Here is a 60,954-nt window from a genome sequence, read left to right on the forward strand (position 1 = left end):
AGCACTGGGCTCACACAAACCCAGGTTTTTACAGACCTGCTCAGCTTCTGAACGTAGGTCCTCATGCTACTGCTGTGAGTGTTCTTACCCACTGTGCCATCTCCCTAGTTCCGTTGCTGGGACTTCCCCTGAGAACTAGAGATCTCAGATGAGCACTACCCTTCTTCCTGGGTCCCAGAGTGATGTCATAAGGAACTCACCTAAGCCCAACCTGGCCACTTCCAACCTTCCATTATTCTTCAGCTAAGTTTGGTAGGCACATCCTAGATCTATGTTTAGAAGGAAACATGTATATATTTGAACGCTGTGGCAATGCTTGGGATGCTTGCCAGTGCACCAACTGTTGGCTAATACATTGATGTTGGAGTTAGTTTTGATTGACGTGCCTGAAAATGTACACTGCAGGATCTAACATAAACAGCAGCTTGCAGGATTATAGCTGCCATTATTATTGTTTTCAGTTGTATTAGCTCTAGGGAAAGATGTTCTGAGGCTATATACACTGATCTTTGAAGTCTGTCCTGTGCTCTTGCAGACATTGCAGAATTTTAAACCTGATGACCTTTGAGTCAGAGAATCCAACCAATCTATCCCCTTGGTCTAGGCAGAAGCCTTGAGAATGCTCATCTGTGGCACCTCCATGTTCTCTCCTGCATTCTCAAAGATGAGGTGAGAGTTTCCTTTCCAGGCCTGGCCAGCCATACCTAGTGCTTTCCTGGTTGCTGTTATCTCCTTTTCGATAGCTGACTCCTCCTTATTTTCTGGCCACACTTCTTCAAATAAGCATGTACTCCTTCACCCCAGATACCCCTTAGTTTCTGCCTATGCTTCTGCCCAGCTCTCTAGCTCTCTACTTTTGGTTCCCCTTTTCTCTATCCAAAGTTGTACCCCTATTAAGACCCTGTGACATAACCTTTGTGACTCCTATGAGTTTTAACATCTTGTCTTCCATGGGGAGTTTTTACCCTCCCTGACAACTGTGACTCCTCATGACCGGTGAGAGTCATCATGGTGCATGTGCCCCCAACCTTCTGTCTCTTGCAGGAACACTTACTTGCCAAGCTGCTTCTGGAACTCTCTCTGGAGGTAGCTTCGTCTACTTCCCTCTTGGGAAGTAGTTCCAGAGCTCCTGCAGCCCTGGAGGAGAGAATAGCACTGAAGCAGATGGTTAACAGATCAGATCCTCCGAGGGCTCAGCTAATCATTAATGGCGCATAACTGTGGGGCGCTGCTACTCCTCCCAGTAAAGTTTGTGTGCAGCACAGTTTTTTTTAAATTTATTTATTTATTAAAGATTTCTGCCTCCTCCCCGCCACCACCTCCCATTTTCCTCCCCCTCCCCCAATCAAGTCCCCCTCCCTTGTCAGCCCTAAGAGCAATCAGGGTTCCCTGCCCTGTGGGAAGTCCAAGGACCACCCACCTCCATCCAGGTCTAGTAAGGTGAGCATCCAAATGCAGCACAGTTTTTGAGTCTGTGGAGGGTGACTCTTAACCCAAGGGGTCAAAATGAGGTTTATTCTCATGGATTGACAGCAAGTATTTTCTCTTACCGGGAAGAGAAGGGAATTTCAGAGACACTGTCTCGTTGCCTTTAATCTCTCTTGTTTGGCTTCCACCAAGGGTCTCTTTCCCTGTCCTGCCTGTGACACTGTTATTCAGTGTCACAGCTTGGATCCAGGCCTCTTGCTAATAACTTACAAGTGTGTCTCTGGGCTGGATCTCTCTCTTGGGTGTTCGTCTATTTGATGACTCTACTTGGCTATCTAACAGGTTTTTAAGAGTAAATGCAGATAGTTCCAGGCATTCTAGCCCTGAAGCAGCCACTGTATCGGCGGCCTTTACAAAAGGATGGTCACCCTGTTCCTCCCACTCTCTTTGCATGAAATCTCAGGCTTCTAACCCCTTATGCCTAGATCTGGGGAATCTAACAGTTCTGCCTTGCAGCTGTGACTGCAATCTGCCTCGCTCTCTTCAGTGTTCCAAACCACCATTCCCTATCTGTTTTAGGGTTACCAGCACTGTGATCAAACACTGTGACCAAACGCAAGTTGGGGAGGAAAGGGTTTATTTGACTTACACTTCCACATTGTTGTCCATCATTGTAGAAAGCAGCACAGGAACTCAAACAAGGCAGGAACCAGGAAGTAGGAACTGATGCAGAGATCATGGAAGAGTGCTGGTTAGTGGCTTGCTCAGTGTGCTTTCTTGTAGACCCCAGAACCACCAGCCCACAGATGGTACCACCCACAGTGGGCTGGACCCTCCTCCATCAATCACTAATTAAGAAATTGCCCTACGGCTGGATTTTCTGGAGGGATTTTCTCAACTGACCGTCCATCCTTTCAGTTCACTCTAGTTTGTGTCAAGTTGACGTAAAACTAGTCAGCATACTGTGCAGAGGAGCATTTTTGTGCTTTCTTTTCCTTTCTTCTTGCCTCTGCCCTTGACCCTCGAAATCTGTTCCCAGAATGAGCCTGACTTAACTCAGTCAGACCGTGGAGCCTTCGGAGTAAAATACCAGGTCCTTGCTTGCCATTATCTACAAGGTCATGACCTCAAAGACTTCCCAGGACTCTTTGTCCTGCTTCCCCAGTTCAGTCAATGGGCCTCTTTGTCATCCTGTCTCCCAGACACACTCTGGCCTCAGGCCTTTGTGAATATTATTCTCTTTGCCTAAAATCCTCCTCCCTAACATTTAGATGATGTGCAAAGTTGTCTGTGCTGGGTAGTTTTTTGTCAACTTGATGAAGCTAGATTCATCTGGGAAGAGGGGACCGCAACTGAAAAAAATGCATCTGTCAGATTGGTCTATAGGCAAGACTGTGCATAATTGCATTATGCATAATTATATAAACATTCTTGATTAATGGTTGATTTGATAGGACCCAACACACTGATGTGGTATTACCACAGGGTGGGTGACCCTGAGTTGTATACATTATTTATAACATATTACATATACAAACATAAATTATGTAAATATATAAATAAACACCATATAACTACACGCACACAATTTCACAATTTCCTGAGCAGGACATGGGACTGAGCCAGTCAGGAGCTTTCTTCTATGGCCTCTGCTTCAGTTACTGCCTCCAGGTTCCTTCTGTGAGTTCCTGCCCTGACTTCCCTGCATGATGGACTGTAAGTTGTAAGGTGAAATGAACCAAAGTATTTTCTTAAATATTTACTTTTGCTTGTTGTTGCTGTTGTTATTTATGTGTGTGTGATGTGTCTGCCTGCAGGTTTCCAGGAAGCCCAGAAGGGAATGGCAGATCCCTGGAGCTGGAGTTACAGGTGGTTGTGAGACTGATATGGATGCTGGGAACTGAACTCAGGTCCTCTGAAAGAGAGCAGTACGTGCTCTTAAACACTGAGCCATCTCTGTAGCCCCTTAGGACATCATCTTCATGTGTCCTTTCTGCCCACCTGATCTAACATCACAGACTCCATCTTCTCTGCCATATTCCTTCTCTCTGGCCATATAGATCTCATTATGCATGTTTTCTTATTTTTTTCTTTTTAGCTTTTACACACATGCTCTTGAGGGAAGAAATTTTTATGTTCCGTAATTCTTGTTTCCCAAAGCTCCAAAGCAGCTGCAAGTAAATTGACACAGTAAATGTATGTCAAATTAATTGTCCTTTATTCTCAAAATAACCCTGTAAAACAGGGGATTACTTCCCCAAAGTCTCTAAACTCCTGTATAGGTGAAGGCTCTGGGGATCATGCCTGATGATCTCGTGCATGGGCAAGATTGGAGGGTCACAGTCCAGGGAATAGCAGACAAAATCACATACATTCAAGAAAACACACACAAAAAAATTTATTTGTTCTCCTAGAAAATGGGACAAAGGGCTTACAGAGGTATTAGCTGTGATACTTCCAGGTATATAAGCCATGGAACCCTGTCCTCAAAGGGATATTTGTCTCTGTCAATTAGTCAGTAAATATTTATGAAAAAGACACAGACATGATCAAAACACATCTCTTCCAATTTGAAGGAAGAACAGATAATAATGTATAAAATGATTTAGCTAATTTTAGATACTGCTAAGAACCAGTCAGAAGTCAGATCACATCGCATTTTCATTGAAAACCAAACAGTGAATCTTAATATAAAATAGACATTTGAGTTTTGCCATCATCATAAAAGGACCATGTTATGGAATATTAGTTTAAAATATTTTACATTTATTTGTGCTGTGGAATATTTGTTTAATGATGTGTGGCATTCTTTAATTTTGCATTTTTTTTAAACTCTGAAACTGTGTTATTTTGCCTCCCTAAAACATCTGTTTGATCTAATAAAGAGCTGAATGGTCAATTGCTAGGCAGGAGAGGGAGGGGCAGGTGAGGCTGCCAGGCAGAGAGAATAAATAGAAGGAGAAAAAGAAAAGGGGGGGGGCAAGTAAAGGAGGAGAGAGGATGCCAGGGGCCAGCCACCCAGCCACACAACCAGCCATGAAGTAAGAAGGAAAGAAAGGTATACAGAATAGAAAAATGTAAAAGCCCAGAGGCAAAAGATAGATGGGATAATTTAAGAAAATCTGGCTAGAAACAAAACAAGCTAAGGTCAGGCGTTCATAAGAAAGGATAAGTCTCCGTGTATTCATTTCAGAGCTGGGTGGTGGGCCCCCAAAGAGCAAAGGTTAAAAAAACAAAACAAAACAGCTACAGGACTGCCACTCAACTCAGTGCTGGCTTCTCACCTCTTCACACCCCTTCTTAAACTCTCTCTCAACCTCAGTAGGGCTGCTTCCTGCCTGCTCCTTGAAGGCACGCCTGGCCCAGCCTTTGTACAAATGACTCTCTCTTGTCAGATTGCTTTTCTCCAGATTTCTACTTGAATATCCCCCTCTAATCTTTCAAATCTTTGGCAGATTTTTTTTTTCACTATCTCAGTCATCTCAGTAAAGCTCACCTTAACCGTCTACCTACTTAAAAATGCAAGCTGCCTCCAGACTGGTTCTCCTTCCCTCCTTTACTCTATTATCAGACTCTATGCTCCTTAATTCTAATTGCTTTTAACTTTATAAAAAGAAATTTTAAACAGTTTTGCTTCTGTCTCTGTTCCTTAGGATTTAAGCTTTGTTAAGACAGAGATCCTTGCCTGTCTTGTTTATTGAGTTAGCTAAAGAGCTTAGGATAGAATCTGTCTCAGAGAATTCAGTGAATACCTGGTTATATAAATTAGCACCATGAGGAAAATAAAACATTTTGATATTATAATGAACACGACTGCCTGAAGTGTGTAGCTGCATAAATGACGGCTTCTGCTATGTATGAATGTGCCTGTGTGTGTCTGTGTGCACAACAGTTATGAATGTCTGAACGTCTGGTTATATGTATGAGTGCACATAGCTGTGTATGTGTGATTGCTCATGTGAATTTGTGTGTATGTGTGCATGAGAGAGTGAGAGGAGAGAGAGAGAGAGAGAGAGAGAGAGAGAGAGAATTTGATTTGGGATTGGCTAAAAAACACTCCTCTGGGAAAGTCTGTCAAGTTGATTGATTCCAGAGATATTTAGTGAGGAAGGAAGAGTCTCTTCAATGTGGATGACACCACACTGTGATACAGCACTTCAATAAAAGAGGAAGCAGCATGAATACCAGGTTTCATCTGCCTCTGCTCCCTGACTGCACACAATGTGACCAGATGCAACACGCCCCTGACTGCACACAATGTAATCAGATGCAACATGCCCCTGACTGCACACAATGTGACCAGCTGAAACATGCCCCTGACTGCACACAATGTGACCAGATGCAACATGCCCCTGACTGCATACAATGCGACCAGAAGCAACATGCCCCTGACTACATACAATGTGACCAGCTGTAGCATGCACCCTGACTGCATACAATGTGACCAGCTATAACATGCTCCCTGACTACATACAACATGCTCAGCTGCCACATGCTTTCCCCACCACGAAGAACTGTGCTCCTCAAGCCACTGGCAAGCTTGAATTATTCCTTCTTAAACTGATTTTTCTGTTTTTTCATTTTCTCTTTTCCTTTCTCAAGTTGCTTTGCTCTCAGGGCACTGGGACTGAGTTAGACTGTGGATATGGGCGTGATGAGCTCACAAGGCAATGTTAGACACATGGTCTCATGTTCATCGTTATTTTGACGTGTATTAAAAGGAAGATGGCATTTGTCCTTTCAGGAGTATTATATCAACTGACATGATGTGAATTGATGAATTGCACAGATGGTATAAAGTTAGACCTATAATCATAACCTTGCAGTGCGAGTCAGGAAAAGCTGGGAGAAGCCTAGGTAAATGACGCTGGACATACAGTAAGTTCTTGGGGACGGGGTACAAATGGTCATCACTGCGGAGGACTACTAGGTCTGGTGGGGAAGAGTGGCCACTTGAGCGGTGGAATCTGGTTCCTAAAGGCCACAAGGTGGCTGGGAATTTTGTCCTTTCCCTTTGGGAGCTGAGTTGGGCTGAGGTCCCTTGAGAGGAAGCTAGTTGAGGAGTGGGAGTCAGCAGGGAGCTCCAAAACACGAAACACCAGGAAAACAAAGAAACAAAACCATTAAAAATGGGCCATGAAACCAGAGATCTCCAAGGATGAACTATAGTGGCTGAGAAATATTTTAAGAAGTGTTCAACATCCATAGCCACCAGGAAAATGCAAACTAAAACTGCTTTGAGATTTCATCTTACCCCAGTCAGAATAACTGACATTTAAAAAAAAATGGAGACAAATGCTGGCATGTATGTGAGGGAGGGGAGGGGAAGACTTCTTTATTGCTGATGGGAGTGCAAACTGGTCCAACCACTACCGACAGCAGTGTGGGGGTTCCTCAGAAAGTTAGAAATAGGCTTACCACATGATCCAGTCACACTACTAGAAACAGAGCTTATATATATGGGACACAGTGGAATGACTTACAGGTTGTGGCTCGTCGAATCCCACAAGGGCTGCCTATGAATGAAGATCCAAGGATCCAGTGGTTGTTCAGTCCTGGAGGCTGGACATCTCAGCTGGTCTTCAGTGTTCACTGGGATCCTGAAGAAGCAGGCTCTAATGCCAGTGGAGGAATGGACTTGAGAGGATGAGAACGAGCAGGCAAAGACTGAGCGAACTCCTTTCTTCTATGCTCTTTATATAGACTGTCAGCACAGTCTATATAAAGAACGATGAGTCTTCCCACGTCAAAGATCCGGATTAGGGGTTGGTCTTCCCATCTCAAAGATCCAGATTAGAGGTGCGTTTTTCCACTTTAAATGTTTAAGGAAAAAATCCCTCATGGGTGTGCCCAGTCATTTAAGTTTTTGTTAATTAATTAGTCAAGTTGACAAGCAAGAATAGCCATCACAAATCCATCCCTGTCAACGCGACACAATTGTATCTCCATATGTCAAGCTGCCTTTGTTAGGATTACTGTCGCTGTGATGAAAACACCACCATCAAAGCAAAGCAGTTCTGCAAGGAAAGGGTTTATTTGGCTTACGCTTCCATATCACTGTTCATCATCAAAGAAAACCAGGACAGGGTCCAAACAGATCAGGAATCTGGGAACAGAAGCCGATGTGGAGGCCATGGAGGGGTGCTGCTTAGCGGCTTGCTCAATGTGGCTTGCTCAGTCTGTTTTCTTATAGATTCAGGACCACCAGCGCAAGGGTGACACCACCCACAATGAGCTGAGGCTTCCCCTATCAATTGCTAATTAAGAAAATGCCCTACAGCCCTAACTTATGGAGGCATTTTCTCAATTAAGGTTCCCACCTTTCAGATAATTTTAGCTTGTATCAAGTTGACATAACACTAGTCAGCACAGATACTTAATTTCCAAATGAAAATAACCATCAGTTCTTAATTACACCCAAACATGATATAGCTATTCCATATACAATTACAAATGCTTTGTACATTTCACCAGGTCATAAGCATTCCAAATACAATTTAACTTTCTTTTGTACAAGCGCAACCACATTATAAATTTAGAATAGGTGTCAATGTCTCTTGAGAGACATTCTTTTAGTATCTCAAACTTAAATTGGTTATCAAACCAACTGATATTTTCACAATTGATAAAGAAATTGAGGAAATAAAACATAAATATCTGCACAAATGCATTCTTTTTTTATTGATTTTTATTGAACTCTACATTTTTCTCTGCTCCCCTCCTTACCTCTCCCCTCCCTGCCTCTCCCCTCCCCCTTCAACCCTCCCCCATGGTTCCCAAACTCCCAATTTACTCAGGAGATCTTGTCTTTTTCTACTTCCCATGTAGATTAGATCTATGTAAGTCTCTCTTAGTGTCCACACTGTTGTCTAAGTTCTCTGGGATTGTAGTTTATAAGATGGTTTTCTTTGCTTTATGTTTAAAAACCACCTATGAGTGAGTACATGTGATAATTGTCTTTCTGTGTCTGGGTTACCTTACTCAAAATAATGTTTTCTAGCTTCATCCATTTTCCTGCATAATTCAAGATGTTGTTATTTTTTCTGCTGTGTAGTACTCCATTGTGTAAATGTACCACATATTCTTTATCTATTCTTCGGTTGAAGGGCATTTAGGTTGTTTCCAGGTTCTGGCTATGCCAAACAAAGCTGCTATGAACACAGTTGAGCACATGTCCTTGTGGCACGATTGAGCATCCTTCGGATATATACCCAAAAGTGGTATTACTGGGTCTTGGGGAAGGTTGTTTGCTAATTTTCTGAGAAATCGCCACACTGACATCCAAAGTGGTTGTACCAGCTTGCATTCCCACTAGCAATGCAGAAGTGTTCCCTTTTCCCCGCAACCTCTCCAGCATAAGTTGTCATCAGTGTTTTTGATCTTGGCAATTCTTACAGATGTAAGATGGAATCTCAGAGTTGTTTTGATTTGCATTTCTCTCATGATTAAGGATGTTGAACATTTCCTTAAGTGTCTTTCAGCCATTTTAGATTCCTCTGTTGAGAGCTCTTTGTTTAGGTCTGTACTCCGTTTTTTTTTTATTGGATTATGTGATCTTTTGGTGTTCAATTTCTTGAGTTCTTTGTATATTTTGGAGATCAGACCCCTGTCTGAGGTGGGGTTAGTGAAGATCTTTTCCCATTCTGTAGGCTGTCGTTTTGTCTTGTTGATCATGTCCTTTGCTTTACAGAAGCTTTTCAGTTTCAGGAGGTCTCATTTATAAATTGTTTCTCTCAGTGTCTATGCTGCTGGGGTTATATTTAGGAAGTGGTCTCCTATGCCAATGCATTCAAGTGTACATTCCACTTTCTCTTCTATAAGGTTCAGTGTGGCTGCCTTTATGTTGAGGTCTTTGATCCATTTGGACTTGAGTTTTGTGCATGGTGATAGATATGGGTCTGTTTTCATTCTTCTACACGTGGATATCCAGTTATGCCAGCACTACTTGTTAAATATGCTTTCTTTTTTCCATTTGATATTTTTTGCTTCTTTGTCAAAAATCAGGTGTTTGAAGATGTGTGGATTGATATCCAGGTCTTCTATTCAGTTCCATTGGTCCTCTTGTCTGTTCTTATGCCAATACCAGGATGTTTTCAGTACTGTAGCTCTGTAGTAGAATTTGAAGTCAGGGATTGTGATGTCTCCAGAAGTTCTTTTATTGTACAGGATTGTTTTGGCTGTCCTGGGTTTTTTGCTTTTCCATATGAAGTTGAGTACCGTTCTTTCGAGGTCTGTGAAGAATTTTGCTGGGCATTGCACTGAATTTGTAGATTGCTTTTGTTAAGATTGCTATTTTTACTATGTTAATTCTGCCTACCCAGGAGCATGGGAGATTTTTCCACTTTCTGGTGTCTTCTTCAATTTCTTTCTTCAAAGATTTAAAGTGCTTGTCATACAAGTCTTCCACTTGTTTGGTTAGAGTTGCTCCGAGATATTTTATGCTACACAAATGCTTTCTTAACAAAATCCAACAGCAACACTCATGTCAATTATAATCCTCTTTTCTGCAACTAGTTATACGGCCTTGGCTGACATCTATAACTACCCTCCCCTCCTAACCATTCTGTATTTCCTCCACTCTCAGCAAGTACTTCAGCAGGTCTTGGCTCTTTTCCTGGAAGAGTTACCTTACCTTCATTCCCAAAGGGTCTGAGCCCTCTGTCATCCTGCCTGGATTAGGCTGTTGCAGTTTCCCACCGACTTTAATCACTAGGCATCGAAACACCAAGAGACGCCCTAAAGGATCTCCTGCATTCAAGACATAATCCCATGATCCTTCTCACCTCCATTATGGAGAGGCAATCCAAGTTCTTCCTTGGTAATCTGGATCAATCATCCCTTCTAACTCTCTTACTACTTTCTTAGCCTGTTGGCTTAAAGACATTAGAAGCCCAAAGTGACCAGGAGGAAGTCTGAACTTCTAGTTCAATGGAATGTTTGCTGTGTCTCCTGGCCGGGGCACTCCCCTCTCTGGAAAGGCCAGCAGAACTGAAGGTCATGGGAACAGGAAACAAAACATTTCTTAGAGGGTCACTAGGGGTGAGAGTGAGTGTAACTTTTCCCTTCCTCACCTTTGACTCCTGGACCCACGGATCCTGGTTATGGGAGAAACTGTACCATAATTAGATGTTGATTCAAAGCATATATCACCTTCTGGAAAGCCCTGGTCCTAACTTCCAGACTACTGCCCCATTAGGGGGATTTTTTTTCAATCCTCCTATTTCAAAAGGTTTTTCTGTCTGTCAGGGGAGCGGCTTCGGAATGGTAGGGAACATGGTAATACCAGTGGATTCTATGACCATGGACCCCACCATCACACTTCCCTGGCTGCCAAATGAGTTCCTTGGTCAGAAGCAATACTGTGTGGAATATCATAATGGTCGAGAAGACATTTTGTGAGTCCATGTATGGTGGTTTTGGCAGAAGCATTTGTGCAGGACAGGCAAATTTATAACTAGAATACATATCTACCCTTGTAACTGTCAGAACAAAGACATACCCAAAGAATGACCCTTGATGAGGAGTGGGTTGGGGAACTGTGAGAGAGGCTCCAGGGAAAAAGGCAGAGGGACTTTTACCTCAGGTGCATCTTGTCCCCTGAGTTGTTCTTGGACGTGATTTTGAGCCTCCTGTGACATAAGTCTACATTCGATTACTAGGGCATGTTTATTTCTGTTGCATGTCAGAACATAGTTATAGAACCCAATCTGGTTAGTGTACCCCAAATCTGGACACCTTGCATTAATGCTTTCCCAGATATAATCGATAGTACATGCTTAAACTGGTCTGTGCCGAGGGAGTTCTGGGAAAGGGCTGCTCTGTTAATATTTAGTGTGTGCTTACTGACCTTTATTTACATGTTTTCTGATCACGCTTTCTGAACTCAAACAACCTTCCTTGGATCATTGCTTTCTTTGTTATGTTCGTGTATAAAGCACACTGAAACTGAAGTCAGGCTGTCTACAGCATTAGACTGTAGTCCACCCCATTCTTTCAGGTCCTAAGATCCCAGGTCCAACAGACAACATCTGCCAGGACTACAAAAGTCGACAGAAAGGACAAAGTGTTGTCCTTTCCACAAAGGAAGTGGTCCAAGGTAGCAAACCTGCCACCAGGTCACAGGTTGGTCACCCTGGGGAATCGTGCCATATCTGGGGCTCAGTGTTGGTCTATGCTTTTGGAGACCTGGCATTCAGTAGCAGTTTTAGCCAGATCAGCTTTGGAAGTCCATATTGTTAAGTCCATGCATAACCCTGTCTCTGCTACTGTGGGCCCATGGGGGAATGACAGGAGTAGCTGGGCAAAGAGGCTGACTTCCACAAAATGGGTGATCCTATCTACTTGAAGATCCTATCCAAAGATGTGTTGCTGTGATTGGTGTAACAGAAAGCTGAATGGCCAATAGCAGTATAGGCAGGACTTCCAACCAGAGAGGGAACTCTGGGAAGAAGAAAGGTGGAGCTGCCAGCCAGATGTGGAGGAAGCAGGCTGTGTAGTACAGAGATGAGTTAACAAGCCTCATGGAAGAACATAGATTTACAAATATGGGTTAAGCCAGGCGGTGGTGGCACACGCCTTTAAACCCAGCACTCAGGAGGCAGAGGCAGGTGGATCCCTGTGAGTTCAAAGACAGCCTGGTTTACAGAGTGAATTCCAGGTCAGGCTCCAAAGCTACACAGAGAAACCCTGTCTTGAAAAATCCATATATAAACACATATGTATGGGTTAATTTAAGTTATAAGCACTACTCAGGAATGAACCTAAGCTAAGGTTGAGGTTTCATAAGTAATAAGAAGTCTCTGCATTGATACTTGTGGGTTGGCATCCCAAAGAAAATTCCAACTAGAAATGGCACCCAACATCCGGCATGTAAATCCTCATAGGCCCTGAAAAAGTGGACTCTGGGGTAGGCTCAACATACAGAGCACAGCTCTTTTTAGAGGCCCTGCTGTGCAGCTGAGCACTTGAGCAGCCAGCACTGGGTACAACCTCAGACACAACAAATTCCCAGAGCTGGGGCAGTAAATGCGGCTCTGGGGAGATACCCTCTGGCATGAGGTTAGGCTGTCAGGGAAGCTGAGGGGAGCGGAGCCAGCTGCCAGTGTCACTCCTTGGCAGCAGCCTAGAGTTTAACATTGCTCCCCTGCAGTCAGAGAACACTGCAAACACACAGCAACAGATGCATAAAAAGTCAGGTCCAGACACAGGGAACCTCAACATAGGTGTACTATGCTTTAAAAGGTGTTTAGGTTATGAAGAAAGAAGAGAAAATGTGTATGGACAGTCCCAGAAAAAACAGATTAAAAATAAAAGAGTCTTTAAAGAGAGAGTAAGAGTAATAGAAAACATAAGTCACATGGCAAGAACAAGCAGGCAAAGACAAAGCGCTTTCTTTGCCCACGTCATTTATATAGACTGTCAACAGAAGGCGTGGTCTTGGTGAAAGACGAATCTTCCTGTCTTAAAAGATCTAGATTAAAGGTTTATCTTGCCACTTCAAAGATCTGGATTAGAGGTGGGTCTTCTCCCTTCAGATGATTAAGGAAAATCCTTCACAGGTGTGCCCGGCCATTTGGTTTTAGTTAATCCCAGGTGTAGTCAAGTTGACAAACAATAATGACCATCACAAGCACGCACCCAAGACTCTCTGTGCTACTCCAGTGCATCACAGGCACGCACCCAAGACTCTCTGTGCTACTCCAGTGCATCACAGGCACGCACCCAAGACTCTCTGTGCTACTCCAGTGCTGCTTGCTTGGCCATGTTCATTCTTGTTCTAGTCACGATAGCCAGGGAAAGGAAACAGCCTAGACGTCCATCAAATGAGGAGTCAGTAGTGGAAATGTGTTTCGTTCACACGATGGGAATCATTCAGAAAATGATTAAGAAAATGGTTAAGAAAGAATGAAATTACAAAATTTGCAGGTAAATGGATGGGGCTTGAAGCAGTCTTTCTGGGTGAGGTAACCCAGACCCAAAGAGATAAATGTCATATTTTCTCATATTTCTTGTTCGATTTTGAATTTTTAGATGTGTGTATTTTATTGGAAAAATCTCTAGAGGTTAGGAAACTAGTAAGGAGTTAATGTGGGGAGGCTTGCACTGTAGGGGAGCTAGAATGCAATGATATGGGGGGAAAGGAAGGGGAGATAGAATGCAATGGTATAGAAGGGGGGACAGGAAGGAGAGATAGAATGGTATGGGGGGAGAACAGGAAGGGTTAAATTGAGTAGGAACTATGAGGGTGAGGGGGTGAAAAGAGGGTAAGAGCCAGAAGCTGTGGACAAGGAGACTTTTCCAGATGCAACGGGGCAGCTGCACATCTGGACACACAGTCATTGGGACAGCATGCTCAAGGTCTGGGCAAGCTCCAGGCTGATTCATCATGGAGTAGGGGTGGAGGGGGGATGGGAAAGGTGGGGTAATCCTACCCCTAGCTGAGAGCTACTGGGAACTGACAGCTGCTGGCAGGAGAGTCGGTTTTCTTTAAGGGCGTGGCTATCCTTTACGTTGATAGTGCTACAGCGGATGGCCCACACCCACGAGTATATGAACATCAGAAGTTGGACCTGATAGGCTTAAAGAATGAGGACATAATGTTGGGTGGGTAGGGAAAGAGGGATGGGTCTAGGAGGAGTCTAAAGAGGGACTTGAACATAATCAAAACACAGTCTATGAAATTCTTAGATAATTAAACAATAAAAATAAATTAATTAAGTCAATAGTGGTATATTCCTGTAATCCCAGAAATCATAAGACTTATACAGGAGGTTCTAGGCTTTAAAGCCAGGCCAGACTTACTGCAAGTGTGGTAGTTTGAATGTAATTGGTCCCCATAATCTCATAGAGGGTGGCACTATTAGGTGTGGCTTTGTTAGAGTGGGTATAGCCTTGTTGGAGGAAGTGTGAAGGAGTGGGATTTGAGGTTTCCTATGCTCAGGATACCACCCAGTATCTCGATTGACTTTCTGTTGTCTGCAAGAGGTAGGACTCTCAGCTATTTCTCCAGCACCATGTCTGTCTGCATGCAGCCACATCCCACCATGATGATAATGGACTGAACCTCTGAACTGTAAGCCACCCCAATGAAAGGTTTTCCTTTATAAGAGTTGCTGTGGTTGCTAACCTGAGCTGGTGAGAGCTCACTGACTCTGGACCGATGGCGGGAACTTGTCTAGGACTAACTAAACTGAATATGGGTGACAGTTATGTGACTTGGGCAGATTGTGGGGCCACTGGCAGTGGGACCAAGATTTATCTCTAGTTCTTGAACTGGCACTTTGGAACCCATTCTTTTTGGAGGGGTACCTTGCTTAGCTTAGATATAGGAGGGAGGGCCTCAGTCCTGCCTCAAAGTGATGTGTCAGACTTTGTTGATTCCACTTGGGAAACCTTACCTCTCTGAGGAAAGGATGGGGGTCTGGGGTCGGGGGAGCGGGAGGAAAGGAGGGCGTGGGAACTGGGATAGGTATGTAAAGTGAGAAAAGATTGTTTTTAAAAATAAATTTAATTAAAAAAAGAAAAAGAAGAAGAATTGCTGTGATCAAGGTATTATTTCAGAACAATAAAAGCCCTAACTAAGACGGCAAGGCAAAAGAAAAAACAAATTTCTTTAACAAATATGGCATTCTACATTGCTTTAAGATTTTATTTTCTAAAATGATGTCTATACTTCTGATATACACAAAGACTCAACACCTAAATTAAACCACCCTGAATTCCTCACGAAGGTGAAGCAATGGCCGGTTGACTTTAAATACTAGCTCTGGGGAATACCAGCTGTGTGGATGTCAGCTCATGGCTGGGCCTACCAATGCCATCTCTAAAGTAGGATACTATTAGTATCTGCCCACAGGAGGGCAGGCGTGGAAGCACTGTGAGCTGCCAGGGCATGGCAACTGGCCCAACCTGGGTGTGGCTGGCCCAACCTGGGTGTGGCATGCTCCCAGCAGCACATCTGCTCTTTCTACCTCACCTGCATCCTTTGTCCAGAGGGTGCACTCTTTCTCTTTACCTGTGTCCGTGTTTCCTCAATCCCAGCTCACTGGAGACTTCCCTCCCTGCCCCACCTTTCATGGGCATGTGCATCATCTGCACATATAAATAATGCATGTTTTTCTACACTTGTGGGGACACATGCATGTGTGAAGGAGCGTGTATGAATTCTTGTGAGGCTATGCATGCACACTTTGTGGGGCAAGGGTTGCACATGCATGTGGAGGCCTGAGTTTAATGTCAGAACCATCCTCCATTGTTCTCCCACCTTACCCATTGCGGCAGGTTCCCACAGTCAATCCCCAGGGCTGGCTGATGTTTTGTTTCTCTACTCAGCTTTCTCCAGGGATCTCCCATCTCTGCCTTCCAGGGCTGGACCACCACACTCCATGAGCATCAATTTGTGAACAGAAAGCTAGACATGAGGCATGGGAGGCTAGAAAATTGTTTCTTTTGGAGGATACTTATATGTGTATAGTGTAGTATATGTGTGTGTGTGCACTGTTCATGTGTGTACACATGCATGTGGGGGACAACAGTTAATGTTTTACTATCTTCCACTCTTGTTCTTCACCTTACCTTTTTGAGATGAGACCTCTCAATGAACATATAGCTCAGTGGTTGGCTAGGTTGACTGACCAGCAAGCTCTGGGAATCCTCTTGTCTTCTTGTTGCCCCCAAACTGAGGATATAGATGAGCATAACCATAGCTGACTTTTACATGGCTATCAGGAATCTGAAAATAGGGCGTTCATGCTTACACAGCAGTTTTATGATCAGCGCTGTCTCCCAGGCCCAGGAGAGAAGATTGTTTCTCTAAAATAACTTGTTCGTTGAAATAGTTGTTTCTGATTCTTAAGAAAACTTGGGAGAGTGCTATTGAACAATCCTCTTGTACACTGTAAATATTTGTCATTCAGATTGTTTTAATAAAATGCGGATTGGCCAGTAGTCAGGCAGGAAGTATAGGCAAGTGACCAAACTAAGAATGATGTGAAGGAGAAGGGTGGAGTGAGGAATCACCAGCCAGATGAAGAAGGAGCAAGAAATAAATGTGTCATGCAGATAAAGGTACTGCCACATGGCAGAGTATAAATAAGGAATATGGGTTAACTTAAAATGTAAGAGCTAGTTAGTAATAAGCCTGAGCTATTGGTTGAGAGTTTATAATTTCTATTAAGCCTGAGTCAATTATTTGGGAAGTGGCTGCCAGGTATTTGGGAACAGATGAGAGGGAGAGAAACATCTGACTACATATGGTGCCCAAACATTCACCAAGAATTTCCACATAAAGCCTGAAAAAAGGTTTTAAAAGGATTCTAAACACAGCAAAACAATCAAACTTGCCTTTTTGGTAACTGCTATTTATTGGGTAGGCTGTGTTTGCTGGTAGGAAGCAGAGGCACAGGTCTTTTAAGAGACAGTATTCTGGCTTGGTACCAGTGGCTAAAAATGGACAAAAAATGTTTTAAGAAGTCCTACTACCAAACACTTATATGGTGTTTATGGGCAGTGGGTGGCACCTAGAAACTTCCTAGAATTGGGGGTGGTAAACATGGCTTTTAGAGCTAGACTAGACTCTCAGGGAACTGAGGGAGAGGAGCCAGTCATGAACATACCATGATTTAAGTTACACACCTGCGTCTTTTGCTGATGCAGACAAAAAGTTTACAGATACACACTAAGGACAGATTCAGGTAAAAAAAAAAAGACAGCCTCTAAAAGGGTCACAGTATGTTTGAAAATATATGTAGACTTAGGAGAGAAAAAGAAAAAGGGTAGAAAAGGTCCTTAAAAAATGAATAGAGTAAAAGATATAATAAGCCACATAAAGATGGAAAATACACAATCTGGATTGTATATATATTATTGTGTCATCTTTAAAAATTTTGGCCACTTAGACAACAAAGAGAAACCTAAGAAAGACATACATGGATCTAGTCTACATGGGAAATAGCAAAAGACAAGATCTCCTGAGTAAATTGGGAGCATGGGAACTGTGGGAGAGGGGAGAAGGAGGGGGGGGGAAGAAGGGAAGGGAGCAGAGAAAAATAAATATCTCAATAAAAATAATAAAAAATTTTGGCTGCTAAGAGATTTTTGATTACGGAAACTGCTATAGTAAACCAATCTATATATCTTAAAATTATCTTGACTTCAAAATTTAAGTCAAAAATATGCTAATTTGTAGGAGATGTTATGCTTCTGTTTCCATAGAAAATGAGGGGCTATGGATTTATTCCAGGTTAAGAAAAATTTCAGGAAAATCCCCTGAAATATTTCCAATGGGGTCCAATGGCCCAGGTGATCCATCATTCAGAACAGCTTCTGGGCTGCTGTCTGAGTTGACCCAACCTCTCAAAATACTCCTGTCAGGATTTGACCAAAATCTTAAATTTTCTCCGGGTTCTTCAAAGATTAGCAGTGTCCCCAATCAGCAGAAAGTAGTCTAGAGAACTATGCCCATAGTCCCAAAATATTGGTTACAAATATTTATCATTGCTGAAGGGGTTGGTTACAAATTGTTATTGGTCATAGTCAAAACAAAGGCTAATCAAAAGGGTTAAATTCAGAAGTCTTTTCCAAAAGAAAAAAGGGGATATGACATATTAATTATAGGATAAAAGGGTAGATTACTGAATCTACATTTAAACAAAAAAGCATCTACTAGTCTTAAATATTTTGTATGACATGGATTCTTGTATATTGATACAAATTTAAGGTTGTTTTTGTTATATTGCATGCATGTTTCTACTCTTAAGATATTTTTGCATATTGATACAAATTTAAGGCTATTTTTGTTAGAACATAGTGTATATAGATTTCTACTCTTATATTAGGTATTGTGCCTATGCAATTCATTTAACAATGTAATATAAATTTCTAGTCCTTAAAAGTTATGATTACAAACTATTTAGGATAATAAGGAAATGCAGGTTAGTAGTTAGTCACCTATTACAATCAAACTTGTCTTGCAGGTATGTTTTCAAGATCAAACATGGATATATTTTAGGTAGACAAGTAGCCTTCAAACACTTCAGAGATCTATAAACTATGGTATTTAAGATGTTTTAATAGCATAAGGTTCTTTTTTATGAAGTGAGACATGTCTGTTCCTGGAAGCACCAATATTCTTCAGAGAAGATGATGGACATCAAAGAAACTCCACATGGAGTTTACTTTCTTTGTCACAAAAGTAAGCCACTGCTTTTGTTTTGAATGCTGACAGCATACTGTCCAAATTGGACAAGCATAACCCAAAAGAACATGACTGTCAAACTTTGCCAAGACAAGGCAGGACAGTCCTTAAAAAAATCCCACTTTACAGAAAAGTCTGTCAGACATTCTAAGTCTGTAGGCCAGAGACAGATGTCCCAGTGTTATAGAGGAACATTGTGTGACTATATAAGTAGCCAGCTGTTTCTGTTATTTCTTAATTTTGGAAGTATTTTGCTCAGCACTTCCTGTTTAATCAGGTAATATAGCCTTCTCAGGTCTCTGATGGAGTTGAAGACTAGATAGTTATAGTTACAGTTTTCTTTGTTAACAAGTTCAGTAAAGAAACTCAAAAAAGAGTTTAAAGTATATAAGATTGAGAGACATAAAAAGGCAGTTTTAAGTTGGTAATGCAAGTTAGGATAGAAATCGAACTAGATACAAAACCTTTGACTCACCAAGATAATATAGATAATTAAGTATTTTCCCTAATTTTGCCAAAAACAAATAGACTGGATATTGTAACTGTAATTCTTACTTGATAACTGTTTTTGATGTATATAATCTTACTCTGTTAAAGTTAAAACTTTCTTTTTAATTAGACAAAAAGGGGGAAAATGCTGTGGACTAATCCTTTTGTACACTGTAAAGATTTGCCACTCAAATTGGTGTAATGAAATACTGATTGGCCAGTAGCCGAGCAGGAAGTATAGGTAGGGCAACCAAAGTAAGGATGATGGGAAGAAGAAGGGTACAGTGAGGATTCTCCAACCAGACACAGAGGGGGCAGGAGATGAATGTGTCATGCTAATAAAGGTACTGTCACATGGCAGAGCATAAATAAGCAATATGGGTTCAACGAAAATGTAAGAGTTAGTTAGTAATACGCCTGAGCTACTAACTGATTCTTTATAATTAATATAAGTCTCCGTGTGGTAATTTGGGAAGTGACTGGCATGTATCTAGGAACAAATAGTCAGACAAGAAACTTCCATTTACAGGAGAGGGTAAATGTCTAAGAGAAGGGACCAGCGATGCCTCCAGTGTGCTTCCTTACAGCTGCTTCCCAGTGGCAGTTTTCTATTTAGACTAGAGCATGATTTTTAGGCACAAAACATGCATAAGTAATTGAACAGTTAAATTAATTGGACAAACTAGTGTTAATTAGTTTATTTCTCAATTGTGTGCATGTACTTTCAGTGATAAACAATGCTTCACTGAATATTTTTGTATACCACATATTTTCTGCATTTTGAATTGTTTCTTTTATAGTGAGTCCCAAAGGTGTGATTACTAAATGGAAGAGTATTGTCAACGTTATGGCCCAGATGCCATTATCAAATGGCTTAATCCAAAGGGTCAAGTTTTACATTCCCACTGGCATAATGAGACCACAGATACCCTCAGGTTGTGATGATCTGTCTGTCCCACGAACAGCAGAATTCTCTTAATAAAACCAATGGATGGACGGTGAGGATGTCTCCAGTCAGGGAAACCATGGGACACTGGATGGATGGGGCGGTGACTGTGAGCTCTGGACCAGATGCTCTCACCTTTACCAGCATCACCCTACAGTGCCCATTCAGAAGCTGACCATCTTTGATACCTATTCTTTGAAGGGATGGGGCTCCAAGGAGGGGCTGGCCAGTCCCACTTCTGTCTTCTTTCAGAACCGTCAGAGCATCCTGTCATCTTCCTTGGGTTGCACCTTATCTCCCCCATTCTTGGTTTCTCAGTTTACTCCTTAAGATCTTTCCAGAAACAGTCTTTGGCAGTTCTGAAATGAAAGCCACCTAGTAACCAAACAAACAGATATAATTACGCTTACAAACCGTCATTTCTCAGAATGACCCTTTTCTTACGTTGTTACGTTTACTACTTCATTGGAAAGTTGAAACTGCTAGAGCTTAGAGCACATGTCCCTCACCTCTCATCAGACCCTTTGGCTCATCCACAGAGCAGTTCTTAGAGCAAGAACATAATGTATTTTCGGAAATATCTACTGAAGAAAGACAAAGCCGAAGCAGCATCTGTGGTGTGTGTACCTCTGGCACAGAGCCTTGCCCTATACAGGAGAGCAGACCAGGGAGCAGGCGCCCACCTGATTCCTCTTAGGCTTATGTCTTAGGGCCCTCCGTGCTTACCTTCCTGGGGTACTTGTATGGAGCAGTCACCTTCTTCACGTGCTCCTGGAGCTCCCGAGTCAGTGCTTCCGGGTCATGAGATGTGTAGGCTGGAGAAAGGACTATGAATGCTTTCACCACCTGCAGGGAGGGAATCCCAGAACCCAGCCTTCAGGAATGATGCTTTTCTCCTCAAGCTAGCCTTGTGCACACGTGGCTGCTTATACCAGCCTACCATGGGGGTCCTGCTAGTTCCTGCTGGTTCTACTGGTTTGTTGAGCACAGACAGTGATATGAATAACATCCATGTCCCTACTGTCTGCCTGTTACGAATTAACAACTAAAGAATTGTTGGCTTTACTGAACTCATTTTGGTGCTTTATTTCCCATGCCACTTCCCAAACTTGAAATGACTCCATTAGGAGCCAGCATGGATTCCCCTAAGATGCAATCCTCCTGGAGAAGTAGCTTCACAACAACAATGGTCATTTGCTTCCAAGTTTTCCTGCAGGAGGACAGAGCAGGACTGGGTTGCCCAGGCTGAGGAAAACATAGCCCTGTTGTGGGACTGCTGGGTCTTTGGAGAACGCCTTCATGTGCATTTCCCATCAGCAAACAGGAAGCTACACTGTTTCTATTTCAGTCATTCCAGGGGACACTCTGCTCCTTGGCTTTGTCGCCAGGGGTTTCTCCTACAGTTTGCCTCTTGATAAAGAGGGAACAATTGTTCAAAACATAATTCCTGGGCTTATGAGATGGCTCACAGGGTAAATGCATTTGATGCTGCGCCTGCCGGCCTGAGCTCGTTCCATGGACCCCGCATGGTTTGTTTGTCCTCTGACCTCTACACATGTGCTGTGATACATATGTGCATTTATTTACACAACACACAGTAAATAAACTTTAAAATACCTTCAAAGCTGTCCCCTAAAAATGTCAGAAAATGTACCCATAAAGTCTTACCAATATGACTGCCTCAACATGAGCTGAACAAGGATGAAACCGATATAAATGCCAAACTGGTCAGGGGGAAAACCCACAGGTGTCAACCCTATACAAAGAACCACAGGCAACCAGGGAATGCTGAGAATGGGAGAGTGAGTCTTCCTAGGGAAGACTACTGGTACTGTCCAATACCAAATGATCAGTCCTGGAAACATATATACAAGTCACATTATACAGACTGAACCGGTTATATTTAGGAATATATATGTACATGTAATAACAATTAGTGAAAAAAGAGGTCACAAATTTGAGAGAGGGATAGAAGGGTTTGGAGGAAAGAAAGGAAAGGGAGAAAAGTTGATTATATTATAGTCTCAAAAATAAAGTGGTTTCTAATATCAATAAAAGAGCTTTAAAGGTCACTTGGTTGCAGGTCTCTCCAACAATAAACTGTACCAACTCTTTTTTGTGAAGGGGTGGTTGTCCTTGCACACATCCCAGAGGTGTAAGCTCACTAACATCTTGTGTTCAGACAATCCTGGCCATTCAGAAGAGCTGTCTCTGGTCATGAATACTGTGACACTGTACTATTGAGCATCTGGTATGTGCACACCATGTTCCAAGCCCTCTCCATGGAATAATGTGAGCGTGTCCGCGTATCAACACTCCAGCTAATCCACAATGTTCAGAACAATGTGTTCCTTGCCAGGTGCGATTTCTCCAGTATGCTCATGAGAGTCACACTTCTCTCTTCCTATAGCAAACTCAAATTTTAGGGAGGAATCACTTGGCAAAGGGCTTCAGGCCAAAGCAGGTGATCTGGACACCTCTCCAGTCAATATGATCCAACAAATCTGACTTGAAGTCTAAAAGTTGGTATTTTAAACCAGAACTTGAATTCAGAAATTATGAATCATTTGGGGACCAGACTTTGAGAACTGCTGGCCCCAGTGCTTCCGAGAACACACACTTGCTATCCCTCCGACTTTCTAGAGTAACTGATTTGCCTTAGCATCATGTGGCAACCACAGCTCCTGTTTGAATCTGAACTGTCTGCCACACATGGTTTGAATGCTTGTTCCTCAGCTCCTGGCCCTATTTTGGGAGATTCTGAAAACTTTGGGAGGTGTGGCCTAACTAGTGGAAGTGGGTCACCAGAAGTGGGTCTTTGAAGGTTATGTTGGGTCCTTGGTTCCTGCCTGGATATCTACTCCCTGGTCTGCTATGATCTGAAGAACTTCTACCACACACTTGCACTCCACCCCTATCAAACTATGAACTTCCTTTCTCTGCTTTTCCTTTCCCACCATGAAGGACCAAACCCTCTGATACTGTGAACCCAGGTAAGTCTTCCCCCTTTGGGTTGTTTCTGTCGGGTATGGTGGGCACAGTAGTGCCTAGGATCTACTCTTTCCCTTCTCTTAGAACCCACAGAAAAGGGTTTTGCCTTTGTGCTGTGAAAGCCCATTAAATTTGTCTCATCCTTCTAATATATCAAGGCCATCTAGAAACATTCTGTTATCCCTCAAGTTAGCCATCCCTTCCAGCTACAATCCTCATAAACCATGTCCAGTGAGCTTGTAAAGTCTTTATCTGAAACAGATGGACCTTTTTGCCCTACTGGAGAGGATTAATGGCAGTCTGTCTTCCCTTCCACCGAGATCTCCTGCCCAATCATCAGGCTCATTTGGATTATCTGATGTCCTAGTGAAACACTACACTTTGTATTTTCCCATCTTGTCGTCATAGAGTGTATTTATTATTTAGAGGTATGTTAATCAGGAGTGAGTGACTGCGGATAGGGATTCAGCTTTGAGGTACTAGGGGTGGGGCTGAGATTGAAGGAGGGACCTGGCAATCCTGCTTGTTTCTTTGGGTCCTACTAACGAGGAAACACTGCAGCTATGTTCTTCCTGGACCACTTACCTCTCCCCGAATGGGGTCCGGGCTGCTGACCACAGCACACTCAAGGACAGCTGGATGCTCAGCAAGGGCACTCTCTACCTCAACAGGCCCAATCCGGTAGCTGGAAGAGAAAAGAAACTTCCAAATGGCTTTCCTTCCCCTATAGAACCTCAAGGAGAAGAAAGAGCAACCTGCTCGACCTTGAAGAGTTGATCACGTCGTCATTTCTCCCTAAGAACCAAAGATATCCATCCTCATCCATGTGGGCTCGGTCCCCAGTAATGTAAAAGTCTCCTTTCTCTGATGAGGCTGTCTTCTCAGGATTTTCCTAGAAGACAAGGGAAGACCATGGATCATTTGGGCATAACCCTTTAGGCTAGTCCCTGCCTGGGGAATCCAACGCTGGGGGCCAACAACCCTTCAACAGGTGGTCTATTGATTCTCAAGGCTCATTCCCTATAGGGCAGGAGGCTCAAGTGCTGCAGATTTGTGACTTCCTCTCTTTTAATTGGATGAAAGCTTCCAGGTGTGATGGCGAGAAAATGCCCACTAGCATCCTTGGAAGAGTTGAACTCAAGGAAGATACACACACACACACACACACACACGAGGAAACTGGTCTGAATAAGTGAACACCCTGATGGTAGAAGACAGGAAGTAAAGGGTTGGCTTGAAACCCCACTGGCAGGAGGCAAGGGTAAAGAAAATATCAAGCTATGATTTTAAAAATTGCTTGTGTGTGTGTGTGTGCGTGCGTGTGCACGCATGCACACATTGTGTGAATGTGGACACATTAGTGTCATGGCACATGTGTTGAAGTCTGAGGACAGCTTTGGGTGTCAGTCCTTTCCTTCTACTTTGTTTTAGACGGGTCCTTTATTGTTTATTTGCACTGCATGCACCAGCTAGCTGGCCCGTGAGCTTCCAGGGATTCTCCTGGGTCCATCTCCTCTTTGGAGCTGGAATTTCAGACACTCATGCTACTCTATCCAGTTTTTGGTAGATTCTGATGGTTCAAACTCAGGTTCTGACACTTGCAGGGCACATGCTTTATTTGCAAAGCTACTTCTCCAGCCCAATTCCAAAAAAAAAAATTAAAGTTACTATTTGTTATAGAAATAGAAATGCTAAGCAAATAAATTATCCTGAGTTTAAGATACATTAAAAATGGATCTCTTATGACTCTATGTATAGGTTTTAGAGAGGAAACAAAATGACTATATAGTTGTATACAGTATATAGTAAATATTTAGTATGTGTAATGCTATCTAATAACAATAATTTACCAATTGCCTGAGGTTTGGGGTAAAGAAGGTTGAATGTAAAGGAACTCACAGAACACTTAGAGGTGATGACAATGTTCCTGTCTTAACTGCAGTGGTGACCACATAGATACACATAGTTGCCAGAAATCATTGGCCAGGACGCATTTTTTAACAAGTAAATTTTATTTCCACTCAAAACTACATTTTGAGGAAGAGGTAAGCTATTAATGAATATCTAAGAATATAGCTTAGAAGAAGTCTATAAGGTAGAGACATAGAAGTCTTATCAGTTTATAGAGCATTAGGGGATAGATAAACGAATGGAAAGATAGAAAGAGTGAGGAGGAGCTGCTGAAATAGATTGGTGGGTAGATCTGTGTGCCACAAAGTTCAGTCCAAAAACCCACATGGCAAAAGGAGAGCACTGACTTCCCCCAAGTTGTCCTTTGACCTCCACACATATGCCCTGGCATCATGCACACACACACACACACACACACACACCACACACAATATAAGAAATTAGAAAGAATGGGCAGAGTGCCAGTTTTCTCTGGGTTGATTTACAGACAATGCAAAATCCAATTAAACTGTTAACAAATGTTTTTGTGGATCTTGATGAGTTGATTCTAAAATGCACATTCATTCAGATTAGTATATGAATGGCATGGTATCTCTGTGACAAGTGGTTCTCAATTCTTGACTGCCCTTTTGAATTACCCAGTGGCCTGACCCTTATCATTCAAAAATTTAGTTGATTTGGTTTAAGTGGTAAGTAGGCATCATATAATTGAAGCTTCTTGGGTGTTTCTGATGCACATCCAGGTTTGAGAGTTTTATACAAAAGAGTCTGAAGAGACTCTAGCCAAAGCATATCTAGAGGAGAGAGAATTACTGTCTTATTTTGGAATCTTGGACTGAAATCCAGGATACAAATCCAGACAACAAACCAGAAAGAAACATCCTGAAAAGTTGGCACTCATATAAACTTGCAATTGGCTCTTTGATAAAAGTCTTCACTTCCTTGAACCTAATCTTTTTTTATCGTAAGAAAGTTGTCATGGGTTTGTACTCTCAGAACACTCTTGCTAAAGCCTCTGACCTTGTATATTAGTTACGTGACACTAGAGAAGCCATTTAACTTTTGTAGTTTCCTTATCAACAACAGTGCTCCTGGTCAATAACAATAGTAACCAAGTTCATGCAGTTACTGCAAGGGTTAAACTAAAGATATTCACAAAGTGTGCTTCTCAGGGGTGTGCATTCAATGACTGCTGTGCTTTCTCACAGCTGGTCCCCACCTCTTACCAGATAGCAGTTGAAGAAACAGAAGGGTCTGGTGGGTTTGATGCGGACAGCAATATTCCCCTCTTTCCCTGGAGGCAGGACATTGCCCTCTTCATCCACGATCTGATAGAGAGATCATTCCATGGCCTCAGAGCATCATTTACACAGCCAGGGTACCCACCAACCTGTACTCCCAAGCACATGGATAACTCCGTGCACAGCGGGCAGAGGCTACCTACCTGCACATCGTAAGGTGGGCTTGCTTTCCCCATAGATCCAGATTTGATTGTCGAGCCTCTTGAATTGCCACAGATGACAACCTGGAGAGAAAGTCGTGACCACTAGGGGGAGCCTCATCCTCTTCTTTTCTGCTCCATGCTTGCTCTCCCTGCTAGCTCCTTCTTCTTTCTTCTGTCCTCTTTCTTGCCCTCCCTCTCATACTCTTCTCTCCTTTCCCCTTAATTTTTCTTTGTCATCTTTGTAGCCAACAGTTTTTCATGAGGTTCTCTAATTAATGTTCATGGATGGAGAACTAGATTGTATCATTAAACTCAAAGACTCACCCCCACATCCTGCCAAGATAGCTGCAGATTTTACTGCTTAACTAAAAATACATGGTAGGCTATTCGGGGGTGACAGACAATTTCCTTGAGTGACTATGAGTATTTATCCTCATTGTCAACTGGATTGAATCTAGAATCATCTAGAAGTCAGTGTGTCTGAGAAGAGAAGACCAATCTGAACATGAGTGTCATGATGGGACCTCTTCTGTCATAAGCTCTCACTGTCTTAATGCTCATGGGACCTAGGAACCATGACTGGACCCTCTCATATTATGAGCCAGTGTAATTCTCCCCTCTCTGTTTCTGCAAGATATCTTGTCACAGCTACACAAAAGTAATTATGGTATCAGAAAAGCTGCTTTGCAGGCTGAGGTATATGTGAAATTAATCACCTGAGACTGCCTTTTAAAAGGAAAAATGGGTAATGGTATTTCATTGTCATTGTCCCCTAGAGCCCATGCAGTGTCGGGCAGGTGTCAGGGAGAGGTGAGTCCCTGCTGCAGGTGATGGGGAGAGGTGGCCTGGGACACCAACTCACTGTTTCCGATTGTCCATAGCCTTCATGGAGCTCCAGGCCTGTCTGGCTCTTCCACTTGTCCCTCACATCAGGGTTGAGGGCCTCTCCGCCCGTCACACAGTGCCTCAGGCTTTGAAACTTGTACCTTTCTCAAGTAGGAAGACAAGACCATCTACGTCATGAACAAGTTCTACCTACCCCCTAGTACAGCTAGAGGTTCAGAGTCCCACAGACACTAGAGGACAAACTCCCTTCTGTTCCACAGCAGTTCCCTGAGGTTCAACCTCTCTCTGCAGATATGGTTTGCAGAAGCAAGTAATTAAAGCAAACCTATACTATCTGAATTCTGGATAAAATTGGATTCACGTGGTAGGATTGGGCATAACAGTGGATTTTCCAAATTAATTTACCTATAAACAAACTGATTGATAAGAAATCAAGGCAATGATCCAAATCAAAGTAATAAATCAGTAAAAATTTAAGAGATTAAAAATAGCCTTCTAAGAATTCCCCCAATTTTGAATATTAGATCTAAAATTTCCAGAGCTATTAAATAAATAGCAAATGTATCTCTCAGTTCAAAAATTATCCTAAGTATAAATACATTTTCAATCATTTTTCTCCTCCCGGGTGGAGTCCACTGATTCAACTGAATTACTTCGTATTGACAGGCAGCATCTTATTGGTCTTGAAGAATTATCCAAGGACTGCTTCTAGCCAGAATTACAATGTGGAGATATTCACAAGAAATGAATGAATGAGATAGATTTTTATAGTTAGAAGAATACATTCAAAATCATGTAAGTACTCCCTTCTTTTGGATATTTCATGGCCAGGGAGGGTGATTAAGGAAGATAAGAACATATGAAGAGTATGTCTTGGAAAAGAAAAGGAAAGAAAAGAAGAAGAAAAGAAAAGAAAGTGGTTGGGATCAGTAAGTTACTGATCGAGGAGGGAATTCACCCAGTAGCCCAGCAAATTTGCCAGGATAAGTGTCATCCACAGAGTGTTGTCCCCAAACACAGATAACCAGGAATGGCTGGCTTGCATTCATTTGGGGATAGGAGATGTAGTGTATACTGTGGTTGAGCTTGGTAGTCCAAGCAAATGAAAACTCCTTAGCTACCAACCCCCTTCTATAGATGGTCAGTGGGAATATAACAATTTCTGTGGCATAACTCACAGACACAATGCCAAGGGTGTGGTATATGGTGGTGATAAAGTTTACCTCAAACGTTGAATATTTGGATTGCCTTAAATCCTTTCCATTTTCTCTGGGTACAAATTCTGAGGAGCAACAAAATTGTCTTTAAAGCCTTTGTGTAAGGTATGGGGGAGTGTTTCATGGGAAAGACAGCAGATAGTAGCAAAGAGACACATGAAGGCATAGAAAGAGGCAGAGGTGACTCAAGAGAGTCATGGGAAGACAAACAGAGGAACATGGAGAACAAGAGTTGGGTTAGAAAAGGTGAATTAGCACATAGGTCCTCATATGAGAACCCCAGAATTGGCAATCAGAAGCTGTACCTTGTCAGATCTTCTTGTACAATCAGCCGAAAAAGGGTTGGAACACAGCAAAGGGTGGTTATTGGGAACCTGCAGAGAGTCTAAACAAAGTAAGGATTTTAGACAGTTTTCTTAGAGACTCTCAAATGTGATGAGAGGGGTGAATTAGATATTTATAGTCTCACTGTCAAAGCAGAGAAGTAGAAAACTAAGCATGGCATCCATCAAAATGACCTCCATGATCTCTACCTGCAGGTATTTGTACCCAAATGGAATCTCTTCTTACACCACACCAAGTTGGTCCCGGTTGACCTGGTGAGAGTCAGATTAGATTATAGGAGCAGAGCAGCTTCTGTCTTGGATGCTCTCACCTCTCTCCCTCTTTTGAGTGACTCACTCTGGAGGATACAGGTACCAGACTTTGAGTATGTTCTAGCTGCCATTGGGATGAGGGCACACAGTGAGGCCAGTGTCCAGTGCACAACTGATAAAAATTACAACCCAGAAGTGAAACAGCTTACTCAGGCTTATCTGAGATGATTGCATTCCTAGAGGATAGCTTTGTAAAATTTATTATTGAAGATCATGGGAGATGGCTCCATAGTGGGAGATGGCTCCATCAGTAAAGTGCTTGCAGAGCAAGCGTAAGAGCCCGAGTTTGCTCCCCAGAACCCAGCCCATGAGAGAAAGAGTCAAGTGTGGCATTTCTATAAGTTTATAAACTTAGCACTGGGCGGCAGAGACAGGTGGATCTCCAAGACTCTCTGGCTAGCACTCTAGCCCAATAAAAAGCTCCAGCCTAAAGAGACCTTATCTCAGAAAACGGGGGCGGGTGCCACCTGAGGAATGCCATTTGAAGATGACCACTGGCTTCCACACATAAATGTACATCTATTCCTCCACATGTTCATTTACCTGCATCCATGTGAATATAACACAGAAACATAAATTCTCCTTGGAGACATATGTCAGACATTTAAGTACTTCGTTCATTTTTAAGGTAGTTTTACCCTGTGACACTATTCATCTCCAGAATTATTTCATCTTTCCACACATGGTCTTGTACCCATTATGTGATAAACTCCCATTACCTTCTTCCCAGACTCACGGTAACCACCATTCTCCTCTGTCTTCACGAACATGACTATCCTAGGTGCCTATTATAAATGGAGTCATGTTGTATACGTCCTTTGAGGCCTGCCTTCTTTCGCTTAGCATGAGGTCCTCCAGAATCATTCGTACTGCAGGATACCAGAATTGGCTTCCCTTTGAAGGCTAACTAACGTGTGTGTGCTCGCACATGCACATGGACACATGTGCTGTATTTGGACTACACATTCAGTTTTTGATGAGTGTGCGGGTTGCTCCTGCCTTTTCTTTACTGTGAATAGCAACAATGCTGCAGTTAGTGTGGGTGTGGATTAGTGAAATCTTGACAGCAACTTTACAAAGCTGCTTTTCTCCGAGACAACCCGGTCACTATAGCTGCTCCCAGGTTCCCAACCACGGGAAGTTGTGAGATAATAAATGCTTATGTTAAGGCTGCTAATTTTCATCTATAGCATAGCAGTAGATCATAAATAGAGTGCTTTGGCTGGGGACAGTGAAAAGAAAAACTGCACACGTGGCTGACAATTCCTACCTGAACAATGATGGGGAGTCTGCAAGAGCTAATTCATTAGGACCCCAGGGTCTTCTCATTGTCAGGACAGCTTTATGCACTTTATTCTGGAGGTAGAAAGTGGGGCTCATGAAGTCAGGAGACTAGGATGAGAGTCCGAGCATGGCCAATGGTGAAGCCCGTATTTCTAGTCACATATAACCTAGCTTGTCTCAAAGAGATGGGTATGGGGAGATAGGCGCATTGATGTCTTAAAAATTGCCACTTGAGTAGAGGATAGAACAAAGGTACTCAGTGTCTTCACTGGGGTGGTCAGTCCCCCTCCCTCATGATAAGACTGCAGAGGAAGAAGATGGGAAGGGCCAGGTCTAAGACCTGATAAGGTTGGGGACAGCCATGCATACCTTGAGGAGTAGACTTGATTTTACCTAAAGTTTTGACAGATAGCTTGTGCTTTGACAAGAGCATAGGGAAGAAGATTGTGGAAAGAGAGGCATGGTGTATAGTCAAAGGCCTTGCTAGGGTTTGGAGAGATGAAATTCTTTTGTGCCTAGGGATTTTTATTGAGCATGAGCAAAGACTGAAGGGGCTTGGTGAACAGGAACCAGATTAGAGAAGGCCCTGAGTGAATTTGTCATCAGATCCATCATTTGCTCATGTTACCTTAAAAGATGTATTTCACTCATCCTGCTCACACCCAGGACACAAAAGCTGCTCCAGAGCTTGGCATAGTGGTTTACACTTACAACCTCAACCCTTGGCGTGGTGGTTTACACTTACAACCTCAACCCTTGGGACTCAAATACAGAAGACCTCTGGTTCAAGGTTGTTTAGGGTTATATAGTATGACTGCTTGAAAATGAGGGCTTAGTGATAGGGCATTTGCACAGAAAGTGAAAAGCTTGGGATTCCAGCACCAATATTTTTTTCCTTACATTTAGGATAGTTTTGGCATCAACTCTGGACAGCTCGTGTACAAAAATGCAAGCTCCGTTGGACCAGGCAGAGAAGAGAGTCCAGGCTGCCTTCACCCAGCCAGTGTCAGTTGTGTTCCAGAATATGTCAGATTCAGTCAAGGCAATCCACCTCCTGCCAAGAAGTGAAAGTCAGAGCATCCCCATCAATGGCTCCACCTTTAGAATGGATTACATTATTCACGTTACAATTCTACACAAGATCTGTCAGCTCAACTACTATCTCAGCGAACTCTCACTCAACACTTTCTCTGTATTTGTATCCTAGGCTAAGGAGACTAAATTAGGAGAGCAGGTCCCGTACTTTCAAGGAGGTCACCATTTAGTGAGAGCAATTTGTACGGGAAAATTAATCTCATTGCATTGTGATAAGAGCAGTTTTCCATTCCACACTTATCTGAGTTAGTCTGGAGTTAGCACTGGGGATGTAGTAGTTTAGTAAGTATAAGTATCCAAGAAGCGCTGGAAGAGCTTTATTTTTATTCACTCTTTGTGTCTTTCGCTTTATGCCTCTCGATCCCACCCATCTCCCTTCCCCTATCTCCCCCAAAAAGTGAGATTTAAGAGAAAAAAGGGGGGAGAAAGGTGAAATCCTGTCATGGAAGCTGCAGTGTGACATGCTGGGTCACACAGTAAACTCCTTTATGCATACATTTTACAAGTAGGCCTTCATTGCCAAGAACCAATGGCCTGGTTCAAGGTCCCTGTTCTCTGCTATACCATCAAGGCCTCTTGCTCATCACTGCAAGGGGTCAACTAGCCAGGTCAATGCTGGAGAGCTCACCCTGGTGGTGAAGACAGGGAGAGCTGATAGGCTGACCAACCCGGCAACCACCCAGGCCCAAAGTCAGGGTTATGTGTTGACCCACCCCAACATACACCCCATCTGTGATCTGCTGGAGCAGGATGGAAATCAATCCTGTGAACCCAGTGCTCCAGGATCTCAATGACACAGTGCAGCAACAGGATGTCCAGTAAGAGTTCCCACTGAGGGCCAACTGAGGGCCCAGTATCAATGGGAGAGCACATTTTAAGAATTAAAATCAAAGTCATGTATGATAGTAGAGAATAAACACTCAACTTAGAGCAAGGAGATCATTATCGCAACACATGGTGATTGAGCATCTATTAAGAGACATCCCATGTTTCCATGGTGTCCATGGTGAGAGTGGAGATGGGTCTGAGAACAGCTTAAGTGGGAAGGACATTTGAATAGGCACCACTGAGGTGCAGGAACCATGGTGGTAAAGCAGAGGAGGGACATCCTGGGAAAAGGACATGGTGTCTGCAAACACAGGCTATACTTTGGGTTCCAGGACATACTTTCTTCTGGTCCTCATCATGAGTGTCTCCCTCTAAGTTGGTTCCTATTCCCCCCTTCACTGCAGAAATGCATCTATATTCTCTTCAAATCTCACCCAGCCTCAATATATTAATTGTCATCTGTATACTGAAAACCTGAGAGGAATCTCATTACCTCTACACACGCAGGTCTGTACTCTACCTGTACATCTCTGCTTCAGTTAGAAGGATGGAGACATTTAATCAATTCATTGAGTTTGCATTGCCAATGAATAACTCCAGGTTTTCTTCTCTCTGCCCATCTTACTCCATAGATTTTTTCCCCATTATTCTTGGAAGAATAAGCCACATAACGCTCACTCCATATTGAACTGTCAGAAAATGTCATTAGATCCATGCTTAAGTTGTTCATAACCTCTTTACTCTGTCACCTCTGTTCCCCAAGAAAAGTCAATATGCTTTTGTTTTAATGTGGTGTCTTCTTTTCTAACTCTGCTTCATTCCTTGATCCTTACTATTATTTATTATCAACTCAACATCCTTAGGGACACTTTAAAAACTAAACTGAATCATGTCATATCCCTGCTCACAATATCCAATATTTCTTATGTAAACCAAAAAGCTTAACATAAAATTGTCATATGACCAAGCAATTCTACTCTGGAGAGATACCCAAAGAAGTAACAGCGGGGACAGTAGGTACAATATGGAAGTAGCCCATGTATCTACCAACAGTTGAGCAGATTTGAAAATGTAATATCTTTGAGTCATAAAAGTAGGGAAATTTCCCTGAAATTTTCATTTTTGTACGGCTGCATAAATTCCACTCTGAATATGTGCCACATTTTTATTATCTATTCTTCTGCTAATGGGTGTATAGTCTAGACCTATTTCCTTGCTACCATGAATAAAGCAACCATTAACATGGATGTGTAAGCATCCCTCTGGTAGGAAACGGAGTCTTTGGGTATCTGTCCAGGAGAGGTAAAACTAGGTCACATGGCAAAAAAAGGATGGATTTGAAAAATATATTAAATGAAGTGGCTAAATCTCAGAAAGACAAAACCCACATGTTTTCTCTCATGTGTTTCTGTAATGTGTACATGTATGTACGTTAAGTATATGAAAACTCGCAAAACTAGACATGACACCAAGACGATCCAAGGACAGTAATGAGGGAGAATGGGAGGGGGCAAAAGGACACGTGAGGCATGACAGAGGAGAGGAGACAGGATGTTACAGAGGTAGCAGGGGTCGGGGAGATGAGATGGGAGGAAAATTTGCTGAAACACGCTATGTTTGAAAAGGCCATGGTGATATCTGGCACCTTGTATGCTAATTAAAAACAAAAAGGTAGCCGGGCGATGGTGGCGCACGCCTTTAATCCCAGCACTCGGGAGGCAGAGGCAGGCGGATCTCTGTGAGTTCGAGACCAGGCTGGTCTACAGAGCTAGTTCCAGGACAGGCTCCAAAGCCACAGAGAAACCCTGTCTCGAAAAATCGAAAAAAAAAAAAAAACAAAAAAACAAAAAAACAAAAACAAAAACAAAAAGGTAGATGTAAGAAAAATTTAATAGAAAATGAATGAACCCTGACAACACTATCCTGGGTGAAAGGAGCCAAATTTCATGATCTTGTATTGCTCACACGAGGTGTCTGACATAGTTGGAGTAGTAGAGATAAAAGCAGAATAGAGGGTTCCAGAAAGGTAGGGGAGGAGGGGGATGGGAGGCTCTTATATAATGGGTCTGGAGTCTCTGCCTGAGAAAAGTAAAAGTTCTGTAGATAGATAGTGGTGATGGGTACACAAAATATGGATATATATTATGATATTAGACGAGATATACTTAAACTGATACAATTTCCTAGAAGAAAGGATCTTGAATGCTTAATTTTACCACAAATAAATGACAAATGTTTGAGCCCATGAATAGTTTTACCATGACTTAAAGGTTGTATAACATATGCATTTCAAACCGTCACACAGTGTTCCGTAACTATGAACAATTTTTATATATCCCCTAGAACAATTGAAGAACAACGATAAAAGGTATGCACAATATATTTTGATTTAATTTTAAAATACCCCACAGTTTTCTCTTCCTCAGTGTAAAGCCTTCAAGGCCTTCCTGACTTAAGCTCTGCTTGCCCTCTGGCCTCCATTTCCACCCCTTCCTCCTCCACTCCCTCCCCTCTGCTCACTCACCCCCCTTAGGTTTGGACCTTCTAGACAAGCTGACCCAATACCTTCCACTGGCCACAAAACCCAATCCATAGCTGCACTGGGAATGTTCCACCATCTTGGGAGCCCCTGTGGTTCCACTGGTGAAGTAGATGGCCACGGAATCTCCACTCTTGGTTCTCACACAATTGTGCTCTGTAGAGGCCTCCCTGGAAAAACGCAAGAACGCTAGGTGACACCGCTAATCCAAACACACCAAGCCGTTCCCAAAGCTCTAACAACGGTAGGACTGCCATTTCAACATGCCGTGATGGCGTGCAGTGTGTGCGGAGGACTGGGCCCCCTGTGCACACCTTGATAGATAGATAGTCTCTACAACAGTGCTGTAGCCATGGGAATTGAGGCTCCAAAGGCCCAAAGGACTCATTTGGAAGATCTATGAGGTTGGCTAGATAGTTCAGTCAGTAAGGGCAAGGCCAGGCATGAGTTTAGATCTTTAGGATCCACAAAAAAGCTGATTGCATGTGTAATTTCAGGTTTGGAGATGCAGACACAGGGGATCCTTGGAGATCACTGGGCAGCCATTCTGCCTAGCTGGTGAGCTCCAGGGTCAGCGAGAGGCCCTGTCTCAAAAAACAAGGTGGTGGAGAATGATAGAGGAAAACAGGTGATGTTAACATCTATCCTGCACACACACACATACACCTACATGAACAAGCACACACACATACATACAACACATTCACATGCATGTGCGCGCACCCGCGTGCGCACGTGCACACACACACACACACACACACACACAGATTTCTATATTCTTTGAGTAGGACTGAGGAGTTTGTGGTAATCACACATACATTCTCATGCGTATAATTCTGTTCATTTATGAATAGTTCTATCCCTAATTTAATGATCAATGTGGAGATATTTTTCTAAAATATATTTTCTAAGGTATGTTTTCTCAAAAATATGGGGGTTTGAGATTAGGTAAATTTCCAAGTTCTGTGATTTGAAGACTCAGGTAGTTCTTGGTTCTCAGTCCTGGCTGTGTCTCAAGATGTCTGAGTTAATTTTTAAAATAAATTCCATTACTTGTGCTCCACCTTGATCAAAATGAAATCAGAAGTTTGTTTTTTTTTTCTTAAGATCAGGTAATTTTAATGACAGCTGAAATTAAAAGGATATATCTGGATGAACTAGATTAACCTGACAACTCTCCAGAGTGTCATGTGCTGATCTTCAGAAATGAGGACTCCTGGGGCCCTGCTTCAGATATGCCTGGCTAAGTAGGCCAGAAGCTAGATTGTGCAATTTGTATTTCAAATACTCAAGTCCCTCTGGTCATCCAGGTGGCCACTCCAGGTTCAAGAATCCAGCACTCAGCAGCCTGTTTTGGATCATTCCTTTTTTGTTTTGCAACATGGTCTGGCTGTGTAGTTAAGTCTGGCCTCAAAACTCACGGTCCTGCCTCAGCCTTTTGAGTGCCAGGGTGAAAGGAGTGAGCCACCAGGAGAGGCAGTCTGGTCTCTGATCAGGACAAAACTCTCAAATCCCCAGATAAATCCTTGTTGGAAGGCAGAAGTAGTCATGATATCATCCTAATTCTGACTTTATTCCTTTCCAGCATTTTAGTTGAGTCAGTTTACCCTTCCAACAGCGGTTTCTCACCTGTGGGGCTCCTTTCAAGGATTAAGCAGTGTTCTGAGCACCAAAGCACAGAGTTCTCTGAGCTCCAGAACAGAGCTCATGAAATCTTTCTTGTGCAAATAAACGTAGGTGAATGCTTACTGGGCATAGAGCCTGGCAGACAGCAAGCACCAATATAAGGCAGCCATTTCACTATTGACAGCTTTCTGTGAACTAAATGTATCACTAAACTTAGCTCATCTGCTCTGGCTGAGAATTCTAGCGATTTTTGCCACCAATTTTAAATGACATTAGGATGAAGTAGCACATACAGTAACTGAGTGGCCTTGAATGTTGAGGTGGTCACAGGATGATGTCTCTGTCTGAATCTCTTTGATTCAGTCTCCTCATGCTCAGTCCTGATGCTGAAAAGGAAAATACCCAAAGCCTACCGCATCAATAGATACTCTCCTGGAGACTCCTATTTACCGAAGCTGTTCCCGGAAATTGATCCATCCAGGACGACTGGTGTCAGACACCAGAAGCTTGGTTTGGAGGGAGGGACAGTCAGCGCTGATGGCGTCCACTTGCGGAGCTAGGGCGTCACTGGTAACGATGGACCTGGCCCTGGCTGCCTGCAGCCGGTACTTCAGATCCTTCGCTGTCAGCTGGGTGATTCCTGGGATCATGACCACACCTTGGGCCACACAGAGAAGGGACATTGTTAGACAGGAGGAAGACTCTAATGCAGAGTCCAGGGAAACAAGTGACTGAAGAGGGTTGGAACACCCGAGGGAACAATAACAGAGATGAAAAAGGCATTGCCTAGGGTAAGAGCTTTCCTGGCATTCCTTCACTTAGGTCTCATGATGCTCAGAAATGCATGGTATTGTGATAAACACTCTGTACAGAGTACGTTTTTAAAGAGTACGGGTCTTTAGACTTCAGTGCCTTAGCTAAATCAAATGGCTTGCCCAAGAGTACAGAGCCGATGTAATAAAGGCAGAATTGAGAAGCTGAAACAGCAGGAAAACCTGTTCTGTTTTGGCTGGATTTATGTCAACTTGACACAAGCTAGAGTTATCTATCTGAAAGGAGGGAATGTCAATGGAGAAAATGCCGCCATAAGACATTTTCTTAATTAGTGATTGATGGGGAAGGGCCCAGCCCACTATGGGTGGGGCCATTCCCAGGCTGGTGGTCCTGGGGTTTATAAGAACCCCAGGCTGAGCAACCCAAGATGAGCAAGTCAGTATACAGCACCCCTCCCATGGTCTTTGCATCAGCTCCTGCCTCCAGGTTCCACCCCTGCTTGAGTTCCTGTCCTGGCTTCCTTCAGTGATGGACCACAGTGTGGAAGGGTAATCCAAATAAACCTTTTCCTGCCCAAATTGGTTTTGCTCATGGTGTTTCATCACAGCAATAGAAACCCTGACTAAGACACCTTAGAGTCCATGATCTTGAACATATTACATTGTATTGCCTCAGCAACTTCTTAGTTCAATTGTTTTCCAAGTCCTTCAAATAAATTGTTGCAATAAATCCTTTTGTTGTATGTGATCACTCACTGATAGAGGAGGTATAGCAGGCAGAAACTCGAGAACCCCCCACATGGTTTCAACCAAAGTTGCGCTAAAAGTGGTAGAGTCCATTTACCTCCAAGGACAAGGAATAAGGACTAGAGGGGAAAACTTGACATTTGAAAGTTCTTGATATCTCAGAATGCAAATTGTTAGTCTTTTCTATTGAGTTTTAACACGTTCGTTTCACAGAGGAAAATATCTAGTGAGAAGAAGAGGCAAAGGGAAAGGTCAGTTCAGCACAGCACCAGAGCCAAGCTCATGTTCTCATTACTCTTTGCCCTGTCTCCCAAGCTCTTGCACAATTTAGTTCCCAATGTGAACACTCTGAGTTGAATGGTGTTCTTCTTTTATGTATGTAATTGTGTGTGTGTGCGTGCACACACACGCGTGTGTGTTCATGTGAGTGTGGGTGCTATATACGTATGTTGGGGCGGAGGTAAGAAGACAACCTCAGGTGTCACTCTTCAAATGCCATCTTGTTTTTGAGACAAGATCTCTTACTGGCTTTTAAATTGCCTCATATGCCTGGCTGGCTGGCTGTGGAGCCCCAGAGATCTACCTGTCTCTGCCTCCCCAAGGCTGAGATTGTAAATATGTACCATAATACTTGGTACATATTGACTTGGCTTTTTTCTTTTTAATATGGTTCTGGGGGGGTCAAACTGAGGTCTTTGTGAGCTCTTCCTCCAGTCCTGACATGCTTCTTCATTCCGCTACTCTGTTAGCACATCCAGTAGAAGTTACTTGTTTGTTATGTCTTAGGGACTGTGTATAAGCCTGAGGCCTAGGAAGATGTGGTGGTTTGAAAGAAAATGGCCCCCAAAGAAGTGGCACTATTAGGACGTGGGACTTTGTTGGAGTAGGCATGACTTTGTTGGAGGAAGTGTGCCACTGTGGAGGTGGGCTTTGAGGTCTCATATATGCTCAAGATACTGCCCAGCACCTGAGTCCACTTCCTGCTGCCTACTGTTGCTAGTACCATGTCTGCCTGCATGCTGCTGTGTTCCCTGCCATGATAATAATGGACTGAATATCTAAAAATGTAAGCCACCTCAATGAAATGTTTTCCTTTATAAGAGTTGCCACGGTCATGGTAGCTCTTCACAGCAATAGAAACCCTAAGACAGAAGATGATTGACAGCTGTAACTGTCAATAAGAGAAAGTCAATCACTATAGCCTAACAAGTGCTTATGACGAAAATCTAGAGGTGTAGAGTTGCACTGACAACAACTTTGATATCTTCTGCAGTGTTGGAGTGGAGACGATGCCTCACCCCATAATGTGAAATATAGTTGGGTTATTTTGTTTGAGTACCAATGAAAGCTGTAGAGTAGGCAAAAGTGAGAAATTTCTTATCAAAAATAAATAACACTTTAAACAAAGTTTTGATTATGAAAAAAATCTCTTAACACAGTGCCTAGCACATAGTAGGTGCTTTAAAAAACCTGCAAGGCCTCTTTACATGTCTGCCCTTACTAAGCAGTTTAATTTTAAGTGTCGTATCATTGTCTAGCCTCCGTAAGCAGTCAGGTTGGTGACTGCTGGGCAAAGGGAAAATGAACCCCATACAGGGTTCTCTTTGTCCCATCCTCCAAATTTCATGGGATCTGCAAAGCTCTGGTGGGCAGTACCAGTCCTACCAAGGAGCCCTAACCTTGCTTACTGACCTGTTCGCATGCAAGCCACGCTGATCAGCCACCAGTCTGGAAGGCGTGGAAGTACCAGCATCATTCTGTCTCCAGGTTTCAGGCCACACACACCCTCTAAGACATTGGCTGCCTTCCTGGACTGCTTCCCCAGCTCCTCAAAAGTCCACTTGACTTCTGCTCCTGAGCCATTCACCCACCAGAATGCAGGATTTGGGGGCCGCTGCCCTACCTGGCCAGGGAATACAGTGAGGAAAAACATAGAAGCCATCATTGGGTGTTTTTGCTCATTTGTTTAAAAAAAAAGCGTAATAGTTATATGTTCACAGAGTTCAAATATCAAAATGACGGGCCGAGGTGTGACTCAGTGGGTCAGAGTTCTTGTTTAACACATGCGCAAAGTTCCAGGTGCTGTGTGGCATGCCTGTAGCCCCAGGACTTAGGGGATAGAACAAGAGGATCAGAAATTCAAGAACATCTTTGACTACGTAGTGACCTTAAGGCCAGCTGTGTCCATATGAGACCCTCCCTCATAAAAGAAAAAACCAGTCAGTTAGACACAAAACCAAAGGGCTGGGTCCCCCCAGGTGCTTCCAAGAGTGACCAGTTGTATTTGCTACTTACACATTTATCCTCCCAGTGTTGAATTTAGGCAAACGCAAGCAAATTTTCCATACCAACTTTTGTAACGTTAAAGGTAAGATGATTTATGCTGCCCTGTGTCCCTTCCTGTTTAACTGAAACATGACTCACATCACCTACTAATTAGCACATAAAAGTACATAACACGTTGGTTTTGAGTATAGTCCTACAAGGCTGTAGAGCTGCACCACTTATTGCTTCTTTAGTTAAAAAAAAAGTCACGACCAAAAGCAACTTAAGGAAGTGTTTGTTTTGACTTAACGCTCTAGAGAGCTAGATGTCTATGATGGTGGGGGAAGATACAGTGGCCAGAGCAGGGAACTGGGAGAGCACCTAACTGCACAGAGAAAAAAAAACTGGAAGTGGACAAGGCCATAAACCCCGAGAGCTTACCCAGGGCCTCGTCAGATCTTTCTGAGGCTCATGCATGACCCTGGTGATGCTCACGGCTCTAATCACACCATTTCTGAGATGCTTAGGAGTATACCAGAGGCTTTCAAAACACATGTCCATTTCTCAGTCCCTATCCATTCTTTCCTTTGACTTCTTGGTTATTCTACTAGCTTCTGGTTTATTTTTCTTTTCCCATGTGGTCTTCTGACACATCATCTGCTTCACACAATCACAAGGTTAAACTATCTGCCTATAATTGCTTTTGGCAAATGGCTTCTAGAGTGCAAATTCTAATTGGTCTTAATAAGAAAAACCCAGAGTTAGCTATTAGGGGTGAAAGTTGAAAGATCAGAGAAGCAGAACATCCAGCCACTAGAATTCTTAACTATATGAAATCCTCAGGCCAAAAAGTGTGATCCCATCCACAAGAGTCTTCAGACAGAAAGTGCTGAATTCCTGTCTCCTCTTGCCTTACATTCTCTCCACCCAGACATATCCCTTCCTGTGTCCACCTCCCTAGTGCTGGGATTAAAGGTATGTGACTCCCAAGTACTGGGATTTAAGGTGTGTGCCATTATTGCCTGGCCTCTATGGCCAATTAGTGGCTAGCTCCCTACTCTGATCTTCAGGCAAGCTTTATTTGTTACAGCATAAACAAAATATCACCACATTTCTCCTTTTTTGTCTAAAATAAAAAAGGTTATAATATAAGAAAAACTATATACAATAAGTATAATAACTACATAATGTATAGGCAATAAATAAATCAACAATGTTTAGTTCATTGCATTTGACAGGTTCAGAGAAAATACTCCATTATCTATCTTATATTTGTGAGTCCAAAGTCTTGTACCTAATTCACTTTCTGTGCTAACTCACATTAACTTCCAAATCATCTTTTGATGTTTCTCAACTTTATATAGTTTACATATCTTTAATGAATTTCTTTCTGAATGCAGTAAACAAGGAAAACTATAACTATCTAGTCTTCAACTTCCTTGGAGACCCAAGAAAGAAATAAAATTAACTAAGTAAGCAGGAAAAGCAAGAAAGCAACTTCCAAAATGTGAAAAATGACAGAAGCAGCTGGATGCCTGGACAGTCACTCTAGGTTCCTCTGTAACATTGGGGCATCCATCTTCGGCCTAAATGCCTAGAATATTTGACAGACTTTTCTATGAAGTAGAATTTTTAAAGGACTGTCCCACCTTGTCTTGGTAAGATTTGGCAGTCACTCTCTTTTGTGTTCTGTGTGTCCAGTTTGGACAGCATACCAGCAGCAATCAAGGCAAGAGCACTTTCTTATCTAGTGGCTTACTTTTGCCACAAAGAAAGTAAACTTCATGTGAACTTTCTTCAAGGCCCATTATCTTCTCTGAAGTAAATTGGTGCTGCCAGGAAGGAGCAAACATGTCTCATTATCTTATAAAAAGAGAACCTATGTTATTAAAACATTTCAAATGCCACATTCTTTATCTCTCTGAAGTGTTTAAAGACAACGGGTCTATTTAAACTATATCCAGTTGACCTTGAAAATATATATAACATGACTACAAGTTTGGTTGTAATAGATGACTAATTACCTACCTTCATTTTTTTATTATACTGAATAGTTGGTAATAATAACTTTCAGGGACTAGAAATTTGCATTACATTGTTAAATGAGTTGTACAGGTACAACACAGAAACTTATGTACAGTATGTTCTAACAAAAATAATTTAAGTTTGTATCAATATAAAAAATTTTGTATACAATATACAAAAATCAAATCCAATGTATAATATTTAAAACTAGTAGTTGCTTTTTAAAAGTAGATTCAATAATCTAGCTTTTATCTTATCATAGCTATATCCTCCCTTTTTTCTTTTCAGAGTAGATTCAATAATCTACCCTTTTATCCTATCTTATCTATATCCTCCTTTTCCATTTTCAAAATAAGAACCCTGAATCTAATTCCCTTTGTTTAGCTTTTTTCCTGACCATTACCAATAACAACTTGTAACCAACACACTAAACAATAACACATATCCGTAAGCTACTGAATAACCAAAATCCACTCACCCTACCTCTTGGGAAAGTGGGTGTTGTGTTCTTAAAATTATTTTCTGCTGTCTGGGGGTGATGGTATCATTAGGGATCCCGAAAAGACAAATTTGGGTTAACTGTCAAGTCCTGGGAGAGGTATCTGTATCTTTTGTTGTTCAGTTTCTACATAATGAGAAAGTGCAGGGTTTGTCTCAAGTCCTGATTAGAATAGTCTGTGAGGCTGGATCATCTCATCTAGCCACCTCAAAATAATCCTGAGAAGTTTTTAATCCAAAGCTAATCTTTGGGTGATGCTTATCAGATTAGTGGTGTTATTACAGTCATGGTAGACTTGTCATTGTGGGATCCCATTACCATTTTGGAAACTTCAGACTTTGCATTAGGTCAGATTATTCCTTGTCTTGGTAATTTCTTTATGGGTATTTTTCTTCTTCTTTTTTGGATGCTTATTTGTCCAAAGGTCTTTAAACTCTTCAAGATGGTTGTTTTATTTTCTTGAAAAGACAAAAACAAAGCCCTCGCCAATCCCTAACTTTGGGGAGTTTCTCTTTTGGCAAGTTATATTTGATTGATCAAATGAGAAGCATTTGTTAGTCATATAAGTTAGTTTAGGTTGAATGGTATGCTGTTTGATAAACTATCACCTCTTCTAATCAAGAGGTCTCTCTTGTTCAAATCTGATCTTTATCAATTTTGATTTATGGTTTCTTCTGAAATTTTTGCTTTATTTTCTAAAGCTGTTTTATCACCCAGAGACGTATGGTTTCTTACAATAGGCATTAGGTTCTTTAAATGCACTGGGAAGGAGTTTCCTCCATGGTGACAGGAAATGACTGAACTGAATTTGACATGGGGGCCTGGGTGAGGACCCTCAAGGAGTTTCCCAATGGCAAAGGGTTGCCCTGACTGTTCTTTGTTGACCTACTTTCATTAGCCCAATGTCTGTCTTTACCACAGCTTCTGTATAATACAGAAGGGAGGGGAATCTTGTTTGCATTATGCTTAGAAAAAAATATTTTTTCTAGGAATGCCTTGTTTACAATCCCTTTTAGGTGACCTTGTTTACCACAATTGAAACATTTAACATTTTGATTTTTCTTCAAACCTCTGGAAATCACCTCTCCTATCCAAGCACCATCATGGTCATAAGATTCAATATTGATTATATCTTGCATACATTCCTTCAAGGGTGATGATCTTGCATTTAAAGGCTTAATTATCCTTTTGCATTAAGAACTAGCATTTTCAATAAGTCAGAGATTTGATTATTATTTCTCTAGTTTCTGAATTTGGTATCATTCTATTTGTCACTGAAGTCAATCTTTGTAAGAAATCAGTGAAGGTTTCTTTTTGGCCCTGTATGACTTTAATAAATGACTCAGTTTTCTTTCCTACTTCTTCAATTCTGTTTCAAGCATTCAAAGCTGCTACATGGCATAAAGCCAGGGTGTGGACATTATATAGAGATTGCCTTTCTACATTAACATACTCTTCTTCTCCAAGGAGTTGGTCTTGAGAGATATCTATACCTCTAGCCCTAATTTGTTGTTCAATGGTCTCAGCCTCATCTTTCCACCAAGTCCTACATTGTAATGAGGACCAGGTTCTAAGTCATCTATAACAAGTCTCTCCAGTTTTGAGGGATAATTCTACTACAAGTTGACCATGAGTTTAACATCTGCTTCACAAAAGGTGAATGCATGCCATGTGAGACTATCACTTGTGGCTAGAAGTATTCTCTGTTCCACTGGTCCTCCTGGACTGTTTTCTCTCCTGCTCTAGTGAGGAGAGAAACCTGTCCAGTTGTTCCTGCAGCTTCTTATGGAATAATTACTCAGAGGCTAGTATATTAAATGTAATTGTTTGGTCAATAGTTTAGACTTCTTACTAACTAGCTCTAACAATAAATTAACCCATTTCTATTAGTTTATATTTTACCATGAAGCTTATGACTTGTTACCTTACATCTTGCTTTCCCAGCAGCTACATGGTGCTTCCTTGACTTGGTTTACTTTCTCTTTCTATCTTTGTTTAGACTTCCTGCATAGCTTTACTCTGTCCAGTTATTGGCTGAAACAGCTTTATTCATTAACCAATTAAAGTAACACATATACAGAAGGACATCCCACATCATCTCTCCCTTTCTGTTAAGTTAAAAAGGAAGTTTTTAACTTTAACATAGTAATATTATATATACAACAAAATAGTTATCAAGTAAGAACCATAGTGACAATATTTAGTCAATATATATTTGGCAAAATTAAAGAAAATATTATATATCTTATCTTTATGAGTCTGAAGTTTTATATCTAATTTATATTTTATTATAACTAAGAAAAACTATACTATCTATCTTCAACTTCATCAAAGACCCTAGAAGTATATATTACCTTAGTAAATAGAAAGTACATTGTAAGCAACTTCTAAAATTGTACAATTGACAACCTTTTGGACTCACCAAGATAGAAGAGATATGTAGTGTTTTCTCTGAATTTGTCATTGTTAATTGACTAGACATCATTTATATATTTATTGACTATATATTATATATACTTATTGTATATTTTACATATAGTTTTTCTTATATTAGTTATAACATTCTTTTTTAACATTTAGACAAAAAAGGAGAAATATGGTGATATCTTGTTTGTACAAATAAAGCTTGCCTGAACATCAGAGGGTGGAGCTAGCCAGTAGCTAACCATAGATGTCTGGAGGTCTGTACAGACAGACAGGAAGTGATAAGATGAGAGGAGACAGGAGTTCTGTCTCTTTTCAACTGGAAAGTTGATTAGGTAAGGTGGCTGTGGTTTGACTCCGTCTCTGGTCTCTCAGCATTTCCCCCTATATCTGACTCCATGCTTTTATTATTAAGACCTATTAGAACTTATGCTACAATTGCTTCCTTGAATCTCCTTAAATCTAACATTTCCACAGGATTCTAGTGAGTGCTTATACAGCTTTGGGAATATCTGTCATTTGGTAGTAAGGTGACTGGATATATTAAGATTGGTTATTTGAAAACCTTAGACTGTTCCTCTCTAACCTTAGAGTGCAATGCTGAGATTGGTTCTCCCTTATATTCCTATGTCTGGTTCTGAATATCTCTATGATCGGTTTTAATAAGTTTTTCTAATGCTTGTATCTTGACACTCATATCAACCAACTCTTTTAGAGATAAACCAAGAGTTATTAAGATTATGATTAACATAATGCCAATCTCAGTTAAGTTTATTATCCCTTCACTTAATTGATTTAATTGTTCCAATTTTAAATCATGCATTGCATAATCGTACAGAGACCTAACTCTCTCCATTATAATAGCTTTTCCCATATTTTGTTTTGTTTTGTTTTTTGTTTTTTGAGACAGGGTTTCTCTATTGCTTTGGAGTCTATCCTAGAATTAGTTTGTGTAGACCAGGCTGGTCTTGAACTCACAGAGATCCACCTGCTTCTGCCTCCCAAATGCTGGAATTAAAGGTGTGCACCACCACCACCCAGCATGTTTACCACTTTTAACACAGGAAAAAAACTTTCTCTTTTAAGTAATTCCTCCCTTTAAGAATTCCCAATTGCTTCACTAACTCTGCGAATGACGATGATGATGAGGGCAGGAAGCTGACTACTGCTTTGTCGAACTATAGAAGCCTGAGTGGGCTTCAAGGCAGCAGCCAGAGAAGGGGATCCAGGGAAGGCAACAATCCACCAGGAGAAAAGAAAGAAAAACCTCGTCAGTGGGGCAGTGATTATGGCCATGTGTAGCTCTGGCCTTTGCCAATGGCTGCAAAGTCACAGGCAAGTGACTTTTTTATGTATTTATGCACCAAAAGTTGGACCAGATGTAGCCTGAATTCTATCTAATTGGTCTTAATAATAAAAACCTAAAGTCAGCTATCAGGGGGGAAAGCTGAAAGATCAGAGAAGTAGAGCATCCAGCCACTAGAATTCATAACTGTACGGAATCCTCAGACTAAAAAGGGTGATCCTGTCCCTATGCATCCTCAGACTGAACGCACTGAGCTCCTGTCTCCTCCCATTTTATATTCCTCTCTCTGCCCGGCCATATCCCTTACTGTCTTTACCTCCCTAGTGCTGGGATTAAAGACACATGACTCCTAAATACTGGGATTAAAGGTGTAGACTGGATCAATCTTGTGGAGCTCAGGGTGGCCTCGAACTCAGAGACCCACCTGCTTTTTTCTCCAGAGTGCTGGGATTAAAGGTGATGCCACCACTGCCTGGCCTCTGCACCTAACTAATGTGGCTAGCTCTGCACTCTAATCACCAGGCAAGCTTTATTTGTTACAGCACAAAGTATCAGCACAGGCTTCCTGGGAATAGACTTTTTACTGGTTAAGTTCCAAGCCGTGTCAAATCTAGACAGCCTTGTAAAACTAACAAGACAATTGGCTGCCCAATACCAGGTGGTTATCCCTGAAAATATATATACAAGTAACATTCTTCAGACCGAGAAGGCTATATTTAGGAATGAGTGAGTGTGTGTGTGTTTGTGCACACGTGTGTGTGTGTGTACATACATAAACATATAAGCATGTAACAATGGAAAAAGAAAACATGAGGCATTTGGAAGAGAGCAAGGAGGAGTATGTAACTATATTACAATCTCAAAGGTAAAAGAAAAAGATGGGGTATAACACCAAATAATGACAACTCTTCAGAAATGAAGCTTTGAAAAAGCTTTGTCAGCATTCTTGGCCTTCTGAGGCTGCCCAGCTCCACTGGGGGCAAGGGTTGCTGTTTTCTAGGTGACTAGAAAGTTGAGTTAGGACCAGGAGCTCAAAATGCCTCCAGGCTCATTGATGCAGCTGAGGCTCAGCCATGACTGTGACAAACACTGGGCTGCGAAGGGCTCCACTTGTTCTGAAGATGCCGATCCTGAGCCCTCCCCGGCCCCCCCCCCACCCGTGTTGTCCTTGTCACCGTGGCTTTCATGACGCTAAGAACTTTGGAAAACCCGGTTTCATTTTTATGACTTACTCCTGTCTATTTTGTTTCTGTCATCAGAAGACCTCTAATACCTTTAATCGTAACAACTGGAAGTTAAGCCAAAGGATCATTAGTTCAAGGCCAGGTTGGGCTGTGCAGCAAAAGTCCTGTCTCAAAGAAAACAAAATAAACACCAAAACAAAACTTTAAATTCAAAAATAAGATAAAACATTGGCCTAACAGGTGCAAGGCTCTGGACTTCATCTTCAACACTGGAAAAGAAACACAAAGAAGGGAAAGGAAAAAGGAAAATTCCTCTAGAATGGGAAAAAGGAGCTTGCTTTTTGCTGATAGCTAAGGCTGGAGCATTTGGCCCGAGTCACATGTGCCTTCTCATTTAATGTTCACTACAGCACGGGGTAGCGGATGCCTTGTGCTTCTCATTCAATGCTCACAAGAGCACGGGGTAGCGGATGCCTTGTTTCCTAGTTTCAGGAGAGAAAGCTAAGGCCCAGAGATCTCAGCAAATTTGCCCAAGTTCACATTTAAGTTTGTGGAGGACGCCTGTCTAGACTGCAAAGGCTGTCTCTGAGTCTCTGTTTTTACCAATTTGCCATATTCCGTGGTAGTGCAGTATTTCTGTCTACTGGTGGCAGAATTGGCAAGGTTGAAAGGAACACAGATAAGATAGTCTGTAATCATAACACCTGGAAGTCTGGGGCAGGAAGCTTGCCATGAATTCAAGGCTAGGTTGAACTACACGTTGACTATAGTTCCAGGCCAGTCTAGATTTTAGTATAAGCCTATCTCAAAAACAAAAACAACAACACCAACAAATAACATACTCCGGAGGTAGGCAGACAGATCTCTATGAGTTCAAGAATATCCTGGTCTATATAACAAGTTACAGGCCAGTCATACACCTGTTTTATTGTTGTTGTTTTTGCTTTTACTTTTTTAGAGCAAACAAAATTAATCCTAAAATTTCTTTGGAATCAAAATTTATATTTTCTTATTAGCAATGAATTATTAGCATCAAATATAATAAAGAGAGATTTCCATAATAGACACATAGAGAGGGAAAATAAAGAAGTGCATGCAGATAAGACACACAGTGAAATCTGGATTTGTTTGTTTGTTGTTTGTTTTTGTTCACTACTAGGTGAAAACCCAGGACCCTGAGCTTCTGTTTCTCCTGCTTGGGAGGGAAGTCTGTAAGAGTGAGAGACAGGCTATCTTCAAAGCAAAGCTCCTTCTGCTTGTCTTGGGTTCCACGACAGAAGGATGAAAAAGCATGACTACCCTGTGTGGTTTGGGCTCAGGGACCAGGGACACGGTAAGTGCTGTGTAAGGTGTGTCTGGTTCATACCGCCTGGGTCAGATCTGGCCCCTTCAGGCTTGTGTGCTAGCCTGAGTCAAATTTGCCCACCCCTTAGGCTTGAGGGCTAACAGTTTGAGTTTCAGGGCTTGCCAGGATCTCCGGTCACAATGCTGAAATGCCCCTGTCTTACAGTCCTGAGTCTCACTGCAGTGTCTGAGAGAGTTCAGATGCCCTGGTGGGATGCCAGGGCAGGGTGAGCCTCACCTTTTCCAGCCGACTCCATGTATCCAGCACGTCGTGGGCAAAGTTGAAGTACTTAGGTACTGGCTGTCTCCCCAGGCTGATGGCTTCCCAGGTGGCCACAGCCTCAGGAACAGGTGGAGGTGGTGGCTGCCTGTGAACCCTGCAGATGCCCCAGGAGCTCCTCAGAGCCTGGAGGACCAGGCCTCTCCGCCATAACTTCATGTCGTCTGTTGCCTCCTGCCTGTCACCAAAGAGGAGAGACTGTGGTCTTGCATTCGTGATTGGGTTGAGGAGGAGTCTATGAGCAGCTCTGAGAGCGGTATAGCGCCTACTGATGATAGGACACGTCACTGGCGTCATTCAGCCAAGACAATGGTAGAGTCTCTTTGCTGAACAGGAAGTACTCTCTTACCTTTCCCTATGAGGGAGTCTGCATGTTTCTGAGGTCATGTACAAGCAGAACCTTGACTGCTGTCCCTTAGGCATTGTCTTTTGTTGTTGCTGAGACAAAGTCTGTCATTGGCTTATACACATCTCACCAGTTAGGCTACGGTGTGCTGGGCACAGCACCCTAGGAATTCACCATCTCCAGCTCTTCAAACTGGGTTCTGGGATCAACTTAGGCCCCATACTTGCAGGGCAAACACTTTATTGACTGAATTATCTCCCTAGACCCTTCACGGATATTTTAACTGTTTAAATTGATATATAGTCACACAGATTTAGGGAGCACACTGTGACATTTCAACTAATTTGTGCAATGTGTGATGGTGGGTCAGTGTAATTAACATAGCTGTCACCACCAACAGCCCAACACTGCCCAGCAGAGACAAATTATTAGCCACACACGCAACTCACAGTTTTCTACTTCTTAGATGCAGAAAAGTAAAAAGAAACATAAGACAGTAATTAGAATAATATCTTTTACTTAACTGAACCCAGGAATAACTTTATTCCTTCTACATGGCACCCCGTGAGAAGAAATCATTTAGGAGATACTTGGTTTTGTACAAAGACGGCAAACGCAATGTGCAATTCACTCTAATGTGCATAGCTGGGTTTAGACCAGCCCTGTGTCAAGTGCCAGGAGTGGGCAGTGGCCCGAACAGGGCGGAGCTGTTTTAGGGCCTGGCTGCTCAGAGTTTGGGCCTTGAAACATGAGTAATCTCCAGAGTCTGTGACAGGCACACAGCCTCAGCTGCCATCTGTGAGTGCCACTCTGTGTGTTCCCGGGATCACAGATATGTCCATAGCCTGGGGACACTCCCAGCTTCAGTCCCTTGGCCCAAGTTCTTATAGCGATCATGGAACAGGGCCAGAAGAAAACAATGAGTGTGTGTTTCAACCACAGGAGGATCCCATCCCCACAACCACTGAACGACTTTGAAAACACGGTGGGGGAAAAAAAAAGCTATAAACATTAATTTCACACCAATACATTGCCCAAGCTCCTGGAACTAACCATTCATGGTCCTGTAAGCAACCCGTAATAAACACACTGGGTTCCAGAAATAATAACTTAAAAGAATAAAAATGTCAGCGGGAATAGTTGAGAAGAAGGGGATTGGTGGGGTGGAAACAGATAAAGGTGGGGGTGGGGTTGGTTTTGACGAAACAGCAGTTTCTATGTGTCTGACAGAGCTGTAGTGAAGGCCATTCTTGTGTATAATAGCATATGCTTAGTCAACAATAAAAACTATAAAAAAGCTTTTCATTCCACCCCATGACAACTCTGCCGAGAATGGTACTTTCCCCAAGAGAGGAAAAGTGATGCCCAGCCTTCACTTTCCAGGAAAGCCTGCATTCCGCCTTTGTCTTAGCTGCTTACCCGGGATTTAGGGCCTACGGGTTCCAAGCATAACCCCTGTATTCTGTCCCGGGCCTTTCCCTTTGGCCCTCCTTGGGGCCCCAACTCCAGAATCTCCAGGCCTTTCCCCACATTTTCCTAAGGTCGCTCCATGCTGTGTCTCTCCTTAATTTAATCACCAAAGACCTCTGGGCTGGTGACACCTGTCGGTGAAGGATTTCTTGCTCAGTTACCTGGTTTTAAAATCCGAGGCGGACACAAGGCATCTGCTCTCGCCTTCAGCAGCTGGGCAGACCGGAAGGCTCCCGAGAAGCTTACCCAGAGGCTGATGAAGAACGGATTCTGACTTGGAGCTTTAGCCCTAAATGCAGTCTGGAGAGAGAAGGATTAGAAGTCAGCAGAAAACATGCGGCTTCAACTTCTAATGGGACAGTGGCTCCCTGCCAGAGTTCCCCGGGCACACAGTGCCTGCAAGACTAAACCCTGACCTGGACTCCGCCTCCGCAGGACTGGTGCCTTTGCTCCCTGGAATTAGGTCAATAGCCTGAAACTGGAATGAGAACTTGCTCTGCTTTAACAGAAAGGACATAAAACCAAACCCCGGCTTGTTTCCTAATTGAAGTGGAAAACCCCCACACCAGCTACTATCCCGCCCCCTTTCCCCGCCCCTACAAGATAAAAGATAGAAAATGAATGCTAAGGACAAGAGCAGGATTGTTGGAGTTAATGAAATGGCTCTTGGATGGGGGCCAAGGCAGCACAACTACATAAATTTACTGGGGGGGTGGGGAGAAAGAAGAAGAATTGGATCTTATCTAATAAAGCTGTTGAACTTAGATAAACAGCCTTCTAAGGCTCTCAATTTCTGCAAGGGTCAAAGTCAAAGTTGTGACACTGGCGCACAGCGGGCTGCTTCCTTGAGAACAGCAACAAAAACCTCCGCTCCCTAGCCTTTGAGATGCCGCTAGTGTGGCTATGTATCACCAGAACCTGCTCTAGCAGCTTCCCCATTAATCTGTGTCCCGGCCTCCTCACTGTGATCCGTTTAAGCATAGCACTGCTGCATGCCTGTGTCTTCCTGTCTAACCATTCCTTCTACGTGAGTGCTTCTCAATCTTCCTAGTGCTGCGACCCTTTAATACAGTTCCTCATGGTGTGGTGGCCCCAACCATATAATTATTTTATTGCTATTTCCTAACTGTAATTGTCCTACTGTTATGAATGTAAATATCTGATACGCAAGATATCTGAGATGAGACACACCTCTCCCCGGGTCAGGACCCACAGTTTGAGAACCATTTTTTCTGCTTGATTTTCTGCCACAAGGCTCTCCCTCAGACTAGAGCTGTCTCCTTCAGCCATACTTCCCCACACCTTCTTGGACCACCATTCCTTGCTAGCTTTTCCTTTCTAGGACAGCCCCCTTCTAACTCTGTATGTTTTCAGTTAATTTGCTGTGTTTATCCCCTTCGCACGAGAACTCCATGTGGCTGTAGCTGCAGAATCCTCTCACTCCCGTATCCCCACACTTAGAATAGTTCTGTGTTTGGGGGAGCTCATGATTATTTGTGGAGCTCACAAGCAGCAAATGCAAAGATTCATTCAATAGTTTTTTACCGCCAGACACTGGGCTGGGGTTTTCCATGAGTAATGACTACAAACTGATTTCTGACACCGTAGGTATGAAAAGGTGTGCTTGGCTTTTGTTTTTAGAATAAAATCTAACCTGGTGAAGTTCCCAAACCCCAGTACAGGGAGAACTCAGAGCATCTTCCTTAACACTAGAAGTGGATGAGGGGCTGTCATAGAGAAAATGCTCAGTCTCACACAGGGTACCTAACACTAATGGTGCCATGCTCCTTGTCTCATTTGTTGGTCTGGTCAACCTGGTCCATTCCCACAAGCCTAGCTTTCCCTTTCTCCCTATATAAATTGGCCACAGATTCTTTACTGGGCCCTAGGCAATAAACTCATGCCTGAATTTGTAGCAATTTCTAGAGATGTGACCTTCACGCCCAGGAATATGACAAGTGAGCTATCTTCAGGTGATATAATCTTAATATCTCTATTTCTATCAGTATTTGATAAGAGCGAGGCCAGCAGAGAGCAGAAGGCTGGAAACTCTGGCTGTAACAATGACATACTAATAACACAAATAGCTTTTGTTTAACAAATATTTGCTGGGTGCCTCACATGTGCTAGACAAAGGGAATGGCGTGTAATTTAGGAGGTGATCAATGCCCAAGATGGGGGTGAGACTGTTATCACGTTATACAAAGTAATTGGGAAAGGACTGTTACCATGTTATACGTTATACAAAGAAATTAGGACAGGGCTAACTGGGAAAGCGAAGCTTCATTTGACTGGAAGACGCCAAGAGAACGAGACTTGGGTATTCCTGGGTAAAGAGCTCTCTGACTGGGGAGACCTCAAGCACAAAGGCCCTGCCGTAGGAACGTGGTCATCGTATTTGAAGACGAAGAGGTTGATGTGGCTGGAGGACAGCCAAGGGAAGGGTGTGGCTCAGTGTAGGCTAAGAGGTAGAGTACCCGCCAAGTATGCGCAAAGCCCCGGGCTTGATCCCCAGTACTTCAGAAGGGGAGGGGAGAGGAGGAGGGAGAGGAGGACTCAGAGATGGGTAGTGGCAGAGAGGAAAGAGGGTGCTTATGCCTTCAGTACACTCAGCTGCTCATTTTGTACCTATCAGTTTGTTTAACCCTTTCCACACCCAGAGAATTCCATGTCATTAAACAGTAGAAGCCACGCCTCAGAAAGAGTAAACTACATGTTTATGGTCACACTGGTTAGGGCAGTGCTGGGACTCAATCTCCAATCTGTAGACATCAAGACCCCTACAATCAATTCGACTTCCAGTCCCATGGGAACTCTGGTCCCTGGTGTTCATGGGTACACTCTTTTAGCAGGGCTGCTCTGCCAGGCCCCTCTTACTCAACAATGGCCCATTCTTCTCCAGTCCCTCAGCCTGGTTCTCTAGAACCCCAGAACTCAGAGCATTGTTCCAGAGGCAGCTGTGGCTTCCATGTGCTTAAATAGGGTTTCTTGGGAACACCCATTAGCAGACAGGTCCTGCTTTCATCACAAGGGGGAACTTAAGGCCTGCCCTTCAGACCCCCACATCCCTTCTGAGGTGCCACGGAGCTGACTGCCCTAGTTCAACGTGGCCCCACAGCCTGAGAGTAACCCAGCTCCTTCCAGGTATGAGCTTGCTCTGATTGACAGGTGTTCTGCCTTCTGTTAAAGATGGCTACACATTAGGGTCGGTGCAATATCTTTATAGGCTCAGCATAACCCTACCCAGGCCTCTTAAATCGGAACCTACTGGGTTTGGAGTCAAGCATCACTATTCGTGAAAAACTCCACCAGGAAACTGTACTGTGGAGTGGTAACTGAAAACCCACTCAAATAGATGTTGTCATGGGAATTAAATGAGGCCATCTAGTCACTCCAAGTCACTGAGCATCAAAACAGGGCCAGGCATGGGTCTGGGAGGTGGGGAAGGTGGGAAGATCACACGTATCTAATCAGCGTGGGCTACCAAGTGAGTTCCAGACCAGCCTCGGCTACTTAGTGTGTCCATGTCTTTCAAAAGAAAATTCAAAAATGAAGCATAAAGTACCCAAGCAAAAACAAACTGAAATATGAAATAAATACTGGCTACTGGGAGGGCAGAGTGTTACAGGGGCAGGTGGATGAGGTGAGCGGGCTTTGGAAGACTCCTCACCAGATGGCTGTTTTCTGAGCTGGGGTGCCTCCTGGTGCCCGTGGGTGAGTGCTCTCAGCAGGGGGCTTCTATGCAGGAATCTAAACAATCTTATGAGTTGCAAAGGATAAGATAAACAAGTTGTAGGCAGAGGCAAAGTCCTAGGGTGCAGTAGGGGAGGGACTGAGGCCACAGGGCATTAAGGGCAAGGTCTAGAGACATTGGACCCAAGAGAATAACACAAGTTTTGGACGATTCATTCTGGCAGATCACAGGAACCTTTCCAGAAACAGAAGCAACTTGGTTTAGTTCATATTTAAAATGGAGATCTTTGACCACTGGGTGTCTGTCAGGGATTGAGGATGACAAAGAATAGAAGACCATCAAGCATCACATGGTCTGGATAAGAGCCAATGGTGGTTGGGATATAGGGGCCTTGACAAAGTCCTGGTGAACAAAATCCCACACACAGACTGTTGGAGAACATCCCTTTAGTGCCAGCTCTTCTTGCTAAGGAAAAGTCTCTTTCCAGTCACTTCCCCTGAATTGGGGACTGACATGGAATCTGAGCTTAAAATTTTTAGGACTGAGCAGGTAAGAGGTGCTCAGGTGAGAGGGCTCCAAAGGGGCCCACAAAGGATTCGGGCCACAGAAAGAGACAGGGACAGAAAGAATGAGGTCCATACTCAGGTAGTGAATGGGCAAGGCAAGGCAGAGGATAGATGGCTGAAGGCACAGTGCCTGCATGGATGCAGAGTTTGAGGATCTTCCAGAGATGATGTAGAGGCATGCTTAGGTTCAGGGGACTCCCCTTAGAAAGAGCAAGAGGGACAAGAAGTGACAGCTTGGAAGAGGGATTATTTCCTCTTCACTCCTAGAGAATGCAAACAGTTCATTTATTTGCTTGCTTTAGCCCCATGTTCCATGAACAAAGCTTTCTATCATTACCCTGCTTTAAAGGCTAAACTGTCCCCTTCCTCTGTCATTTTTCAATCTTTCCTGCTTGCTTTTCTCCCTCAGCCCTTATCAGCTTCTTCTCTGACTTGCCTGCTTGTTTCCTGGCAGAACACAAAGACTCTAATCTGTTTCGTTCACTTCTGTGTCTTCTGTGCTTAGAAGGGACGTTAACTTGTGTCAAGAATATTTAGTAAACAAATGAACGAGTGACTGTGGTCGTCTGAATAATAACGGTACTCATAGGCTCATAGGGAGTGACACTAACAGGAGGTGTGACTATCTTAGAGTAGGTGTGGCCTTGTTGGAGGAAGTAGATCACTGGGGATACATTTTGGGTTTTCAGATGTTCAAGCCAAACCCTGGTGTGGACAATGGTCTGTATTTTGTCAATTATGCTTTAAATAAACACTGATTGGCCAGTAGCCAGGCAGGAAGTGTAGGCAGGACAACCAGACAGGAAGTAGAGGTGGGTCAAAGAAAACAGAAGAATTCTGGGAATAGGGAAACTGACTCCACAGTTCTTTACTGGCCATAGAAGAATCAAGATGTGACTGCTCCACTGAATAAGGTGCCAAGCCACGTGGTTAACACAGATAAGAATAATGGGCTACTATAAGCTATAAGAGCTAATAAGAAGCCTGACCTAATGGGCCAATCAGTTTATGACTAATGTAGACCTCTGTGTGATTTCTTTGAAACTTAATGACTGCAGGAACCAGGCAGGACAGAAACCCTGACAACAAAACCCAGTGTCATTCTCTCTTCCTACTGCATAGGGATCCAGATGTAAAACTCTCAGCCCCCTCTCCAGCACTTGTCTGCCTCCATACTACCATATTTCCCACCATGATGACAATGGACTAAATCTCTAAACTATAAACCAGTCCCAATTAAATGTTTTCCTTTATAAGAGTTGGCAAGGTCATGTCTCTTAACAGCTATAGAAGCCCTAAGTAAGACAGTGAGTGAATTAACTAGACAGCAAGGTTGACATGGTGACAGCTGATGAAGGTGAATATGGTGGTTTTAATAAGAATGACCAATACAAGCTCATAGATTTGAATGCTTGGTCACCAGGGAATGGTGCTATTTGAAAGGATTAGGCGATGAGGACTTGATGGAGGAAGTGTGTCACTGAGAGTGGTCTTTGAGATTTCAAAAGCCTAAGCCAGGTCTAGTGGCGCTCTCTCTTCCTGCTGGCTGTGGATCCTAGTGTAGAACTCTCAGCTTTTCCAGCACCATGTCTGCCTACGTGCTGTCAAGCTCTCTGCCATGATGACAATGGACTAAACCTCTAAAACTGTAAGCAAGCCCCTATTAAATGTTTTCCTTTCTAAGAGTTACAGTGGCCATAGTGTTTCTTCACAGTAATAGAAGCCCCAACTAAAATAGAAGTTGGTACCAGGGACTAGGGTATTGTGACGGGCCTAACCATGCTGCTAGTGGGCTAAATGTCAGCTTCAGGACTTTAGATTAGGAAATCAATTGAATACTTTAAGTGGAGCTTAATGGGCCATCCTAGTAGGAGCATGGAAGAGAGTGTTTCTGAAGGTGATCCTGAATATAGGGGCTCAATTCAGGAAGTTTCAGAGGGGAAGAATATTTGTAAATGGTCTAAAGTCTGTTTTGTGATATTTTGGTGAAAGAATGTGGTTGCTTTTTGCCCTTGTCCAAAAAATCTTCCTGAAGCTAAATTGAAGAGTTTTGGATCAATGGCACTGGCAGAGGAGATTTCAAGACAGTTTAGTATTGACTATGTTACATGGTTATTAGTGGTCAAACTTTTGCAGATCTATAATGAAAAAGAGTAAGCTGAGCAAGAAAAAAAATACAAAATGTACAGTTTGAGGAGGAATGGAACATCAGGTAGTGTGATGGAGAGGAGTCCCTCCTGTGTTTAAGGAGATAAACAGATAAAGAAATGGAATAAAGGGAGTGGTGATTCCAGGGCAGGATCCCAATCAGCTAAGCTTCCAAGTTGTGAAAAGGAATTGCAGAAAAACTTAAGCAATGAAGGAAACCATAGAAAACAGAAAGCTGATGAAAATGTTTGAATGAGTGGGCTAAGTTTCAGTCCCATTAAGTAGCAGAATTTGGCAGCTCTGGTCACATGGTTCTATCTGTAGAGTCAGGGATAGAAGAAAGAAGCTGTGAAACCTCCCTCTGAGAGTAAGGAAAGCCGTTGATCCAAGCATGTGCTAGGGGTGTCTCTACATGGAAACTTAGAAAGGCCATTGTGTGAAACTGTGAAGGTGAAGCCTGGATTGTGTTAGATATCCCAAGATGCTGGAAATGCCAAAGTTGTTTTATACCTCCCGTGAAGAGCTGATTACAGGGAGTGGAACCAGCACAAGAGAGAGAAGTGTGTTGCAGTCAACAAAGCTGAAAGGAGTTGGAGATCTGAAGAGCACTTTGATATCATACATGGAGATGGAGAATTGGAAATTTTCCCAACTGATTTTTGGTTTTATTTGGCCCAGTATTTCCTCATTTTACTTCTTTCCCACCTATTGGAATGATATTATATATTTTGTGCCATTTTTTGTTGAAAGTGTATGATCTGCTTTTTTTAAAATTTTAATTTTACAGAAGGTTACAGTTAAGAAATTGCCATGAGTCTCAAATGAGACTTTGAACTTTGGATCTTTAAACAGTATTGAGACTGTTATCAACCACAGAGACTTTTGAAGTTGGACTTAATGTATTTACATTATGATATAGCTACAGCTCTATGGGGGACTAGTAACTGGAATGTGGGGGTTGAATAAGAATGATTCCCATAGACTCATATTTAAATGCTTAGTCATTAAAAAAGTGGAACTATTTGAAAGGATTAGGTGGTGTGGCTTTCTTAGAGGAAATGTGTCACCTGGGAGGCAGAATTTGAGATTTCAGAAGCCCAAGCCAGTCCCAGAGTCTTCTTGCTTGCCTTCTTGAATCAAGATGTAGAACTCTCAGCTACTTCTCCAACACCTTGCTTGCCAACATGCTCTCCACCATGATGATGATGGGCTAAACCTCTGAACCGGTAAGCCAGTCCCAATTAAATTCTTTTATAAGAGTTGCCATGGTCGTGGTGCCTCTTCAAAACAATGGGACACTGACTAAGATAGTGAGTTTGTCTTACTAGCTAGTAGGGTCTGTTCTCCATGTTGTAGACCTGGGGCTCTGGAAGCAGACACAGAGTGCTTGCCATCAGTAAGGTAGAAAGTGAAAAATGACACCTGAGGTTGTCTCTCTGACCTTCACATACAAACGGTAGCTTGCACACACCCACACATTCACAGGAATATGTGTATATACTATACATGCACATAATACACATACAAACAAGATTAGCACAGACACTGAGATCAACAATTTATAAATGGGACCTCCTGAAACTGAAAAGCTTCTGTAAGGCAAAGGACACTGTCAATAAAACAAAACAGCAGCCTCTAGAATAGGAAAAGATCTTTGCCAACCCCACATCTGACAGAAGGCTAATCTCCAAAATATATAAAGAACTCAAGAAACTAGATATTAAAATATCAAATAATTCAATTAAAAATGGGGTACAGATCTAAACAGAATTCTCAATAGAAAAATCTCAAATGGTCAAGATAGACTTAAAGAATTGCTAAACATCCTTAACTACCAGGGAAATGCAAATCAAAATGACTCTGAGAGATCATCTTACCCCTGTCAGACTGGCTAAGATCAAAAATACTAGTGACAGTCTATGTTGGAGAGGGTGTGGAGTAAGGGGAACACTCCTCCATTGCTGGTGGGAGTGCAAACTTATACCGTCACTTTGGAAATTGACATGATAACTTTTCAAAAAGTTGGAAATCAATCTACCTCAAGACCCAGCGATACCAGTCCTGGGCATATACCCAAAGGATGCTCAATCATACCACAAGGACACTGGCTCAACTGTGTTCATAGCAGTGCTAGTTATTCATAATAACCAGAATCTGGAAACGACCCAGATGCCCCTGACCTGAAGAATGGATAAAGAAAATGCGGTCAGCAGTTAAAAACAAAACAAAAAACACAAAAAACAAAAGGAAACAAGCCAATGACATCATGAAATTTGCAGGCAAATGAATGGAACTAGACAAAATTCATCCTGAGTGAAGTAACCCAGACCCAGAAGGACAAACATGGCATGTACTCACTCACAAGTGGATATTAGCTGTAATGTAAAGGACAACCAGGCTACAATTCACAAACCCAGAGAGGCTAGGTAAGAAGGAAGACCCAAAGAGGGACATGTGGATTTCCCTGGGAAGTGGAAATAAAAGAGATCTCCTGGGTAAACTGGGGGCAGACAATGCGGGGGAGTGTGATAGGAAGGTGGTAACATGAGGGATTAGGTTGAGCAGGTTGGTGGGATGGAGGCGGAGAGTAATGAAAGATACATCTTGAATGGGAAGTATTTTTTGGTTTGGGTTTGGGATTAGCATGCCAGAGAAACTCCCAGGAATCCACAGGGATGACCCTAGCTGAGACTCCTTGCAACAGCAGAGAGGGTGCCTGAACTAGCCTTCTCCTGTAGTCAGATTGGTGACTACCCTAATTGTCATCAGAGAGCCTTCATCCGGTAACTGATGGAAGCAGGTGCAGAGATCCACAGCTAAGCACTTGGCTGAGCTCCTAGAGTTCTGTGGAAGAGAGGGAGGAGGGATTGTACCAGCCAAGGGGATCAAGGTCATGACAGGGGAACCCGCAGAGACAGCTGACCTGAGCTCATGGGAGCTCCCAGACTCTGGACTAATAGCTAGGGAGCCTGAATGGGATCGATCTAGGCCCTCTGCATGTGTGTGACAGTTGTGTAGCTTGGTCTGTTTGTGGGGTTCCTAGTAGTGGGATCAGTACCTGTCCTTGGCACTTGAGCTGACTTTTGGGAACATAATCCCCACGGTTGCTTAGCCTTGATGCAGGAGGAGGAGCTTGGTCCCGTTTCAGCTTGATGTGCCATGCTTTGTTGACTTCCATGGGAGGCCTGTGCTTTCTGAACAGAGACGGAAGAGAATTGGAGGGTGTAGTAGAAGGGAGATGAGGGGAAAAAATGGGAGGAGAGGAGGAAGGTCGTATATAAAATAAAAGAAAATTTAATAAAATAGAAAAGAGTACTGAGAACTCAAGAATATCTATAATCTGTATTTGTTTTAAAATAATGCATACAGGTATTTTCAACATTTCAACA

General features: G+C 42.7%; 1 protein-coding gene across 1 annotated transcript; it reads right to left on the reverse strand.

Moving 5' to 3' along the window:
* Positions 1-19,785: 19,785 nt before the first annotated feature.
* Acsm5 (acyl-CoA synthetase medium chain family member 5) lies at positions 19,786-51,638 on the reverse strand. Its single transcript, XM_057779348.1, has 15 exons — positions 51,574-51,638; positions 51,319-51,457; positions 49,300-49,519; positions 39,707-39,917; positions 36,945-37,152; positions 34,895-35,038; positions 31,307-31,460; positions 28,772-28,851; positions 27,266-27,389; positions 26,404-26,484; positions 26,186-26,287; positions 23,813-23,940; positions 23,634-23,733; positions 20,784-20,903; positions 19,786-20,432 (listed from the first exon to the last, which is right to left on the reverse strand). The coding sequence occupies exons 3-15, from the start codon at positions 49,498-49,500 to the stop codon at positions 20,349-20,351; spliced, it is 1,737 nt and encodes a 578-aa protein (XP_057635331.1). The 5' UTR covers positions 49,501-49,519; positions 51,319-51,457; positions 51,574-51,638; the 3' UTR covers positions 19,786-20,348.
* Positions 51,639-60,954: the final 9,316 nt, after the last annotated feature.

Source organism: Chionomys nivalis, chromosome 8, assembly GCF_950005125.1.
Source record: "Chionomys nivalis chromosome 8, mChiNiv1.1, whole genome shotgun sequence".
Lineage (NCBI taxonomy): Eukaryota > Metazoa > Chordata > Mammalia > Rodentia > Cricetidae > Chionomys > Chionomys nivalis.

Bases quoted from the DNA above. Each gene is read 5' to 3' on its own strand.
- Acsm5 (XM_057779348.1), bottom strand. From the start codon at position 49,500: ATGAAGTTATGGCGGAGAGGCCTGGTCCTCCAGGCTCTGAGGAGCTCC. The intron at 39,918-49,299 runs GTGAGGCTCACC...TTCCCTGGCCAG, and splicing joins CATGGAGTCGGCTGGAAAAG to GTAGGGCAGCGGCCCCCAAA. The intron at 37,153-39,706 runs GTCAGTAAGCAA...GTGTGGCCCAAG, and splicing joins CGTGGCTTGCATGCGAACAG to GTGTGGTCATGATCCCAGGA.